This window comes from Conger conger, chromosome 1, assembly GCF_963514075.1.
Source record: "Conger conger chromosome 1, fConCon1.1, whole genome shotgun sequence".
Taxonomy (NCBI): domain Eukaryota; kingdom Metazoa; phylum Chordata; class Actinopteri; order Anguilliformes; family Congridae; genus Conger; species Conger conger.
In genome coordinates, this window is record NC_083760.1 from 54,757,760 (window position 1) to 54,827,949 (window position 70,190).

The following is a 70,190-nucleotide window of genomic DNA, read 5'->3' on the forward strand; positions in this document are numbered from 1 at the left end:
TCACCGTTAAAGATAAGTGTTCGCCTTTTAGTGTAGAAAGGTCATTTAGCTAGATAAGCCATCAACAAATTTACCTCGCCCACTTGTTTTCTGATTAGAAAAACTACCACGTGCATTCAATCGTACTGATTGCTTGGAGCTGGGCTTTGGCAAGGCACCAAACCTGAACGATTTCAGTCAGTAAATAATGAGCTGTATAGCATTCTTAAAATTTGAGTCCTATATTGTGGTTCGGATAAGCGAATATGCTAACTAACTGACACTCAGCAGAATGACAGTTAGGAACTGGACGTGGCTTCCCGGCGCTGCCAAGGGACGGAATGTGGGGTATACGCCAGGCTGGGTGGAGTGCGCCGAGCCCACCGCCAGCACCGTGCGAGACACGCTGCCTCTGGAAAAGTGAAAAGGCTGCGCTACAAAGCCCTGCTGTCCCGCATGCAAATCGGCCGTTTCCGGGAGAGCGGGGGACGCGATCGCTCTGACACAATGCAAAGCACGTCCATGCCACTTTCCCCTCGGTCACCGAGAAGTGGGCAAGTCCGCCCGTGTTCCGTTGCCATAGGGGCAAAACCCATATTTTGCATTTGCCCCACTAGGCGGTAATGTACGTGCCTTCCAAATATTTTCCAGTGATAAAAAATATTCCTTCAACTCTTCTATTACTCTACCCTCAAAGCTAAATAATTACAGGACAATATGTATTATGGAATATAATGAGCAGACTGTTCACTATATTTATATTTCATATACCCTATACTATCAAAACACTTTCTTATATATCCCACCAGTGAATTATTCAGTTCAGTATTATATTCAATTAATTAATTTAAGACCATTGATTCAAAAGCCTTGTGTACACTTCTTTGTCATGAACATATGAAGTTGATAAATGTATATTCTATAGAATATAAATAGGTCTGTATTATATTCCTATTCAAACAAAGACATACAGTGGAGTCCTCTTTCTGCTCTAAAATGTATCTCCTGCTCTTTGATGTATGTCTGTACATCAGGCACATCCATTCAGCTCCATCTGGCTTTTATCTCCTTGCTTCATCAGAAATAGCATAATAATATCATAATAATGGTATTAAAGCAGTAACTCATTCAATCACAGACACAATTTAGAATGGCGAAGGCAATGAGGAATAAACGGGTTCGTTTTTACCACCGACTTTTTGTTACAGTTGAACAGGTTCACCCCACCTGCTGCCAAACCAAGGACTTCCAGAATGTGGGGTGAGATTCTGTCCCTTGAATTTGAATGCGAGTTTGCTTTGTCACAAATCGGGAGATAAAAGTCAGTGAAGAGAATCGAAGCACCAGTCATGGCTGTCATTTTAAATGGCTCATTTGAATATTCAGTTCAAGACGGGTCTCTGGAAGTTTCCCCCAGTGATGATATTGGACATTCTTCCTATCTGTTTTATTTAATCCCATTGTCATTGGCTCAGACCACGGAACCAAAGGAATCTGGTTTTAGGGTGCCAGTGTCTGTCTGATTTTGAGTATGGATTCTTTCCCCCCCCCCACCCCCCTCTCTCTCTCTCTCTCTCTCTCTCTCTGTTGCTTGCTCTCTGTTGTTTTCCAGATTTCCCGTGAAGTGGAAAGGGAATCAACGCGAGCACGGTTATATTTTTCCACCATGAATGTTCATTTGTAGTTGTGCAGCCGCGTATCAGAGAACTTTTCCGTGATGGATAAGGTCTGCGCATCATCACACTGGAATAAACCTCTCCAACGTCCGCATGCGCACACACACAAGTTGTGTGTGTCCGTGCACACCTGTTTCTACCGGGCCGTGGAGACAGACACATCCGTGCACAGGTGGGCAGATCAGAGCATCAAGTGGGCATATTAACTGAACTTCAGACTGATGCGGCTCACAAGGGCAAGCTGAGGGCAGTGTTTACGTTCTTCAAAAGGGAGAAGGCCTTGAAAGGCCGCTTGCCTCTCCTCGGTAGCGCTGTTGCATTTCCAGTAGTCGCCATGGTTATTCCTCTCCTGGCAAAGGATTGAGCACAAGGCCACTCTAAACATAGATGGATCCAGGGAGAGGGAAAGGGTATGCAGTACCTGCTCAAGGTCTTTGTGGAAGATTCTGCCCACACACAGAGGCCATACTTTAAATAACCCATTCCATCGCATGCACACCAACAACTTCACGTACGCACACACACACCTTTACACACACACACACCAACAACTTCACACACACACACCAACACCTTTACACACACACACACACCAACACCTTCACACACACACACACACACCTTCAGACACATACACCAACACCATCATTACCATAAAATTGGAATTTGACCCTAACCCAGCTGATAACCTTTGGCTAGAACCTAGCATCCCATGTATAGCACTGGCATCTCTCTCTCTCTCCATAAACCTTGAACAACTTTTTGCTGTGGCCAGGTGAAATGACATTTGAAAAGAATGGACAATGCAAGACATTCTGTAGGGCCAGGGTGGCCTGTGTTGAATAGCCCCTTATCTGCAGACCTCAATCCACACAGAACTCAGCAGCATCATACGTAACAAGTACAGGAAGCAAAACATGTCACACCCTGAGGCAGGATGTATTGGTACAGGCTAGAGAGTGGAGAGATTACTACAATGATTTGATGGACAGTCTCATGGATTTCAACAATGTCTTCAATTCTGCCCACATACAAACACACACACATAGAGAGAGCAAGAGATCAGAGACCTGTATTTCCAATGTATATGACCAAATGGAGATAACTCATGACTCTTTAAAGAGAGATAAATAGGCACTTCAGTACTAGTTCCTTTCCCACAGCTGTATGTATTTCCCAGTCTGGAGGTGGGGGAAATTCACCTGGCGTGACTCTGTGTTGTGTCTTCCTCCAAATGAATTGAAATACAACACAGCTGGCTTTATTTGGAAATATTCAATTGCTAAACAGATTAGCTGGTGGCAAATCGGTGACGCGTTTGACATTAAGATTTAGCGTGCCAATTCGGCTAAAACACCCCCATCACAGAGATGCTCTTGAGTCATTGTTTCACGGTGGCTCAGTGGCCAATGTTGAAAGGTGTGCACCGCTTGAGCAAAACTAACCTGTAAAGCATCATCTTCACCAAATTTCGCAATTTGCACTGAAGTGAGTAAAAAAACCAAAGAGCAACAGGTAAGGAAACTTAAAGAGACTTGCTATCTTTGGTAAATAATGCTCTCTTTGGTACAAAAATAGGACATTAAAAGGAATGGGGACAATCCCAGATAATCAGAAATGTGTGGGAGCGAGCAGCCTGTCATGAGCATTCTCCAGACTGCTGATGCGTACACATCAGGGGCTTTGTGTTGTAACAGACTCCATTAATGTCAGAGGGATCACAGCGACTCTGTGGGTAAACAAGCCTTCCTGCCAACCTCTCATTGCCTTTGTTCAATATCTGTGTTTTTATTCTTACTATTTTTCTCAATTTTTTTATTTATTATTATTGCTACTACTGCAGACTTCCTCCAAGGAATGACAAGAGGACTGCAATTGGTCTGTGCCAGTGTAGGCATGTCTGCACCCCGTCAGAGGCAATGAAAGATGGGGTCCCCGGTCAGGTCTAGTCTCCCCATTTCTCTCTCCAATTTAGATCACCCAATCATAAGTGTCCCATCTGTGCAACTTCATCTGTGCTCTGCTCTGATTGGTCTGAGGAGGAGTCATTATTGAGTGGGAGATACTCTGCCAAGTCAGTGCCCTCCTTCCCAAAGTGCAACTGTGACTAATTATGTGTCTCCTTGCCAGGCCCCTGTTTGCAGTCATTCTGACTTAGTCCTGGTTTGATCCAGTCAATGACCTCATGCACAAAGAGTCTATCCACTGTGGGATTACAACTAGGCATTCATGTAAAAACCCACACAACCCAATAAATTGTAGTAGAATTGCTGTAGAATGATGCAAGACACATCCCAATCTTACTACCTACCAAGAGAGTCACTGATACGGAAAATGTCACAACTGTGAATCCTTAGGAAAGTGACTTCAGGCTCTCAATGGAGATATTTGAACATTTTTTCATGAAATCTTTTCTGACACAACGGTGATTTTCCAACGCACTGCACTCAACATAAAAACCTTAATCGGCTGCAACACTGACTCACCACAAAATGAACTTTTATATGACTCATTTACAAAACTGGATGCCTTCCTGAAGTGAGTGAGTTCACGTTCGTTGATCTCTGATGCAAGGTATCAGAGTAGTGACCTGCTTGAGCTCCAAACCCATAATGTTTGGCCTACAGGCTCAGCTCCTTAACCACTATGCCACAATTTGTGGCGCTCGGTACGCACATCGTATTCTTACACAACACACATCACAATGGACTCACTGTGAATATAAAACAAATTTGAGGTCAATGGGCTAAGTTGAGATAGGGCTTTGAAATGCCAAGAACTTGAATCTGGGACACTGCGTGCGTGAGTGTGTGCTAGCATGTGCGTGCGTATCTATGCGTGCCCTCCAATAAGGGTTATCGACCGGGGCGAGTCCTACGAGGCGAATACGAAGAAGTGCACTGAAGACTGAGTCCTTCTGTGCCTCCGAAGGCATGGTAGGTGTGGATCACGGGACACCATTTCCGCTGCCGATTCAAAACGGCGCATGTGTGCACCGGGGTATAAACAAAGAGGTCTGTTTCCGCGCACATCGATTGCAACTTTCGGTGAGCATCACAAGACTCTCTCTCGCAGTTTCACAAGCAAAGGAATCCCCCCAGGGCTGCCCATGCAGCACAGCAGCAGGAAGATAAACTGAGAAGAAAAGAAAGAATACATTACGGAGGGGGGCGACTCATCAGCGCAGTGCTATGTGATGACCAGAGCTTATGAGAGAATAGATTAATACGGAACCATGCCGTAACTCGCCGAGAACGCAATGAGTTCATCTGCGCCCAAGAATCACAAAAAACAAGATATAATCGGAGGGAGCAAATATGCAGAGGTCAAAGCACTAAATACCATGAAAGAATTTGGCTGTAGTCAGGCAGTCCCTTTAATTAAATTATTTATTGCACAAAACATTACTGTCTAAATATTTAGATAAGAACTTTGTTTGGCGAGATTTTATTTTCGATTTTTTTGCCAAGTTCTCGTCTGAGTTTACATGCAGAAGCAGAGACCTGAATCACGTCCTGTGAGTCAGCATATTATTTAACCAAGTGGGCCGTGAGATGTCGACATGCAAAGGGAATCCATTTAGCTCACCAGAACCTTAGTCACTTGAAGGCAGCAACAGGGACAAACTCACTGGTCTCTGATTGAGTATGGGGCACCTACCCAAACCAAGGATGGCATATGAGATAGCATTTATAATAATAATTAAAAATGTTAATAATCACCATTATCACCTTCATAACCGTAATCAAAGTCACAGCAATAATAGACACAAGAATGCCTGAAACAGGTCAAACAGGGCGATTCTTCTTTCTCCCCATACAATTATGGCAGTGAGTTTTTTAAGTTGCATATTATTGGTAGCTATTATTTTGTATATTGATTGCAAATGTCTCCAAAGCATTTAGAATGTCAATAATAATCAGTGCAATTCAGTAATTGATTTGAATCAATAATCAAAACAATTATTTCTGGGCTTAAGTTGTACTAAAATCACATATACTGTATCCATAATCACACAAACACCCATCAATGCGTAGATGCAAGGTATTAACAGATATTGATTGACAAAAAATTAGGGGAAGGCTTTATGCAGATACCACTGCACAACAATCTATTTGCCCTCAACTAAACTTGGCCATTTTTAATGAATAAGGATCAGAAATCAATTTGGCTTTTCCTTTATAGCAGAGCTAGTACATAATGTATGTCATCATATAGGCTAGCATCTACCGTAACCATTTTTTTTCTCATGCCAAAATTCACTCAATGGGCTTGCATCAACAGAAGGTTGCATAAGACACAATGACAGGGTGAACACACGCAACCAGCTAAGACATGCAAAAAGGTGTGGTTGTGTATTAGTATAGTTGTATGAATGCATGGAAGCCAGTTATGCCGCGAGGCATTTGTTGCATGCCATGCAAATTGTTCTCCACCTTTCTTTCCAGCTCCTTTGGTGAGGAGATCCCTCTGCCAGGAAGTGACTGCCAAAGCAACCTTTGACATTTGCTGACTCATCATGTGGAGGAATAGGGCACCCCCGCATACTTATGGGAAGTTACCAGTGGCACGAAAGAGTCTATCCACTGTGGGATTACAACTAGGCATTCATATAAAAACCCACACAACCCAATAAAATGTCATTGTCGTAGAATGATGCAAGACATATCCCAATCACACTACCTGCCAAGAGAATGAGAAATAGGTTTGGGGAACGCCTCATACAGAGACAAAATGTCAACATACCACAACTGTGAATCCATAGAATTTAAGTAGGTTAAAAAAAAAAAAGCTGACTTCAGGCTCTCAATGGATTCAAAATTGCCAGCAGGAGGTTTTTTTTTTTTCAAAAATACCTATTCCCTCAGTGACCTCTTTATTGGTTAAGTGAGACTGGGGAACAACACTTTTAGGTTCATTCAAAGATATATACACATTTAAGAGCAAATTTTTCATACAGTCTTTGCTATGACTATAGACTCTCAGTACAATTCTAGGACATTCCTGGAAATTGCAATTCAATTGAAGGTAACAGAAGTGAAACTGTTACAATGTGCCCCAACTACTAAGTTGTAACAGCTCTGGGTTTGTGAATCCACCTTTCTTAGGTTTTTCTTTTTCCTTTTTCCATCTGATAATTGTCCTGTAGAAATGGTCTATATTTTTTCTAACTAAACACATATGACACCATTAATATGTGATGAATGTCTCAGAAGAAATGAATAGGAGCAAGTGCTATATACAGTCAGACAGAATATATATATAGTGCATCCGGAAAGTATTCACAGCGCTTCACTTTTTCCACATTTTGTTATGTTACAGCCTTATTCCAAAATTGATTACATTCATTTTTTTCCTCCAAATTCTACACACAATTCCCCATAATGACAACGTGAAAAAAGGTTTTTTTCAGAAACATTTCTGCTGCTTTGAAGGTCCCAATGAGCACAGTGGCCTCCATCATCTGTAAATGGAAGAAGTTCGGAACCACCAGGACTCTTCCTAGAGCTGGCTGCCCGTCTAAACTGAGCAATTGGGGGAGAAGGGCCTTAGTCAGGGAGGTGACCAAGAACCTGATGGTCACTCTGTCAGAGCTCCAGCGTTCCTCTGTGGAGAGAGGAGAACCTTCCAGAAGGACAACCATCTCTGCAGCAATCCACCAATCAGGCCTGTATGGTAGAGTGGCCAGACGGAAGCCACTCCTCAGTAAAAGGCATATGGCAGCCCACCTAGAGTTTGCCAAAGGCACCTGAAGGACTCTCAGACCATGAGAAACAAAATTCTCTGGTCTGATGAGACAAAGATTGAACTCGTTGGTGTGAATGCCAGGCGTCATGTTTGGAGGAAACCAGGCACCGCTCATCACCTGGCCAATACCATCCCTACAGTGAATCATGCTGTGGGGATGTTTTTCAGCGGCAGGAACTGGGAGACTAGTCAGGATTGAGGGAAAGATGAATGCAGCAATGTACAGAGACATCCTGGATGAAAACCTGCTCCAGAGCGCTCTTGACCTCGGACTGGGGCGACGGTTCATCTTTCAGCAGGACAACGACCCTAAGCACACAGCCAAGATATCAAAGGAGTGGCTTCAGGACAACTCTGTGAATGTCCTTGAGTGGCCCAGCCAGAGCCCAGACTTGAATCCGATTGAACATCTGAAAATGGCTGTTCACCAACGCTCCCCATCCAACCTGATGGGGCTTGAGAGGTGCTGCAAAGAGCATTGGGTGAAACTGCCCAAAGATAGGTGTGCCAAGCTTGTGGCATCATATTCAAAGACTTGAGGCTGTAATTGCTGCCAAAGGTGCATCAACAAAGTATTGAGCAAAGGCTGTGAATACTTATGTACATGTGATTTCTTAGTTTTTTTTTTTTAATAAATTTGCACAAATTTCAAAAAAACTTCTTTCATGTTGTCATTATGGGGTGTTGTGTGTAGAAAATGAATTTATTCAATTTTGGAATAAGGCTGTAACATAACAAAATGTGGGAAAAGTGAGGCGCTGTGAATACTTTCCGGATGCACTGTACATGGTACATATACAACGTTACATGGGATTTAGATGTTATTGTGGCTGATGCATTTTTAATAGTTGGGGCCATGTTTTAACACAGCATTACAATGTGCTGTGCAAGTTGTACCCCTGCAAGGGCCACAGTTTCTGTTTGCAAGTGTCATCTGTCACAGCTATACCCACAAGACAGTAATTTACGTATACAACCTATCTGTGGCATTTACTTGCATGGTGCTAAAACACAGATTTGTTAATAACTCTTGATTAAGTTTTCAAATCATCCTGCACTCACACGCACATTGTTATAATACAAGTGAAAACAACATTATTCTTGGGCAACTGCAACTACGCAAAATCCCCATGTTTCAACATGCGTGTTAGTTTGTGCCCCGGTCTTATTGGTCTTCTGCTGCTATAGTCCAGGTTTGGTGTGTTGTGTGCTCTTGTTGTAATGTGTGTTTATTTGCATTACTGTCACCTTCCTGTCAGCTTGAACCAGTCTGGCCATTCTCCTCTGACCTCTCTCATCCACAAATCGTTTTCACCAGAAAACTGTCGCTCACTGGACGTTGTTTTGCTTTCACCACTCTTTGTAAACTCTGTAGAGTAGTAGTCACCAACCCTGGTCCTGGAGATCTACCATCTTGTAGGTTTTTTTGCACCATTCTTTGCAAATTCTAGAGACTAGTCTGCATGGAATTCCAGGAGATCAGCAGTTTCTGAGATACTCAAACCACCCTGTCTGCCACCAAAAATCAAGTCACTTAGATCACATTTTTTCCCCATTCTGATGGTTAATGTGGACATTAACTGAAGCTCCTGATCCGTATTTAGATGATAGTATGCAATGCACTGCTGCCACACAATTGGCTGATTAGATAATTGCATGAATAAGTAGGTGTAATAAAGTAAAAATGTTCCTAATAAAGTGCTGGTCTGAACAACCATTTTATACATCAGAGTGTTTTGAGATTCGAGTGGGAAAAACGTAATCGGCTATTTTTCTCATGACAAACTACGATTGCTTTGTCGGTTTCGATCAGCAGTATCGGCATGCCGTTCTGATAAGTGAAATGAAGAGAATGTCTACATGTTTTTTTTGTCGTTGTTTAAAAGGTCAGTGATTTAGACGAGTTTTACTCACACTGCTGGGAACTGTCATACGACAGGCAGGGACAGGCATATAATTAATGTGGTGTGCGAGTGAGTGTGTACGTCGTACTCCCACACACTCAAGACCAACCTGCGCTGCTTATGACAGCAGGGTCACGTCAGGGCCTCGCCTCATCTGGCAGGGCAGACCGTAATTCGGGTCTCTTTGATGCAGCAGGCAAGACGCAGTCACACCAGAGCAGAACTGAACGCACATATTCATTATCCATCAAAGATTTAATGTTGATTTTCCCTCAGCTCTTCAGCTTACAGTGTAAAACAGTCAAACATACATCAGCAATCATGACAAATACAATGATGTTAAACATACAGAAATACACAAGCAGACACATACAAACTCAAATCCCAGGTTTTTCGCTGCTTTTAATTCAGCATCGCACCATTACACTGAGTGTGCTTCAGACACAATACTGATTCGAGAGCAGATACTTTCACTCATTTAGAACAGTTTTTATGATTGAAGAAAGCAAATACATACTGTAAGTACACACTGCACTCTCCAGGCCTGGTAGAGTTACAGTATGCTACTATACTATATAATACTCACCTTTATGAGATACATTAACTTAACATATCTAGTTAAGACAATGTTGTGCTAACATGAACATGTGCTAACATGAACACACTTTGCTGAAATCGGCTCATTATGGCATTGTCATATATACTGCATTTTAGCATAGCTTTTAATATTGCTGTTGCCATAGAGCACACTCATTTCACACAGTATAGTGTGACCTGTGAACAGGAAAGCCTGGTTGCATCTACTGACATATGACAATGAACATTGACATGGTTCATTACATTTTCTGCAATGTGAAACCCAACAGTGCCTGAACTGTGACCCAGGAGTAATACATCTTTTTTCTTTTTAAATAAAAAAAAATTCTGGCTCCTTTAGTAGGTCACATGCTTAATCAACTGTCAAGCAGTTTATCTTTGTAAAACGATAAATTTCGGGTGTCTCAATGGCGCAGCCGGTAGAGCACTGACCGCATGCTCATTGCGAGCCGCGACGTCGGCGGTTCGAATCCGACCATCCGACATTTGTCGCATGTCTTCCCCTCTCTCTCGCTCCCCTTCTTACTGTCTCTCTATACTATATACTGTCCAATAAAGCTGAGAAAGGCCTAAAAAATATCGTAAAACGATAAATTTCATTGAGGGCATCAATAGCTTATGGGACATGAAGGACCACATTGTCCGTTTGTTTTTGTTGTTTTAATCAGTAGATAGTTGAGCATTTGGCAATCAATGCCTTAGCAAAAACTAAGGCTAGACACTCAGTTTTAAATACACTAAACTCAGCATACTGTACACACCAGTTCATCAGAACTGGAGTGTGCCCCTGCAGCATGCTAAACAGAATAATTCTCCCTCAATCGGTTTTAATTCCAGTTATATAAACAGCCTAAAACACCAACTAGAAAAACAAGAAGATACCAATAACAAGAACCTTACTTTTCAAGCAATACCTTTGTTGTCATGTAACCTCAATTCTTTCTAGAATACAAAAGAGAAACCCATAAAGATGTGTATACTTTATTTTATTTTCTTGGAAGGAGCAGTTGGAAGTTACATATATAAATACGTTTGTGCAGCACAAATCTTTCTCTTTGACATCTGAAGCTGGCAATGCTTTTACAAAGGTAAAGCATTTTTCCCCATTTCCTGAATGTAATATTCTGGTCAAATCTGCTGTCAGAAGGGCCAGGAGTGTTGAATAATCCTTTTATTATCCTGTTGTTCAGCGGTTTGATTTATTTTGAGTATTCATCCAAATAGTCCAAGGTGCGGAGCAAAGGAAGCCCTTCTCCGACATCACTCAACTCAAACATGTACTGTATCTAGAGTGACCTGGGAAGCCTGTGATATTCTGTGAAAATTGACCAAACAGGAAGTGAGGAAGGATTCTATGGAAAGAAAATCTAGCTATACAATTAAAAACACAAACCTACACAAACTCTTAAAAGACTTATGTTAATAATATTAGCTAACAGAGGCACACATATATCCAGAATATACAGACTAGGAGCAACAGGTAGAACCACTGACTTTGAACAGTTAAAATCATTTAACACGCCATTTTCATGGAAATAATAAAAGCAAGCAATGAGCCTTTGAATTCAGTAGGTTAGCCTGTGAGAAGGCTGTTAGCACGCACCTCAGACATGGCTCATTACCAGGGATTATAACTGAATCTGAAAATCATCTTGCTATTGTTATAGCAAAATCAAATACAGAAAAACTTAGATCCTACTAAGATCATCCTAGAGAGCCTTTGACAGGTCATGTCTAAGAAAAAAAAAAAAAAAACATACACTTGGGAAGAAAACTGGTTGCATTTCTAGCAGAATCGATACAGGGAAGAAAAACTACAGGGGCAAATTACATAAAGTTTGTGTTCAGTGGGCAAGTGGATCCCAAAATATCTTCATCCTAGAACCATTTAATGAGTGAATACATAGTCTGACCTGTCCCTTATTAAAATATATGACATTGAAATATGTTACATTGAAGTTGAAATATGGAATTGCCTATTTTATAACTTTCAGAGGAGGCCCAACATTTTTGACAGGTTCTCTCTCAACCCACCTCAACAGTACAAAGTTTGGGAACCACTTAATTGGGCCCTACCACTTAACTGGGCCATACATGTGTGGCGCGTATCCACGTTTGAAGGCATCAGTCCCCCATGTCTTCTCTCCCCCTGCGTGGGCACGTGAGCCGTGACCAGTGGCAGAAAAACACACGGCTCCGTGTCCGTCCGCATGCTTCTGGGAAGCAGGTGGGTCACGCTCCCTGCGCGCGTAATCCCAGCCCGCCCAGCGCCGCTGCCCCAGTCACCTGTCCGCACGGCCTGGAACCGCACGCAGCCCCGGGGACGGCTGATGTAATTCAGCCCCGTGTCGCCAGAGTGACCCATCATCACAAGGCTCATTCCTGCACTCTTAACACCCCGCCGCTGCCCCACATTCTGCCGGCCGGGGACACGCAGAACCACCCGCAGGCACCGGTCCAAGGCAGGCTGGCTTTGAAACGCAGGCCGCAGATGCTTGACGTGCGGCCAAAGGCCTTCGAGCCAGCGGTTACTTGAGTAGCTGACCCCGAGATGAGTGACATCAAGGGTTCTTTTCTTTCATTCATAAATTATAAAATCCCAGGGTCGTCTTGTGATGTCTGCATGTTCTGCACTTGGTGTTCTCAGCACATGAAGACGTCCCGTAGTGATTGTTTGCATGAAAGTTCCATTACTGTATGTCACTGCTCAGCCTTATACATAACTTTACTAAAACTGAGAAATTCCAGTGGCCTATGGGAGCCACATTTCGTAATGCGTCCATATTTTGAAACATGTTTGTATGTGATGTCAACTAACTGTATTTGTGCTGAAGCAACAGTTATTTCTTATTTTATTATTTTAATTACTTTATTTTGGTTCTTCTGCATATACACATATACCATACATTACATGGATAGTGGACACAACACTTTCAAAGGGAATCATCTAAAGATTAGTCATTTAATCTTCCGATTGATTTATCAGAGCCTTTTTTCATAAAAGCGATTTGTGAAGATATTTACTCACAGATCACAGTATCTTGTCAAAAAGCATTTAACTTACACGCATTCCTTGCAAATCGCAAATAAATGTGCGAGACTACAGTCATCATACACTTCCAGTTCTTTCCTCCAAGTATGTCATCTTCTTGATTATATTGCCTTTGATGGCATTTGTTTCCAGGCTTGCAACTTGCAAATTTCCATGTAAAACAGAAAAAAAAGGCAGGAGAAATCTATTGCATCTTGCAGATCCCAACTTGCATGTTACAACTTTCGTGAAAAGAGCCCCAATCATGGAATCCGTAATAGCATAAAATAAAATTGTCCTTTTCAAACAACCAAAAATCAAGTGCCATATTGGGTGTATGGACTTCTCTAAAAATTTCAATGAATAAGTTTCAATAAACTGCCTCAAGGCAACTTTGAGAGTAGTAGAAGGTACTAAATAGTTTAAAGAGTAAAAATAGAGCAATTTCAGCTCATGGTATTGGTCTTTATTTAGGTAAAGACATCAAAAATCTCTATCTACAGCATGGGGTTTCCAAACGAGATACCTATGAAATCATAAACTTATGACCGCAGCCTGCCTCCATTCCTCTTCGGCCATCTTCAAGTTCAAGGTCCAAGGTCCATCTTCAAACTACTGGTTGTTGTGTTCACTTTCTATTGTGAAATACCAAGTCACTTCCTCTACTTTCTACCATGAGGACCTACACTGATGTGCTGTTTTGCCATCTAATCTACTGGCTTGTACATGTTTGGGGGTTTGGATGTATGAATCATTCTCAGAAAAACGAAATGCCCGAGGAAGCACACGAAAGAGAAAGTGCTGACCGAAGACTGTCCACTGCAGGTACCTCGCAATCTCTCAGCAGGATCAGTGGAACCAAACAGGTCTGGGCAGGCCTGGCATAGAGACCTCACAGCATCGTAGCCACTTCCACCATCACAATATCCTCACTTCCCCTTGAAAGGGGAAGCCCAGCTCTATTTTTAACTACCAATACTTCTAAATGGTATCAGACTAACACTGGAGGAAAAGGCATATGATGTAAGTTTACACCCATGTTCTTCTTCTGGCCTCCCCCCACCTCCATGCACACTTTAAAATGTTAGACAGTGAACAAGTGCAAAAGCAGAACTAAGGAACCATAGAACAAATTGCAGCATGATTTTGAGAGGCTTCAGGCAGGAATGGAGCAAGGATAGTTTTGATGCCAAGAAATAAAAAAAAACTCTGATCCATGCGTCTAAACCAGATTCCAAAGTAAGGCACATGCACTCACACCTGAGTATAGTTGTTCTTTGAAAGCAACTCGGAGCAACGCCAGTGAGTCTCTCACTCTCACTCTCACTGACACACATACGATAGCTTAAACCTGTCTGGTGCCTCTTGTTGAAACCAAACAAAAACCTGTCACTTCTTGTACCCATCTAGTAATTGTTTCATAACATGCAAATTGAATGCCAAAACCTCACATAAATATTAGACAAACAACAGATTGAGAAGGAAAACAAATGAAGTTACCGATGTTAAACTCCCAACGGTGAGGAAACGACTCGCAGAGCTGATCTATGACGACTGGCTGATTCATCCACTCAAATGTCATTCCTAATGTCAGAGTTCTGATTAGGATATGGAAAAGATCAACTCTGACAATGGGCATGAAATTCAGTAGAGAAATCAAAGTGCAGGATATGAAAAGAAAAAATGCAAGGTAAATCTTCTCATGTGATATCCATGACTCATTTAATACCAGTTATATATTATGAAATAGGACAATCTGTGAGAAACCCTTCTACTTGGACAAGAAATCAAGTATTACACCATAGTACAAACAACCTGTCTTAGCATGAAAATGGTCGCCAAATCAATTGGTATGATGAACTCTGCAATATATATTCTCTACAATATATTGAGTGAATGCTAAATGGGACTTAAATCTGTGTTCATCCCATGAATAAAAATCTACATTGTAATGCTGCTGTAAACTAAACTTCTTTCAGTTCAAATCATGTTGACAAGCTACTGGACTGTGTTACAAATCAGTTATTAAAAAAGACGCTTATTAATTCATGAATGGGCCACATATAAATAAGCGAACACTATATGCGGACCTGATGGGCTTAGGTCCTACGTCAACCTGATGGATTTACAGTCTAAGATCATTCTCACAGCAAGATCACAGAAAGCAAGATCCCATGATCAAGGCATCTTCAGCAGGAAAGATCTCCAATACGAAATGGGAGGGGGATTCAGGCTCATTTGCTTAACCTTCTCGTGATTCCAGTGCCTGCAAAAGAATGCTAAAACCCTACAAGCTGAAGCTTTGAGCGTGGTTGCTTTCATTCCTAAAGCCCTATAAACCTTGGTGGTAAAGCCCTGGGGCAGGGTTCTAACCCAGGCAGAAAGAGACTGTCACTAGTTTCTGGAGCACGGCAGAGCTCTCTGGGAGGTTTTCGAGGAAATGACCCCAGATCCTCTGGCATTTCCCAGGTCAAGAGGGCATGTAACTGCACCTTGAAGCTCGACCGGACCCTCTGGGCACAGCACGGCCGCAGGTCTGGTGCGTGCAGGTGGTCTTTCGAGGCATAGAGCCCCCTGCATGACTCTGCAGCCTCCTTTGGGCTGCAGCCTGCATCTTTGACATTAACACTCCTTGAAACTGGCCTTTAGAGAGACCCGAGTGTGACTCACACCAACCCACAAGCACAACACACACACATACACACTCACACACTCAGTCAGTCAGTCACTTAATACAGCCCACGTAGAGAATTCCCCATATCTCTGAAAGGACAAAACCTGCCAGGGCAGATCCTGAGAGGGATCCTGTCACAGTAATCTACTACTGAAGAACTGAGTCTTGTCTTGTTACGTTCAATTACCAGCTTACCATCACAGCTGAACAATAATTAAGCATTTTTGCCTTATGGCCGTAGGGTTTCTCTACTCTTTGAATACCAGCAGTGGCAGTCGTATTAACTCAAGAGGTCTATTCCTGACAATCCATTACAACACATCACATGCTAACCCTAAAACACTTAGGATGATACTTATTACATTTTTGAGAGTTATCACATATTCTCCACTGTGCTGTTGCAATGTTCAGCTAGAACAGTGGTTCCAAACCATGTTCGTGGAGATCTAGCATCCTGGGTAATTCCATGTCAACTCAGCACATTTTTGGACCACATTGTCAGATTTTAATGCTGATTTGCATGCCAATTCGGCCTTATTAGAAACCCCTGCCACAGAAATGGCAATCATCATGGATTGTTAATCTGGGAGATATAGGCTAACAAAGTTTGCACTAACGCACAAGTCACAACTTGGTCTAGGTTTAGGCCGTAACAGAGTAAAGGATAGGCAAGTGGGGTGTGGACTGGGGAGTCAGGCCAACGAGTGTCCTGTCATAACAAGCCAATCCGGCTTGATACTACTGTCTGACACTAAAGAGTCCTCCTCAAGTGAAATATATCTGGGCAGAAGACCACTAGAGAAATAAATAAAAAATATATATATATATATATATATATATATATACACACACACACACATACAGTACGTCTAGCCTCCAAGAGAAAGCTTTTCCATTTAAGGTTTTGTCCATTTCCAACCCCATCTTTAGTTTTCAAAACAAATGTGTTTATTGCTTATAACACTGACTGGTCGTCACCAGCATGTCCTCCAACACTACCCCCACTCTCATACGCATGATGCTAGTTCCCAAACAAGCAATGGTGATCTTCGCTGTTCTGTAAAAAAAACACATCCAGAATCACATGGGGCAGGGCTTGTCATTGGGATACAAGCTACACTGAAACCCATGTCAAACCAGTACTAGAAGCAGGTATGCATTGAAAAAGTACATCACCAATATCATAGCCCCGGGTTAGTCCTGGAACACACCTGAAGGCATGTCCTAAGGCACCCACTGCATCTTGCTTTCCTTAGAGGCTAGATACTGATCTCCAATCAGCTGTACTGTGAGGAAACAATTAGGCAAGCACACCCAGGCTTGTGAGGACCTGTGGCCCAGCAGTCACATGGAGTGGAGGAATCGTAAACTCACAACTTCTTCACAAGCAGCAGTGAGAGAAGTCAGATGGGCTTTTAGTAAGGGTAGGGGAATCCCCTTGAGCTCTGTACAAACAATAAGCCAACAGAATAACACTGCCCATTCAGTGCAGCTCTATTCCCCTTTCAACACAACTACCTTTAGTACCATAGATTAAAATCTAGAGACATTTACCCACACAAAACTGTCCTTTTATTAATGGCCTGCTTCATTTTTTAACAGCAGATATCTGAGAACCAGAATATGGGACTAATGTGTCTATTGAATTGGCAACTTAGATTAAATTAAAATAAAGTTATTTCTTGGTGATTAGATCAAACATATAGTTTGATTGTCTGTTCATTGAAATGGGGGAGGGGTGTATATTTTGCTTTATTCATAAAACCAGGATTGGGCAGTGTGCAAAAAATACATTTTTCAACTTTATTGCCATTTAACATGGGAACGAAGCACAATGGTACGAGGGACTTTCTCCAAGTAACTCGGGCTCTCAACAGGTTGTCCCACATCACTGCATGGGAAACCATTCACTGCTCCGTCATCACATTCAGATTTCAGTCTCTAATCTGTTCTGCTTGGTGGCTTCCATAAAAGCACAACCTAAGCTTCTGTGGATTATAGGAGAAGAAGTCGTCATCAGCCTGGTAAGCTTTCAATGGAGGAAGTGAATCTAGGCTCTCCTTGGTGCCAAAATTGGTCAGTGACCCTGCAACACTGTAGAACCAGCTATTTGGCTACAGCAAACTGGATGGGTTACACTACGTTTGCCAGGTCTGTTCAGTGTCACACAGAGTCTACATGACAAGGTTTAAACCACATAGCACAGTTCTGGGTGAACACAGTTCAATATAAATAAAAGGCAAACATGTTGACAGTAATGATAATTCGTATAGGCTGACATTCTCCCAGTAAAATAATTCAATATCACAGGGTCTGCCACTCTATAAGTCTATAGTCCATGGGTACTTTCAGTACGTTAAATAACGTTTTCCTGAGGCATTTATCAGAAACACACAATAAATATGTACAGCACTTTGAGAAACACTAGAGCAAAATAGGAATTCCATTATTACATGACCTGGGAGTGAGGGAAATGTAATCTCGTGCAGACGCCTCTAGTCAATAAGCATGTACTTTGTACTCCCTTCAGCAACTAAAGCTGAAGGGAATTCCCCGCTCGCATTGAGTAACGTTACCGCAGTTAACGATCTTCACAGTGCGTGCCATAGATTTCAGATGGAGAAATGGCCAAACTAAATCAAACTTTCGAGGCGATTGTCATCAATGTGGTGCAGTCAAAACTATTCTACGTCGTTCTACTTTCAGTGCAGCCGAAATATTGACGGAAACAGTAGCTAAATAGTAGCGTTCACCTTTTTTGCAGACCCATAGAAATCACGTGAAACAGCGAAATAATTAGTAAATTGAGTCGTGTTCAAAGTGCGACGCTTTTCCGTCCCTTTTAATTTGTGATACATTTTGCAGGTGGTTTGTAAGCACGTGGGCAAGTATTGGCAAGGGACGCACTCGATTCCCTGTTCAGTAACTTTAGCTAGCCAAGTTACATGTTTACGATATGATTCTACAAGTCAGGTCGCCTGGCTACTTAGTGTGACATTTCGCTACTTGAGTTGGAAGTTGTCAATGTGAATAACGCCTGTCAATACGTGGACCGTTTGTGCCCTGACCTAGTGTTGTTCTGTTTCGCAAACAAACTAGCCTAGTTAAAGTTACCTACGTATTTAAGCGAGTATAAACGTATTGCAAAAGTTAACGCCGTTGCTGTACTCACACAAGCCAAGTTACCTAGCTAGGCTAGCACATAGCCGCGTCGACAACTAAGAATTGGCACCACGTATAGCTAACGTTAAATAATTAACAGTTCGGTAGCAAGAAAACGTAGCTAGTTATCCAGCCAATAACAATATAGGTTGGCTTACGAAAAAGAAACAGACATCAGCATGCCGTTACGTTCACAAACCTGTTTGGTTACAGCACATTGTCCAAGATCTACCCGTAAAGTTCCCAGTCTCCGTCTCGTGTGACCCACTTTCACAAACAACCGTTTCAACGGATTCAACCATAACATCAAAGAACAAATATCTCACAGTTTAACGTTACAAGCTGGCAAGTAAGTTAACTATGTAGCCAGCTAAGTACAATAGGTACCACGACGTAGTTAATGGTAATGAGACTACCAAGAGCATAATGAGTCGTACTTTACGAGTATCCAAGAATATACCAACATGGTAACCTTGCTAGCTTAACTAGCTAACGTTAGGCTACCTCACAAAACATGATTCAAGTGACAACTTACAATTAGCAAGTTAGCTAGCTAGCTAGCTGTCAGTTACTACATAATAAACAGATATCTGTAAGCTATAACTTGCCAAGTAAAAACAGGGGCATGCTTCCGCTAAAAATACCTGTCTACGACTATATTTGGCTTGGCTGGATCACAATCAAATTTCTAAAATAAACGGACCCGCCCCAGCACAATGAATGGGCTCTCTTCTATCTCACACTGCTGCATCTCCCGCTGCTAATTTTAGTAACAGTGCTTGCGTCAGTCACGCGCCTCAGTGCGTCAAGCTTTGTCCCCGCCTTTGGGGGCTGATCATTGGCCAGATTTGAGTACGTGGCCCAGGAAACCATGTGTCTTGTGATTGGCTGTAGCTGATTTTGCGTTCCCTTTGGTTAAAGCTGTCGCAATTATTGTTCTGCTTTCCAACGCCGCCGACTTGAATTCTCTGAATCGCAAGGGTTAAGATTCTCCATGGAAAGAAACAGCGATTTTAAATCACTTGTCAAATGTAGTAATCAGCAACCCCAAAGGCTCCCGAGAACACCTAAGAACGAAAAACGTAATTCTTCTTGCTGGTGATATTGGCATCCAAAAAGTTATTGCTGCATATGCTGGATTTTCGTTTTAATTATGAATACCTCATATATTGGCAATTGGGGAAACCAACATTACCATTTCCATTTTACCACTAACCATAGCCTCGAACAGGTGCTAGGTAGCGTGTGTCAATCTTGTTTGAACACAGTTTTGTTTGTCCACATATCTTCCTGCTCGCCACAATATAATCATAGCAAGATAATTGCAAATACTTTAACACTCTTAGGAAAGCTTTGCTTTCATATTCAAGTGCAGTTTCAAAGTGAATGATAAAAGACCTAGACTCCACTGAAAAGTAATGTGTCCAGTATACAAATGGATATGGATCAGTTAAGCTCATGCCATTTTTTTAGGTTACTGCCAATTAGAAGCTGCTCATGAGGTTACTGTTGGTTGTTTGTTATCAAGGGAGCAATCTACACGGTCTATTGTAAAATAAGATGAAAAGCACGAGACAGCGGGAAACCAGCATGCAGTGCAGAGTGCTAGTCTGTTTTATTTTTTATGTCAAATTGATCGTTAATATTACATTTTTGGAACGCTTTACAATTTGTGTTGGTTCTTCTCACTCACACGTACATTACAATAAATGTCCTAATGCTCTACTGTTGGCTATGTAGCAATCAAAATTCATTCATAGGGCAATGTGTACTAGGAGTGGGATGAACATACTTTTATCTTTTGTGAGATTTGGTGGAAACAAACCTGAAATAAGTTTAGAGTGCTTTAATTTACAAGATATATAATACCAATGTTATTCATGAGTGAACGAATATAAAACAAGTCAGTACTAGTTTTTATATGTACATTCTTTTGTGAATTAATGTAGCTTTTATTTATTAAAGTCCTGGATTTTTATAGTACACATGGAGCGTAAAACATTGAAAAGTAAACGCTCTCTAAAAATGGAATATTAAAATTGCACGACTGCACATTACAGGAACGATTGTATCCTTGAATCATAAAATAAACATCTCAACACTCACCGCCCTTTTTTTCTTTTTTCCTTTGGCACAGTGTTGAGAGAGGTCTTATGTGTCTACTGTAACAGCAAGGAGCTCTACCGTGAGTGACGTCACCTCTCCCATGGCGTCACATTGACGTCTCGCATACCAGCCGCTCTATGCAGAAGGCAGACACATAAATGTGCTATTAGACTTTCTCTCACAGAGCTCTCCACATAAACAAAGCCACATTGCAACTTCATCACACAGCGCATCATCAAGCATTACTAACACGGGGAAACGAGATCGCGCGGATCTAGTCCTCATTCATCGGAGTATTTCCTTCTGTAGAATTTATATTTTTTTCACTACATCTACAACTACGAATACGACTATATGAACTACTATCTCAACTACAAGTTTTTCATTTTTATAACTATGCTGGACATCGACCGGAAACTTTAAGGGGGTTAATATCACATGTAAAGACGGAACCTCTACAGCAAGCAAGTATGTATTAATCCATATTTTTGTGGATGAATGAATGACTGTGAGCTGGTTATCGTTATATCAAAAGAACACTTGATTTTTGTATTATTGGGTGTTCTCGATGTGATTTTCTTTTTTCTTTTTTTAATGAAAATGACTGTGTACATCGAAACTTTCTCGTACATTTTGATACGCTGACCTGTTGAATTTGCAAGTTTGTAATAGACGACAGAGAGAGGGAAGGAAAACCATTTGCCTTCAAATGTTTGATGTCCTCTGGCGAATTGAAGCGAATTCGATGAGAATTAAAGGTATCATATTCTCTGTGGTTGTCATGGAAATGGGATGCCACTTGGGCTACTGACAACCAGCTTTGAAATAGACGCACGCGATACAAGATCGTCTTTTTTTCTATTTTCCTTTATTTTAGACAGTGGGATTCACACATGGCAGTTCCTAAGGAAACCTTGCATTTTGCCTATTATTCTTTGGTTGTTTCGCTTTGTAGGCCTATGACAGCCTGCATTTTAACAGAACGATAGCCCTATCCATCCCATGAAGGATGTTTTGTCATTAAGCTTGACACATGGAATCTCAACTCAAGAGTTTTTGTCAACATGTGACTGAGAAAATACAATAAACTTGCTGTTTATTTTAATCCTGTGCTTACATCGATAATAAGATACAGTGAAATAAGAGGAACATTTTCCGAATGTCCAGTTTACGCGGTTTCGTTTTGAGGGTTTGTGCGGTTTACGCATAATATTGTTGCCTACATGATCAGTAGGCTGATGTGTTGTACTAGACGGGTCGGCTTGTTATGTCTCGTGTGCTGACATTTTCCTCTAGTATAATTAGGTTTTCCTTTATATTAGGCAACATGCTACAATAATACGTTTGAACAACAGTTGAAGGCTACGTATCAGAAGGGTACTTGCACTTTAAAGTTGCCCTTTAGTAGGTTATGTGTGTTGCATAGAAGTTTCGGGCATGGTCCTGGGTTCTCACTTCCTTTGAACTGAATGAACTTGTTGGCTTTAAAACGATAGATTTTGCTACTACTACCACGTCTAAATAGACACACACACACACACACACACACACACACACACACACACACACACACACACTCATACACGCGATATGTATTTTGTGACATTTGTTGTTTAACCATTTTGACGAGAAATTGAAATGGAACCGGTGGCAAAAAAAAGTTCAGCTATCTGTGCGATTTCGTGAATAAGTCTGTAATAATAGCGCCTAATATTTTCAATTATGGATAAAGATTTTACTGTGGCAACAAAATGCGTTCCAAGCTGACCGTGAAGTATGTTCAATGTTCAATACATATATAGCCAATACTTTCATTGCATATTTTAAATAGACGATTCTGTCTATCCGTCGTCCTGAATTATTTGAAAGAAAATGCTACTTTCGTTTTAATCCATAGGCTAACATATAACCGGTAGGCATTATTCGCTATTTCCCAAAAGTCATAGCTATAAACTAAGAAGGCATACAGACAGTGAAAACATTCTGGCAGACTTGATTCCTCTAGCTAATTTACTGTACTTGTACATGTTTTCTGTCCAGCTTTTTTTTTTGTATCTCTTTTCTTCGTTTGTTTGCTAGAAAGCCTCTCACTGTCTGGCTTATTGAAGCCGGGGCTACAGCCTCTTACAAGGTGCGTGTTTAAAAGATCATTCACGGTTCTCTAGGTAACCAGTGCACTACCGGTCTGACTTGAGTCTCTCTCGTGGGTGGGTCTCTTCCATGATGAAATTCTATTGAACATTTTACAGCATTTGTATGTTCAGAATTCAAAACAGTAAACAAAATATAATGGAATGACTCAGTTATATGTTATTGTGCCTGCCATTGGAATTGGCATGACAATTTTAAGATCAGTTGGCCTATTTTTGCTATAGCCTATAGACAGCTATGCATAATCCACGATACATAATCTGGGCAGTAAACTACGATTTCTACGATTTAGTAATGTATCCCATTGCCCCGTGTCAATGAAATATAGGATACATTAAAATGAGATAAGTTTTACTTTTCGGTCATGAGTTCTTATCGGTGGTCATTAGAATCTTCTCTTGCCTACGTTTTGGACTGTTGCTCGGTGGTTGACGAGGCTGTATTTTCTGATTTTTTAAAATACTGTAGAGAGGGGGCGCTAGACTCTTTTAAATAGCCAGTAGTGATGCGCTTCATTATATTCACAGTGAAACGGAAAGGACTCGGAGCTTAATTGTGTGAATATCTCAGGTGAATAATTTTAATGCGCCTCAAATAAATAATTTATTGTGTTTGGTGCACTTAAACAAGACGGAGGTATCTCTAGTTTTCGTTCAATGTAAACTTTTTAGTTGGTCTATTTACTTAAGATGTGTAGCGGCTTTATTGTATGGTGTAATATTTTGTTTTATTCTGCTTTTCAAAAGAATTACAACAGAACTGCTTTCTCAGTTTTTTCTTCATTACTTTTATTAGAATTCTACACATACGTGGTAGCCTATAGTAAGTTAAGACTTAAAGTTCTCAGCTCTTTACCTTAGTTGAGTTCAGTCTTAACCCGTGTTGCATTTGCTGACGATAATTGTTCTCTTCTTATCAACATAGGTTATGTGGCTTCGTGTTTAATATTTAGCGTACTGAAATGTAGCATAAATTATAGCATATGCATTTACAGATACAGCCAAAAGGAGAACTTACTTTTTATTGAAACGCATTGGTTTATTGTTATCCTGTAGGCTATTTCGTAATTATCATTAACTATTTTAATTCCCGATGAGCTCAAGCAATACATTTTACCGGGATAGACTGCTATAAATCAGCGGTGGTTTTTTTCTTTCTTTCTCTTCTTTCGACTATTTCCTCAAAAGTAACCGACTCCTTTATTGCCTTTTAGCCTTGGCTACTTGTAGTCTCTCCCTCCAAATAGCAATTTTTGATTTAGAGATAAAGAGATGAATTAATTTCCTTTATTTTGACATGTCACCTTATGATGCTGCTTTAAGATGTATAACTATTATTATTCTCCAAGTTTTCATTTTAGGTTTTTAATTACCATTTATTATTATTTTGTCTTTTTTCCGGTCTTAACTGTTTCATTAAATGTTGTCTTTCAAGCGATTTACTTTTCGTTTTTTAATTAGCTTTGTAATGGTCTATTACAGACCCCGGTTCGGAAGAGCGCCCTCAGCCGAGCTCTGAAACCCGGCTATCGGACAGTTCTACCGCCTCAGCGTCCGCCGAAGCTGCCCCTCAACGCTGCCTTGTTACACCTCCGCACAGGAAACCGACCACAATTCAGCGAGCAAAATTCCAACCAGGTAAACTACACCCAGTTGCGTGAACGGCACACGCTGTCAACTTCGTGCAAATGCTAGCCATGTACAAGTCGTTCAAAACAGCTAATCATCATAGTCTATTTAGGATTTGAGGTAACCTATGTTGTTAATTTAGCGTGTTAGTTGGGTGTATGTGTGTCTGCTTGTTCGTTTGTTTCCATGCGTAGCCACTAACTGCTTTGTTATGGTCATTGGCCCTGAGATCTAATAAAAAAAATAAACACACACACACGCACACGCACACTCACACACACACACACACGCAAAATGCATGTGGAAGTATGTTTAGGTATTTTGTCTTGTTACTGGTGTTTGTTGCCCAACATTTCGAAGGCCCTGAAAAAAAAAATCACATTTCGATAATAACGGGTGAACGTACAGTAAAAGCTCTGTCCCTTAGACATTTTAATAATTATGTTAGAGGATACATAACATTAAAGAAAAGACATACACAGAGAACATGAAATATGGAAACAGATTTATTGTAGGCCTATGTAAATTATCAAACAATTCCACAGAAACATTAAACATTTGTTGTGGTAAAGTAACACGAATATATGACGTGAAAACGCAACCGTTAGGGGATGTAAACGCTCGGGATGTAATATGAAAAATACCCATTTTATTTAAATGAGTTCGCCTGAAGTACAAGAACGCTATCGCAGCGTCAATCTGGTTGACAAGACGTCGCTTTAGATTCGTGCCCACCGGGGGAGATATCAGACGTGCGGCGCAGTATAGGATACGTTTATGACCTAAAACACACTGTTATTTTGTGTTTGCCAATACTATAGCCTACAACCGTTTTTCATTGCGTACCTTTCACTTTTGGAAGTAGATGTCATACTTTATATGTCCTGTTTGTGACCCTTTGTCCAGGATGTATCACTTATGTTTCAATGGCCTAATCATTTGTTTGTCTGTGCGTGAGTGGGCGCACGTGTGTTTCATGTTTGCGCGCGTCCTTATATGTGCCATGCCCATTTACTTCTTTAATACCTTAATTTACCATTACCATTAGAATGTTTATTTATTTCTGCAATTCATCTTTTGTTTGTTAGATCTATGGCATTCTGACAATGAGCAAGCGCGCACAATTATTGGAACAGCTGCATTTTATCCACCTAAAATGCACACCTCGAGGTTAGAAACTTGTTTTAAACTCTCAGTTCCATCCGCTTTATCCTTGATCGTTTTGAAAGGTTGTGTGTAAAGCATCTTAATCTGGTGTCTGTCCTCTGTTTGCTCAATAACAGCTTCGACCTCTATGCACTCTTTTTCATTAATGGGTTGGCTTTCGGAATCCTCCTGTGCCATTTTCGCATTAACAACCGATAAATAAACAAATGAAGATGGCAATAATGATAATAAACCTCAGTAATATACAACCTTTCATGCAACTCATTCTCCTTCTAAATGGTTTCACATAAAATATAGAAGACAAAACAGTATAGTGTAATTCTCATCACATTTAGCTTACAACCACACATTAAATACAAATACATTTATTGTTCTATGAATGATTAAATAAGCATTTGCACTTGACCTTTTGGATTGAATGTGTCCATAAATGTGTGTGTGTGTGTGTGTGTGTGTGTGTGTGCGTGTGTGTGTGTGTGCGTGTGGCTGCCTGCATATCCAGGTTATTGTGCAAGGCTTGAGTGTAAATGGGAATTCCATCAGGACAGTGACAAAAGAGGCAGCACAATATTCAAGTGAAGCTGTTTGGGGCTATCTTTCTTGGCATTATCCTCTTATTTTGGTTAGATTTACTCCAAAGTGGTGAGGGTCTGGTTTTATTTTCATGGAGGTTCATGGAGGTGTTGGGTACTGTCTCTGCAGATATGGCCTAAAATCAGTTGCATGGGATGTGACTGAGACCAAGTTCTTATACACTACCACAGAAATGTCATGGCAAATGTCTTTGTGAAAGGTACAATATTTCAGATAAAATCCTAGAATAGGTCAAAAAATAACCATATAAAAAAGATATATATTTCTTAATTCAGTACAATAGAATGTTCTCTCTCTTTCTCTTTCTCCTCTCTCACACACAGAGTGTGTGCAGCCCTCCTAGACTATAGTAATGTAACTGACAAACTAAGATCTAGGATTTTTCTTCCTTATCGTGGTGCCTGTAGGGGAACTCTAGAAGTGCTGATATCTTTTTCTGTTTCTGGGCAGTGACTGTCCACTGACAGTGACATCACATAATCATTGCAGAAAATATAACCTCAAGGCTATGACAAGTACTTTGGAGGGTCCTTAAAAAAACATGCATATAATATATCAGAGCAGAAATGAATTCATGAAAGAAGCATTTTTTATTTAGCCTATTTGCTCTTTTTTTTAAAGCAGACATCACTTTTCTTTTGCTGCTATATTCAGAAATTTATGTCAGAGCTCGCCCATTCACTCCTCAAAAAAGAAAGAAGAAAGAATGCGTTCATAGTTTGCTTAAATGGGTTGTTTTAAACATGAACGACAAACCTCAAAAGTGGAATAGCTATATAAGGGGCGTCAATCAAAGTACCCTTCAAAGTTGAGTTGAGAAAGGGCCCGGCCGGGGTGTGTTTCCTTTGTGGGAGGAAGAGCTGGTCAGTTGCGCAGGCACCCACACCAAACGGTGATGTCACTGGCTCTCCTTGCTCGCCCACCCTTTCCAGTGTGAGTGGGAGAAAGGGAGAGAGCAGGCTTTGCTCTGTGATGAGTTTCCTGCAAGAAAGTTTGACTCATGAAACACTCCATTCTATTGACTATTACATTGGAACGTTTGCCTTGAAAGGTGTCGATGGCAAACGTTCTCTCAGCAAGTTCATTTTAATGCATTCTACAAAGATGATCATTTAAGAACCTGCATGAACATTGTTAGAAATATCATATGCATACTCTACATACCCAAGATATTTAAAAAAAATGTTTTTAAACAAGAGAGTTTTGTGATGTTTTACTCACTTTTAATTCTGAACAATTCTATTTTGCTTGCTACCAGCATTGCCCACTGGTAGTAAATAACTTGTTGATGTATTATCTTTAAAAGTAGTTTAATTCATACTCTGATATAATTATTTGCTTTGTAAGGCCTGTTTTTATATTAATGATTCTGAATAAATATCAAAAAGAATTATGACAGTAAGGACTACATTGCTTCTTTAATCCTGCCCTGAAAAGTGATATAAAGTTTTATATTAAAGTGATATAATTCATATTTTCCATATCACAAATGAGTACTTTTAATATTATTATTGCTGTTATTGTTGCTGCCTCTTGTTATTGGTATTGTGGTAGGAGTAATATTGTTTGCTGGAAAGGCCATATAAACAAAAGATATTAAGGATATTAATAATACTAATTTAAAAAGAAGATGCATCATTTGATCACGATTTCACGTTCCGCGTATTCGCAACGGATATCGTGTGTGGTAGGGAAGTCTTCTGTTTTCTAAAGAACTTTCTCAGACTGCACGCGGGTGGCTGTGTGTGCGTGTGCGCGCGCGAATGTGTGGATATGTGTGCATAGATGGATCTGTGTACACTGCCGCTCCAGTCATCAGAGGAAAAGGACCCGTACATAATTGATAAGTCCCTTGATTTTACTAAGCAAATATTACGTACTGGAATATTAGTGATTACGGGGACACCAGACGAAAAACCTGTGTAAACAGCGTCAATGGGACGTTTCTTTGTTGACAGTTCCCTGGTTGAGCGCAACGAGCAAACACTGAGAATCTCAGGGCACCGGCAGGCACGATTGATTACACATGCCCCCTTTCCCCCCTCCGCGCACAGAGTACACATGTACGAGCTTTATTTTCCCTTTTAAAACTAAACAGCCTAAGGTATAGGGCTGTTATGTAACTTGTCTGATAAGACAAGCGATATGATTTAACTACGATCAGATCCGGATTCGCTGCAAGATATGACGTGTTTTCACACACCCTACTCATGCAGATGAAGTATCACGAACACGTGAGACAATATGTAGTAGCCTATCTTTTCTGGGGGAAAAAAGATTATATTTGAGAACTGACGCGCATGATGTAGTCTAATTTATGTCATTGGTTCAGCTGCATTTGGTAACGATTGCGACAACATATAGGCGAACGTGGTGTTTTATAAATATGAGACTTCAAGTATTTATGCAATTTCGAAAATGTAACTTTTGTGACAACACAGCAATTAAAATAATAAAAAATGTTAAGATATTAGATGACATTAGATGACATTAGGTGTCGTTATTAAATATCTGCAGTTATTTAACAAAAACAGGAAATAGCAAAATGATAATTAATGTTTGTGATTATTATTATTATTATTAATAATAATAATTATAATAATAATTATAATAATAATAACAATAATAATAACTTTGCAATAGTCTTTGTAGGCAACATGCAGATGGGTGTGTGGGGTTCTGTAGGGGTTAAGTGGTTGGGCTCTGACTCTGACTGGTGGTCTCCAGAGAAAGGGCAGCTTAAGTAATGATGCTCGGTGGGGTTCGACTCCTCTGCACCACCTGCCCCCTACACCCTGCCCCCATTTCTATCTGTTCCATCACACAGCCCTCCCCATCGCCCGCTCCTCTGGATAGACCTGCGGTCGCTCGGAGCAAAAGCAGACCTCTCCAACACACTCCAGTGTCCAATGGGGGTCCCAGATAAATTCTGACGTTATGACATTTTATGAAGTGGCAGTTTGTTGCCCATGCATTGGTTTTTCAGCTGGCATCTCCTGAGTTCAGGTGGCTCCACTCCTTCGTTTTGTTACATGTTTGGTTTTTTTGTACTGCGAGGCCCAAGGTGGCCCCGAGATTGACATGATAATTCAGACCTGACAGCATGCCTGTCTAATTTGGACAGACACTCCCTGGTATGTCGCAGGTCATCCGGTGGCACTGGCTGCTCGTCGGCGGGTGAGGATCTCTGTCGAGATTTTGAGCCATTGCTGTGAATCGATTGGCTGAATCGATTGTGAACGTGTTTGTGCGACGGCGAGTTGACGTCGGTGGGCAAGGCTGCTGGAGGTGGAGGTTGTGTGTGCATGTGTGTGTGTGTGTGTGTATGTGTAAGTGTGCACATTTGTGTAAGTATGTGTGTGAGTGTGGGTGTGTAAGTGTGTGTGTGTGTGTGTGTGTGTGCACTTCACACCCCTGGTTATTTTAGAGGACAGGTTTAGCCCTCCCACTGCACTGCAGGGGTGCGAAACCGGCACAGAGATGGTGATTAAAACTTAATGAGTGCATAGAACAAACAGGGAATTATTTGTCCACAGGTGAGGATCTTTTGCCTGCTTATGATGTCTAAAAGACAGCCACAGGAGGCAAAGGGGGCACTGCATTGTGGATTTAATATCTTCATGTGACATTTTGTGGCAAAGTGCAATCCTTACCAGTTATTAGATTTGAAACAAAGAATACAAAAAAAAATGTTGGTCCGGTTTCACAGACAAATATTAAGCTTAATTAAGATTAAGATTAAGATGAATCCTGTACTAAATTGAGAATTGAGAATTGTATGGAGAATTTCCATTCAAAATTGAATTTAGTCTAGGAATATTTTGTTTCATACATCTATAATCATGACCATCTTAGTAATCATAGAGGTAACCAATAACCAATCATAAAAACATATCAATGATTAATTTGATTGTTAATTTCATTATAATTGTTGAAGCTTGCAAGCTTTTCTCCATATTCATATTACCTCTGGATCGCTTTTATTTTTTATTATCAAAATTGCACTTTGTCTCAGAAGTTCTTATTTGTGTTTCTTGAAAGGGCGAGTTTTGCTTGCATGGCTGGTGCTCTACTCCGGAAGGTGGAGGTCCACAGCTGTTTTTCAGCTCTCCTCCAACCGCTGTCATTCACACTAGTACTACCTCAGCTTCGCTCTAAATATAATGTCACTCAATCACTAACATGTCTCTTACAAGAGGGGCGGAGGTGGGCTCCTAGCACTAACACAATCAAGGAAACGCATCGACAAACGCTTTGGGAATAAGATTTAAACGCTTTCAGGAACACTGTTTGTATTTTTCTGTGGTTTGTGGTTCACGGTTTGTTTCAGTCTGGCAGCAAGGTGGTCTGTTATGAAATCTGAGCACCACATTTAAGTGTTTGTTCAGCGGGTTCAGAAATTAATTGACAATTTCTGTAATTCATAAAAAGTACCGCATGCTGTCATTTAAAATACAGACCACCCTGTGGACAGACTGAATGAGGCGGCTGGACTCCTGCAGGAATGCACTGGTGGTTGTCTTGCTTGGCTCATGGTGGCCTTTCATTAAATTCAGTATTATATATTCAGGATATGAATGTTTGTTCAGTGCATTGATGCTCTCTCTGTCTCTCTCTCTCTCTCTCTCTCTCTCACACTCTCTCCCTGTCTCTGTCTCTCTCATACGGTGTACTATAGCTGTGTGTTTGTAAGAAATCTGTGAAGATGATCTTGTTATCTTGATTGAGCAGTCATGACATTCAGTTTTCTCTGTTGTTGAAATAAATGTGTTTTTAAATTTAATTCTTTCTCTCTTGCTCTCTCTGTCTTTATCCCTCTATATATCTCTCATTCACTGACACTCTCCCTCCCTCTCTCTCTTTCTCTCCTCGCCCATTCTTCTCCTCTCACTCTCTCCTATTATCCTCCTCCCTCCCTCTCTTTCCGTCTGCGGGGTGGCCGTCTGCAGACATGCCCTGCGTACAGGCCCAGTATGGCCCCTGCCCTCCTGGCTCCAGCTACAGCAGCCAGACCTTTGCCTACCCCGGGGAGTACAGCTCTGACCTCATGAACCCAGACTACACCAAGCTGGGCATGGAGCTGGGCAGCGGCGAGATCTCTGCCGCGGCGGCCACCACCTCCCTGCCTAGCTTCAACGTGTTCGTGGAGGGCAGCTACGAGCCCAAATCCTCCTGCCTGTACCAGGTGCCCCACCACAGGCCCCTCATCAAGAAGGAGGAGGACCCCTACCCCCCTCCCCCGCAGCTGCCCCTGGCCCAGTCCGAAGACACCATGCCCAGCACCTCCATGTACTTTAAGCAGTCGCCGCCCTCCACCCCCACCACCCCGGGGCTCCCGGGCCAGCAGGGCGCCTCCTTCCTCTGGGAGGACCCTCACGGGCTGCCCCCGGTGCCGCAGACCTGCATGGGCTCCAGCCCGCTGATGGAGTCCGGGTCGCTCAAGTCACCACGCTTCCCGCACTTCTACGAGCAGTCGCCGCCGCACGGCGGCTACGAGCCGGGCCTGGGCCTGCCGCTGCGGGCTGAGCGCTCGCCCTCGTCCTCCTCTTCCTCCTCCAACGCTGCCTCCTCGTCCTCCATCCAGCACGCGGCCGGCCTGGAGGCGCACATGTACCCGCTGCACATGGGCAAGGCCGGCGGGCTGCACTTCCGGCCGCTGGGCCTGGGGCCCTGTCCGCCGCTGCTGGACAGCGGGCTGCCGTCCCCGCCCGGGAGATCCGGCTCGGGGGAGGGAACCTGCGCCGTGTGCGGGGACAACGCCGCCTGCCAGCACTACGGGGTGCGCACCTGCGAGGGCTGCAAGGGCTTCTTCAAGGTAAGCGCCCCCCCCCTGCTTTCTCTGACCTCTCTCATCTGACGTGTGTTCAAGTTGGAAAACATTAGATAAAGTTAGGCAATATATTTTTCTATTTGCCATGTACATTAGCTAATGTTACCTGCAAATGTTTTTCTGTTCACAACAAACGTAAGTTAACATTAGCTAGCATAATCAAATGTTTTTCTGTTCGGCACAAAAGTTAGTTAAAGTTAGCTAAGATATTCAAATGTTTTTCTGTTAAAAATGGCCAACAAGAGTTTGGCTGTTGTAATACACTAATCAATGTACTATCTAATAGCCCACAATGGCTGCATTCAAAACCACATACTGGCACACTACTCACACTACTCACACTACTCACACTACTCATACTAAATCAGGCAGATTTTCATTGAAATGTAGTGTGAGTAGTATGCTAACTATGCAACTTGGAAGACATCCATAGTTTTCCGCAAACGTTCACTGTCTTGAACACTGGTCTGGTCTCATCCCCCTGGCTTCAGTGCGGCCTTTTTACAGCTTATGCAGTCTTAGTGCAGGTCTTTTTAGAGGAGATTTATGTGCTGAGTTTAATGGTTTAATATCGTTTGGACGATCAGTTCAGTTCACAGTGCCAAGGCAGAGAAATTATATAATATTATTAATACATTTAAACACTTAAACACTAGTTGTAATACATATATTGAATTCCTGACACCCCTGATAAAACCAGCGCAGCATGTTTTTGTAAGGCACACAATTTCCATAAATGTCCAGCTCAGGGTGAATTGTGGGTGATCGCGCGAGCTGAGCGAGTTTGGCGAAAACGTTACGGCGACCCCCCCGCCCGTGTCGTTGCGTGTCCTGTAAAGCCGGCCGTTTAGAGGATAGCACTGTGCGGGCAGGCTGGAGTGGCGGCTTTCGCGGTCCGCGCGTTGCCTTGTGTGCCGTTCCCATGGTGTGCGTGGGGGTTGATTGAGCGCTCCCGGCCCATAAAGCACAGCTGTAAAGGGGGTTGTGCGCGGCGCCGGCACTCTCACACTCCCAGCTTTGTGCTCCTGGAGTGGGGTGGGTCCCGGGCCGAGCGGATAGCTGTAGCAACGGCGGCGTGGCTGAACAGCCACAATGCTGCCCAGGATATTTCTCTGGAGGGGCTGTTGTCCCGCAAGTGGGTGCAGTGAAAGCCCAGATTCTCTCTCTTTCTCTCACCCTCTATCTCTCTTTCTCTCGCTCCTTCTGTCTCTCTCCTTTTCTTTGTCGCTGTCTCTTTCTCGCTCTCTCGCTCTCTTATGGGGAGACTCATCAAGTGTTCTCACAAATTATGTGAGCCGCAGTTCCAGGCCTTGGCAGTGCCCAGTTGCCACGGCACTTCTGAGGGTCGTCTCCCTCGGAAACCAGCTGGAGACGACCAGCGCTACAGTACAGTTGAGTAAAAAAAAGAAGAAAAAAAAAAGAAAAAAAAGGATTAAAAAATGCTGCTCTGTTTGCAGAACCGCTAATTTTTGCGATTTGGCTGGAGGAAGTGTTTAGCAGCGCAATGTAAGGGTGTCTGACAAGAGAGGATTCTTTTAGTCATGGTTAACGTGACTCACAGGAGTGCTTTTGGGGTGAACTGAATTGGCCGCAAAAGTGAGGTTTTTTCTTTTTTATATACGTATTCCTTAAGATAATCAGTGCTTGGTTACCAAATGAAAAAAAAAAGTGTTGTGTGCAATACAGCCCTTTGTTCCAAATAATAGGGATTCCTTTGAAAAGATTGGCCTATGACCCGCCCGCATTGTCTGGCCGTCAACTCCTAGTCCTGTTTGAGCAATTGATAACATTATTCCAGTTCTCTCAAGATAGGATCTGGGGTTTTTGCTATTGTAACTGTATAACACACACAACTCTGTGTATGAGTATTATTTGTAAATATAATACATTTTTGGATTCTTCACACCTTTTTTTATTTTTGATTTACTGAAAAAGCTCCCAATAGTAGCTCTCAGCAGTGTATTACAGCATATAATTTTACAACCGATATCAGAATCACACCGCATGCAATAGTTTCACAACACGGTTATTACGTTTACAGCATTTCATGTCCAATCATTCTTTAACAGCAGTGGGATTTATGAGACATATTTCTGCCTCATGTAGGCCGAAACAGAGAGTAATGATTTTAGTCACAAAGCTGTAGTCACTTCCTGTTTGCTTGGACAGATTAAATAAACCATGACTAAATCTATAGAGTTGATGAAATTATGACTGCATGTTTTTGAAACAGATGAATATTGATGTAGCAGTTTTCTTGGAATTCTTCACAAAACTGCTGAAAAAAGAAAAAATAGTCAATAGTCATTTAAAATGCTCAGTGCTTAAATTCAACACGAGAAAACAAAAGATAATCACAATAAAAAAATAAATGTCCACATTTAAATTGCAGCATGCTAAAATAAATGAGCAGCGCACCACAAAAGACTAATGTCTGAAATAGTACGGAGAGGCACAGCTATTCATTCATTCGCCCATTCTATCGGCACAGCCTAATTTGCTTAAGACATCACAGATAAAAGGACATATATATGTTTATATGTACATATAGACAAAGAAAGAGAGGGGAGAGAGAATGGCAGCAACAAAAATAATTGAATGGCGCCTGTGGTCTCGAGAAATGAATTAACCCTCTTTTCAATTAGTTTCACAATTAGTTTTTATTTAGTAATTAATAAAAGCAGGGGGACTGGTAGGCCTGAGGCTTTTGTGTCCATTGCTGTCCAATCCTCTGTGCTGAGGTACCGCCTGTCAACGCTCGAAACGTCTGCCAACCTTCCCTTCCCCGAGAGAGGCCAGAATTACATACTCCTCCTGCACATCACACCAGCACTGCCTATATTATTATTATTATTATAATAATAATATATTATATTAGTAGTAGTACTAGCTTTTGTCGTACTAGTTGATCATAAAATAATATGCCCAAGAAAAACTATTCTCTTGTGAATTCTCCATAGATTTATGAATATTATGATTGTTTGAAGTCAAAGACATTTTGCAGGTAGGCAAATGTAGAGTTCAGAGGACCTTTTACAACTGAAGGTTCAACTATCCTGAGGTCTGTTGAATCACAATTTGTAACAATAACTTGTTTGTTGCGCACAACCCTGATTCCTTCAACTCCCATCGGCAGGGGCCTCATATCAATAGCGACTCTACCTTGACAAGACAAAAAAGGCCTTATTGGAGTCCAGTATTTTTCTCAGAATTAATGCAGAATGAATGAAAGCGATCATGTAGTTTGTTTCCTTCACGTCCAGCTTTTAACAAAGCACTCAAAAGTTGTGCATTGTAATAAAACATCAATTTGCCAAAAAATTTATATAGTATAAAATACACTCAATGTATTTATATAGTGACATGTGAAGGTACATTTTCGTTCTTCGAGGATCAAATTTCCCAAATGTACCCTGAAAGTACAGTAATGTTCTCTTTGAGTACAAATGGGTATGCTTGTACCAATAATACTAAAGAATACTAAATACTTATATACTGCTGGCTAGGGGTACCATTGTATGTACCTACTGCATAGGGTACCATTTGTACATTTGTAAACATTTGTATATATTGTCTCATTCATAAAAGTCTTATGTGTGCCGCTTCCTCCTTTCAGAAGCGTGGGACTCGTATCGTATCTCTGCATGGGCATGCTCATGTCAAGGGTGATCTACTGCTTTTGTGCTTCCAACTGTGAAAGGGGGCCGAGGCGTAAAAACCGACAGAGACGCAGAAGCCAAACAAAGCTAAACATACGAACGGCATGAATAACTTAAGGATAATCTTCCAAATTAATATCTGAGATAAATTAAATAAAACATGACAAACAAGTTAATTAAATGGAGATGGGGCAAATTAAGGCAATGCTGATCGAGTCGGCAGCGTACACCTAATATTAACCCTCGACATGCTCGGTCAGCCAATTAAAACTGACCCACTTCCTCCTTCTCAGAAAATAAAATGAATAAAAGTAGCTGAGCACTTTTAATTAGAAGGAGGCCGTCGGTGACTGCCAGTCATACTGCCTGCAGAGAGCTGGGCGTCTGATAGCCACTGATTAGGGGCGGAGTGGAGGAGGGGAAGACTGGGGGTCCCCGAAGGCTTTTAATTTAAGCCTGGGCTATTAGCACATGTTACATGTCATGAATCTGCTCCGGCTTGCCTCAGCTGGCTCCTGGGAGCACTGTGGGCGCAGGCTTGAGTTGTTGCACGCGCGCATGTGTGTGTGTGTGTGTCTCTGTGTGTGTGTGTGTGTGTGTGTGTGCATGAGTATGTGTGTGTGTGTGTGTCTGTGTCTGTATGTGTGTGTGTGTATGTGTGTGTGTGCCTGTGTGTGTGCGTGGGTATGTGTGTCTGTATGTGTGTGTGTGTATGTGTGTGTGTGTGCGTGAGTATGTGTGTCTGTATGTGTGTGTGTGTTTGTGTGTGTCTGTCTGTGTGTGTGTCTGTGTGTGTATGTGCGTGTGTGTGTGTGTGTGCGTGAGTATGTGTGTGTGTGTGTGTATGTGTGTGTCTGTGTGTCTGTGTGTGTATGTGTGTATGTGTGTGTGTGTGTGTCTGTGTGTGTGTGTATGTGTGTCTGCATGTGTGTGTGTCTGTGTGTCTGCATGTGTGTGTGTGTGTCTGTGTGTCTGCATGTGTGTGTGTGTGTGTGTCTGTGTGTGTGTGTGTGTATGTGTGTCTGCATGTGTGTGTGTGTGTCTGTGTGTCTGCATGTGTGTGTGTGTGTGTGTGTGGTCGGAGAGGAGGGGGTAAAGTAAGGGCTGAAATGAACCAGGTGTTGGTCATCTGCTGTGTTCCATCATTTCTGCAGGAATGCATGTGGACAGAGGACAGTTTGTCAGTTCATTTGTCTTTTAATGTCTATCTGTAAAAGTGACAGGACAGCTCTTATCAAATGTAAAGCTTTGCCATGTTTGCCATTTTTACATGTTACTTGTATAGCGCTTTTTACAGAAAGACGCAAACACCATACCCAAACCCCTAAAATAGCTTTACATTACATTACAGTCATTTAGCAGACGGTCTAATCCAGAGCAATATACAATAAAGTGCAAAGCAACCATCACATGATGTAAAAAAATCCTCCCCAGTGCGGAGAAAAACCCCAAACGGGATTAAATGGAATGAGTTTAAATGGGATTACTTTCACTTAAGGTGTAAGGTGTTCACCCTTCATACAGCTGCGGGCAGGCTGGCTTCGTGTCTCCTGGCAATCACCCAGGGTTTTGGCGCTCCAAACATCTGTATAGACCGACTGGAAATTCAGGTCGGGCTTGATGGAGCGCAGGAGGGATACAGAACATGCGGATCAGATAGATTCCTGCTTTTGTCTTCTCTCAGGGCATGCAGGAGCTTGTCTGTTCCTCTCTTTCTTTCACTGCTGCTACCCTTTTTGTAAAAAAGCAATGATGCAACAGAAGAACTTAATCCGGATGCGTGGCAGATACGTCGCACAGAAGCGTGCGTGAGAGGTGGCGATCACTGTCGGGCAGAAAACAACCACAGTCTTCCTACGAATCCCGTCGGTGTACTTGTTTTTAAGTCTTAATTTATTCGTTTTTATTTCTGCTTGTACATGGCAGATGCCCTTGTCGACCCTGACGTAAACATGACAGTGACACAATAAGAAACAGCACGGGGCGAAAGTGAGTGTAGTATATACAACTGCCTAAATGGAAACAGAGGATTGTCAAGTCCAGAAATATTAACTAAATTAAATATAAAACATATTTTGCCATGTAAATTATATTTTAGGACAACTTTTCTGTTGAAGCTGTAGACGAAGGCACACAGCAGCAGTACGAACCCCATATGAGTGTGTTTGGAGAGGTGATTGAGAGGCAAGGCATGGAATCAGAATATCAGATTCTAATCCCAGAGGGCAACTGATGTGCAGCATTAAGTTAAAATACCAAACAAAAAAAATAAAAGAATAACAATATATAACACCCAAAAAGCATAAACCCAGACTTGATATAACCTAACAGGATTTTCTCATTACTGTTCGCGCAGTAAACTAATGGCTGAGGGAGTGAATGAATATTTGTATCTGTTAGCCTTCATTTCTAGCAGCCCAAAGCATTGGCCTGAGGCTAGAGGGAGAAATGCAGAGTGTAGTGGACGGTCACAGTCTAACAGGATAGCAAATAAAGGATATCTAAGTGAGCTCTGTAAGAAAAACAGTCAAATAAAAGATAAAAAGGAGGATGTGTGCAGGTGGAACAACAGCCACGCTTCCTGTTAAGCCTCAGAGTGACATCTGTCAATCACAGCGCAGCGTGGGGATGAGGTAAATGTGAGCTGTCCCCTGCCATCTCTTTGCCCTCCTGTACTTACTGCACAGCGGCGTGTTGTGGAAGGGAGAGAGCAGACGCGCGATTCGGTGTGCCGCTTGTCACCGGGGTCGTCGGTGTCAAACTGCGGGTGCACTTGGAAGGCACGCAGCCTCTGCCAGTGAACAGTCGGAGAGGAGGGATTTGCGCTTCCCTTCTGGGACACTGGGAATATAGCAGGAATTAAACTAAATATTTCATTGTTCATGCGTTCAGTTGCCAGCTCGCTAACAGACTGCTTGAGTCAGTGTACATAGTGTCTATTTGTCGACAAACAAAAGATGATGAAGGATCCAGGATTTTATCCATTGTCTTTGACTATCATGAAGGGGAGTATTTAGAACCCTGCATGAAGAGGACAGGGGATTCAGTGATATTTCCAGTGTGAAAGTGCTAGTGAAGTAGGACTGGAGATATAGAGCTTGAATTTTGGATTTTGTGAACCACAGATCATCTGTACTATTTTACCTGTACCGGCCTGTTACAGTTTTGCTTTTAAATTATCTAGATTTACAACATTAATCAGATTTCTGCAAATTGCCACCTGTAATGAGGGAGAACAATGTTATTTCTGACAAAAAAAATGCTATTGTTTCTGTGAAGGGCTTTATTTAAATGGGCATGGCATTGAGTTGCATGGCTTTGTTTTAACTGGATTTGAATGGCTAATTATGAAGCGTTTTATGAATTGAAATGCTGAATAAAGAACTACTTTGTGCTCTTGTGTGCAAAAAGCATGGAGCAGCAATTATGTTTGTAAAGATACCTTTAATGTTTATCACTCACAGGCAAAAAAACGAAGCTATCCAAGTACGCCAAATGTGCACTCCGGTAAAACAATGCATATTAGCTAAATTACGGTTACAGTTTTGTAGCTGTTTCCTGTATGTACACAGCGAAATGCTCCTGTTTGCCAAAGAAAAGGCTTCGATGATGCATACGTACTGTATGTCCATCCTCCTCAAGTCATTGATTCTGTCTGTGCGCAAGAGAATGTTCCTAAAGAACAGGTATCGCTGCAAATATTGTCACTCTCGGAAATTCATTTCTTACTTCTCACTTACTTGGGGATTAAAGCGAAGATTATTACTGTTTATTTACTGTTTGTGTGCATCTGTGGTAGATCGTTCTCACTGGATCAATTAGAATTTGTTGGTAGAGTCCGTTCGGGATTGTGCAGGTTTATAAATACAGTCCCGTCTGCTGCTACCTGAATCTAAGGGTGAACTCAATGCATCAGGAGACCGGACTGAAGCGCTGTGCTGTGTGCATGGCTAGTGGACGATAGATATGATGGCGCTAAAACTTAGGTCTGCTGACAGCCAGCTGTCCCGTTCTAATTTTGGGGCGATACCGTGACAGCGGGGTCAGAGTGTGGCCGGACGTGGAAGTGCCAATGCGCTTCGTACCCCAAGGAAAATTTGCACTGCGGAGAAGGAGAACTTGTTATTCCTGGGGCATTCATAATTCCTGCTTCTTAGCGCCTAGTCTGATAGCCCTCTGCAGCTACATAGACCAAACAGGGTTGATGTCTGACGTGAACACTAGCTGTCCCAAGGCAAGAAACGTTTTTTCATATCTCCTGTGGATGGGCAAGGCTGGCCCACTACATAAGCTCTCAAAATTGTAAACATTTTCCCCATTGCAAAGTCGGCCAAAGGAGCTTGTTCATGGGTATATGAAGGCATGGCGAGGCACAAATGAAAACGTGAGTTGGAAAGGTGCACTCAATTTTATTCACAGCTATGAGGTAGACCCCAAAAATTCACCACAGTATGAGCATATAGACGATTATGTCAGCCAATAAATTTTATGCATTGGCAGTGCTTAATTTGCCTTCACCCACGTGGAAATCATTTTCAGTTTTTGTACAAATACAAAGTTTTTTGTTCATGAGAAATTGGCAGAGGCCTACCCCAGAACCAGAGATATAGTCAAAAGGGGATTGAAGAGGATGAATCATTGACAACCCCCAACACACATTCACATACACAGACACACGCTCGTGTGCACACACACCACACACACACACACACACACAAATGAATTCTTGGCTACGCCACTAAGCATCCAGATTTTCTTTTTTTTGTGTGTGGCTGTTTTATAATGTTCACTGAAGTGCTCTCAGTTCGCATTCAGATTTGTTTTTAGCTGCATGTATTTGTAATTGGTGTTATTCACGACTGAATGGTGAGTGTAACTTTAGAAAATATGCTCACTTAGCAAGGGTTTTTTGGGGATTTTTTCGTTGTTCTGGTTTAAAATGGTTGAATGCGCTTCAACAATAGGCCACATTAGTAGGTGCATTTAATTTTCCAACTTGTAATTATCACTTTCCATTTGAATAAAAAAATACACTCATTGAAAAATGTTAAGCATTATTTTTCATATATTGAAAGTAATGTTAATGAAATCTAAAACTGATTTAAATTATCATTCTACTTAATTTGAAAGAAAAGCAGATGTGTCTGATTGACACTGGTCAATCATCGAAATAATTGTATGGTTTTAAAATGTTTAAAAACCATGCATGGCTTGAATATAAAACAATCGATAAATGATGCCAAATTAATGGAAAAAGCCTGTAATACAATTTTCAGAAATGCTGTTGGTTAATGCAGGGCATTCACTAATGCATTTGTGCAAAAGGAGGAACACCTAAAGCCCATGAATGCTATAGCAACAATTTTGTGCTTTGTGCTCATGCTTATCCTGTCATTCAGATTTTACCTTTATCATTTTTTTATTTTGCTTTATATCTTTTTCGAGGAAGGGAAACGTATAATACATTGCTTGCTTATTAGTCTGCTGTGGGAATGGGCACGTGTGTCGTGCCTATTCTTAATTGGTTTTATTTGTTTTATGTGCATTAGGGGCATTTACACTTACCGACATTCACGCGCTGAGTGCGCTCACTGATCTCTACTGATTACTATGGTTAGGTGAGCATGGACTGGGCCTCATTTCTGACCGGTGTGGAACACAGACAATTTCCGATCGTTTAAGTGGGAACACAGGAATATTGTGCTATAGAACTGGATTTCCTTTGAAACCATTTGTCATTCTGGACCATTCGTCCCTAAATGTGTAGGCTCAACTGTAGGCTAGCCTAATCAAATTTAGATTTTTATTAATGTTTTATTTAATTAAATAATGTGCAATTAAAATAAGTCACATACAGTGAACAAGCAAAACAATGGTGTTTCATGGAAGAATGGTTTGTAAAACTATATATCACGATTTCTCTCGTAGTATCGGCGATTTGGCGTGAATGCTGCGTTCTTCGCTAAGTTACCTGTATTCCCGCAAAGCAGGCTACTCAATTACTTATTGTCATATTTTTCTACTTGAAACAGTAGTGACGACGGAAATTTGCCCACAACGTTTTGATTTCATTTTAATAAGGTCAGTAATAATCGCGGGGAGCCAGCCGAGGAGAAAACAGTCCCCAGAAGGGCTATTCAGAGGCGCGATCCACAAAAGCCCGGAGGAGCCGCGAGATGACCCTGGAGTTTCACAAACAATTTTATCACGCCGAGCTGCCTGTCTCGCGGGACCAGCTTCAGCACGCTTGGCGCTGATCCTCATTGTCAGCGGCAATCGCTAATAAAATTGTCTCTCCTGCAGGCCAGCATGTTATGAAATTAATTTTATCTAATTATACTGATGGCACCGTAGCCTTTCACATTATAATTAAAATTTGACCTGCAAGCTTCGTTTTTAATTCCTTGCAGAAGGCAAAATCTAATAAAATCAAATAAATAAAGTGTTTGGTTTGCTTATTGTTTTCTCTGCTTCATTGTCTCCGCAGAGAACAGTACAGAAGAATGCCAAGTACGTCTGTTTGGCCAGTAAAAATTGCCCTGTGGACAAGAGAAGGCGGAACCGCTGCCAGTACTGTCGTTTTCAGAAGTGTCTCAGCGTGGGCATGGTCAAGGAAGGTAAGTCGCAAACAAATTCAGAAAGATGAGAGAGCATGCCAGCAACACCTTCCGGACATTGTTAAAACAAATTTGCGCTCCAGGTGTGATGTCCGTGTTTTATTCTCCTCATTTCCAGCCAATCATGGGAAACCTTTGCATGCGACCTCGCCGTGCACCTTCATTTAGAGACGAGGAGAGGGAGATGCAACCTTAATATAGTCCAGCCTTCTACGAGCCTGTGAAATACAAGCTAATGATTCCCCCCGAACCAGTCCCCCCTCCTCCAAGACCGACAGTCTTGCTAACATTAAGCTGCACTTGAAGAGATGTGGCCAACATCAAGGTTCCTCCATTACCATGCTCTTAGACTACAGCAACCAGCACTTCCTGTGTGTAATAATCAGGCCCTCCAAAGAACTAATCATCGGTGGCCGGGCTGTTAATGACTCAACCTATTATTGTGTCACAAGCTGCCAAGCTGGAGCGGTGGTGTGTTATTTGCTGGATGATTATGCTCTGTGATGGCTTGAGACTACACATGTGGTGGCTTTCAATGGCCAATGTGTTCCACCCCATAGTTTAAGGCCGCAGCAGTTCATATAAATAAATAATTTTCAATAATGCCCGGAACTTGCAAAAAGGACCCTACTGGTGGTGGGCCAGTATCTATTCTGTTTAGTCAAACGCTGCTCGAATCTATTGCTTTTGCTTTACTTTATATCTGAACACTACTGATGCCATATTTGCTGAGAGCGAGGGCCTTGGTTTATCTGAAAAGGAATTTCCTCACATCAATTTGCGTTCAGATTGCCTGTCCCGTATCCTCCTTGAAAATACTTGGATAGCACTGAAGTGCCCTCTACTGGCCAGGAACGGTTGGAGTGCTCTGTCATATTGAAACACCATCAGAAAGTTATACAAAGAACGGCAATGAATGCAGATGGGAGGTTCACAAAGTAGAAAGTATTCTTATGAGTTGGTATTGTTTTTTATATTTTCCAATTCATATTTTGAGGAGTGTGTGTGTGAGTATTCTGCATCACTCCATAGACGCTGAGTATGATTTTAAGTTTTAAAAAGCTGACTACCCTGGTGTAAAATCCAACAATGACCAGCATGAAATAACTTGGTACTAGCTGTTTCAAAACATAGCTTGAGCTGGTCTAAACTGGTCAACCAGCTACCAACTGTTTCCAAACCTAGTTTGAGCAGTTTTTTTCAGCAGGGTAACAAAGCAGCTGGTTCACTCGATGTGATACCTCTTTCTAATGCATCACAGTCCCAGCCAATATACAGTGGCTGAAGTGTCTGGCACAGTATGGGGCGGATTCTGCTCTCACATGAAGAACACTGTAGGACATTGGTGATTTTGCTGAACTGGCAAAACTGTGCTTGTGACGAAAGAAGAATAAACAAACACTTGCTTTTCATTTTGAGGATTATGTTCTGGACATGTTGATTAAATCCAGGCCTTAGTGGCCTAATCATAACCATACTGGTTACGAAATCACTTTTTTGGTTGCGTACGCACTTGGAATGTTTGGCTCGATTCCATAGAGTAACCCTTTTTAGTTCATTATGGAACCGTCTGTCGTATGTGTGAAGGAACCATTTTGCCAGATTAAAGCACCCTTATCTAGACAGAGTTCTTCTAGGGAAGCCCAGGCTTCCATTTTTTTGTGTACCTCATGATTTTAACCACAATTAGTTAATTCTTTGCGTTAGTTTTTGTCAGAAACACTTCAAGGTTACGTCTTATCTGCAGCGTTTGGCCTATCGGCGGTTGTGTTGTGGTGCTGACGAGCTGGTTTGTCGTGTGCCCCTCCCGCTCCTCGCAGTGGTCAGGACGGATAACCTGAAAGGGAGAAGAGGCCGCCTCCCCTCCAAACCAAAGAGCCCCCTGCAGCCCGAGCCGTCTCCTCCTTCACCTCCCATCAGCCTCCTCACGGCCTTAGTGAGGGCGTACTCCCAGTGCGCTCCCCGAGAGCCCGACTACAGTCAGGTGAGGACGCGGGTCAGAGCCCGTCATCAAACACGCTCCGGTCCTCCTTTCCGCTCTGTCGCTCTCTTTCTCTTTTTATATTTCTCTCTCTCCCTTTCTCTCTTTGTCTCTATCGCTGCACTCTCAGTTATGTATGAAAAGTGCCTGAAAAGGCATAATTGCTTGTCGCTGGGGTGGCTGTACGCTAAAGGTACGTACAATTGTACCTCTAGCAACGTATAATTAATTTGAACCGTTTTTCCTTGGAACATGTACTGGTTTGTACGCAGAGAGAACATTACTGTACTTTCAGGGTACATATGGGCAATGTAATCCTTGAAGAAGAAATGTACCTCCGCTGTCACTTCCTGAGAGTGACTCTTTCTCTCTCTGTCTGTCCCAAAGTTCAGTGCTACTCACTTTCTGCTCTCTCTCTCTCTCTCCTCCAGTTCAGTACCACTGACCCCCTGCTCTCTCTCTCTCTCTCCCTCCCCCAGTTCAGTGCTGCTGACCAGCCCACAGCCTCCTTGGATAGCCAGCACATCCAGTTGTTCTACCGGCTGCTGACCAGCTCCATGGAGGTGACGCGGAACTGGGCCGACCGTCTGCCGGGCTTCTCCGAGCTGCTGCGCGAAGACCAGAACCTTCTCATCGACTCTGCCTTCCTGGAGCTGTTCGTGCTTCGATTGGCCAACAGGTCAGAGATCGCCCCCCCCCCCCCCCACCACCACCACCACCCCCACCCCCCTCAACTCCGCACCGTCCTCCTCCCTTTTCCGAGGCACCAGCTCTGCCAACCCAACAGGCTGCTACCGGCGAAACAGTGGCGTAGAAGCCAGCGTCCAGGTTACGCAACGAGAAGGACGTGACGGAGTGTGCGTGCGTATGTGCGTGTGTCTCGTGTTTGTTTTTGTTTTTCGTCCTCGCCGATGACGCTGCGCTCCGTACCGCACGATCCGCCCACCAGGCCCCTCTGTTGCGTTCGAGGATTCTTTAACTCTGCCACGACGGGCTGAGTCACGCCGGACCGCCGCGCAGTTAAAAATGGATATTGTGTCCATGAACAGGCGAGGAGTAATTGAATAATTAACTTGTTGATTTATTTGCAGCGCGGGAGGTTGAGTGATTCAGTGCCAGAGCCGCCGAGATAATGAGTCTCAGCAGAGTAGTGGGCTTGTTACTGTAATTACAGTCACGCACACACGCACGCGCGTACACACTTTACACACGCATACGCACTAATGTGAGCACTCGTACACATGCACACACACGCTCATACACACAGTACACACACATACGCACTAACGCGAGCACGCGTACACATGCACACACACGCTCACACACCCGCACACACACGCTCATACACACAGTACACACACATACGCACTAACGTGAGCACGCGTACACATGCACACACACGCTCACACACCCGCACACACACGCTCATACACACAGTACACACACATACGCACTAACATGAGCACGCGTACACATGCACACACACGCTCACACACCCGCACACACACGCTCATACACACAGTACACACACATACGCACTAACATGAGCACGCGTACACATGCACACACACTCTCACTCACACACAGACACTCATGCACATACACACACACACTCACACACACATACTCACACACACACACACAGACACGCACATACACACACGGCAAACCCTAAATTTCCTTCCGCCGGGAGGATATGGGCAGACGGTGCCGATCCAGACAGAGGAGGCGTGGAATGCATGAGACGCGCCTGAAAGCTCCTGAAAGCGAGCGCATCAGCACCCCCGTCAGGCCGTCCCTCTAACGCACCTCCCATTACTCTTGGACTCATGCCCCAAGCGCACAAGCCGGTCCTCAAACAGATACGTCCCTTTTCGTGTTTCTTCTGCTTGCTCTTTAAGTACCGATAAGTTCCCTCACCCGTGACTGCCAATGCTGGGGTGGGGAGGGGGGGGGCGGGCAAAGGCCCTGAGCGTTGCCGTGGGAGCCCTGCTGACCAGCCCGGAGAATGTGTCGGTTTAAATTTATGGGCCAGTAGCCGGGCAACGGGGGCCCAGCCAGGCCCACCGCCGCAGGGTCTCTCCCCCTTTTGTGTTGGCGGTTGTCCGGGACGGAGGCCCTGTCACGCTGAGGCTCGCTCAAAACAATCGGCCCTCCCCCACCGCCCTGACTCTCCTTTCTCCCCCACAAGCCCCATACAGGGGTGTAACAAGGACAGGGACCCCGAAACAAGGGAAAGTTACTGGCCTGAAGTCAAAGCTCTGTTCCACCCACAGAGTACAACCCTGATATCAATTGACAGTTGTTTTCGCTTCACGGTTGACTCGTGGGTGGGGATGGAAGCGGAGTGGGTTTGTTGTCTTAACTGACATCTTGCTTGTAGCTTCAGGACTGAAGGCATCCAGCAAATAAACATATCCGTATTATAACCAATAATTCCGGGCTTTCTCCCTAGTTGATTCTCTGCAATTCTGAAAACTCCTTTTACCCGATGCTCAGGGTTTTTGGAGATGTTCTTGGTGTGCAGTTGGCCCGAGTCACAGGTGTGTCACAGGCCGGGTAGTGGGCGGTGATTCCACAGCCACGCCGGGGGGCCGTGGGCCTGGAACTCTGACTCACTCCAGAGCGGGGATTCAGCCAGGCCTACTTCACACGCCGGTACCTTCTGGTGAACCCCTACAGTATGGGGGGGACAGTGGCACAGCCAGACAGCTGCTGCCCATTCCCAGCGGCGGCCATTTTCTCCACCCCTCCCAGCTCAAAAATGTGTCTGCTGGTAACTGGAGTCACTTCTGTTCTCCTCATGGAAAAGAGCTTGTTAGCAGTGACAAGAAGCCCACCTCCCTGCTCACAACGCATAAAACTCCCTGAAAGAGACACTGTTTGCTCGCGAGCCCTCTGCCCCACAATTTCCCTTCAGCCACGGCGATGAAATAATAAGACGTCTCAATTCCCGCCGTCAAAGGGGGACTTTGTTCTGCAGCTCGCTGCCGAGCTTTCGCCAAGGAATCCGCCTGTTCCCCTTTCGCACTCCACCCGCGTAGCACACGGTCGTCGCTGCCGCATGGCGAGAGAAAGTACGAACGCAGCTCGTTTTCAGAAAGCTTCGCCCAGCGTTAAATTTGTCACCGGCTGATGAGGTTTGGACGCAAGAAGGGCCTTCTGGCACAACCCACGTCAGGCGGATGTTTCCGGAGCGTCCTCGAGGCTCTGTGACACGCTAGTGCACCGTGTGCTGGGCTTACCCCCAACAGCACCCCTCCCCAATCTCACCAAATATTTAGCGGAAGTTGAAACACAAAGTGGAGAAAAGCAGGCAGGCCTCCCCTGCCCCCATGGTGACCCGGTGAGACAAGAGGCTTCCATCTGAAGGCCTTCTCCACTCAATGCCCCCTCCTTGTCTCTCCTCTCCTCCAGAACAGAGCGCAATTTGTTTTTCCGTCTGTGAGAACTGATGTTGCTGTCAGTTATGTATCGACTGTTAGGGAACAGGAGAGTTTTTGCGGTGACCGTTGGAGCGTTGGAGGAGGAGCTGTTGGCAGGAGGCTTCTGCGGAACATATACAGTAGAAGCAGTAAAACCTCTGATGAGCTACGTGAATTTGAAGAAGTTGGGCAAACCCACCACCAAGTTTTCAAATGGGCAATTGTGCAGCGTGTGACTTGGCATCGATGCCTGAGCCATATGGTGCCACCCTCTATACTGAATCTGTTCTACAAGGTTATAATTAGGCACAGCAATACTCAATGTGCACATGGGTAAACAGGGATAATTGCTGTTTCCATAAAACTTAACCATCTAGTGGCAGCACAGAGGGTGCTCATCAGAGCAATTATCAGTGCTTGTAGACCATGACCCACAACATACACTCAGTGAGCACTTTATTATGGATTTATTAGACCTTCTGCTGCTGTAGCCTGTTCACTTAGAGTTATGATGTATTGTGTGTTCAGAGATGCTGTTCTGCATTCCACTCTTGTAATGTGTGGTTATTTGCATTACTGTCACCTTCCTGTCAGCTTTGACCATTCTCCTCTGACCTCTCTCATGAACTGCATGTTTTTGCCTGCAGAACTGCTACTCACTGGATTTTTTTGTTTTTCACACCATTCTCTGCAAACTCATTTCTGAGATACTGAAACCACCCTGTCTGGCACCAACAATCATTTCACAGTCAAAGTCACTTAGATCACATTTGTTCCCCAATTCTAACATTTGGTCTGAACAACAGCTTAAACTCTTGACCATGCCTGCATGCTTGTATTAATTTAGTTGCTGCCACATTATTGGCTGATTAAATATTTGCATTAAGAAGCTGCTGTACAGGTCTACCTAATAAATTGCTCACTGAGTGTTAGCTAAAGTGTTGAGTAATGGACTCATGGCAGAACACTGCGAAGCAATGAAAATGGCTGTATTTAGGATAACATTGTGCGGAGGCTAATGCTTAGGCTAGGGAGCAGGCACGTCTGCTGAGTTTGTGCGTGGTTCTGCTGTGGCGCTTCTGTTCCATTAGCCCGACATCTCTCTCTCTTTTCCCCACACCCCTCTCTGACCTCCACTTGGTACCCCATTCTGCCTTGTTCTGTTCCTCTTGCACTTTCACCCTGTACCCCCACCACCCCCCTTGCTGTCCACAACTGGAGCCTCCAGCCTTTAATATGTACTGACTTGTGCTGCCTGCCTCCAGGGCAGATGAGGGGGGACTTAAAGCCATTAGTCAGTATTAATAAAGCACATGTTTTCTGATTAGCCATACCCCAGGGCAGCAGACACAGCCAGGGTAATGAGCTTTTAATATTCCCTGCCACTTGTGCCCCTTTCCGTCTGCAAATGGTGAGAGGGAGAGAGAGAGAGTGTGTGTGTGTGTGTGTGTGTGTGTGTGTGTTTGAGAGAGAGAGAGAAAGAGAGAGAGATGTGTGAGAGAAAGAGTTTGTCTCTGAGAGAGTGTGTGTGAGAGAAAGAACGCATTGTGATAGGCAAAAATGGCAATTTTATCAATTTGAAATTAATTAATTAACTATATTGTATTGTTAATTGTGTGCAGAAAGTGAAGGGGTCTGAATACTTTCTGAAGCCAATAAATATAAAATGAAAGTTGACAGTCTGCACTTAAACATCATATTCATTGTTTCATTTCAAATATTTGATACTCCAGTACACTGGAGTATCAAATACATTTGCATCTAACTGTATACTGTACGCACAACTGAGTGGCAAGGGCAAATTAAACATATTTTAAATGAATAATTGGATCGATGTTTATTTTCTTTATTTTAAAATGATCTATATAAACCTGTTTAATTGTTCAAATGAGATGGACTATGCAGACCTTAAGCACAAAGCCCCAATCCACTTTTTTCACCTCCCATTGTATGAGAAGACCATGTTATTCCAGGAAGGTTTTAATTGATTTCATTTGGAAAACACAAGTTTTAATTACTTGCATTCCTATCTTTCATGAGCGCTTCTCCCCAGCATTTCTAATTTGACGTTATTGTAATTGTTTCCATGCCCAGTGTCTTAAAAATCAGAATGGCAGGAGCCAATGGGAGCTCAGGTTGATTGTTGTTTCTTGCTGAGAAAAAAGAGAATCCAACTGAACAAAGCCAGTTATCATGAGATCGTAATGATAGTTACGAGGGCGAATGAGTCTTAATCCATGGCTTTCTTTCTTGTTGTACCGTAGGTCTGTTATCCCAGAGGACAAGTTTGTGTTTTGCAACGGGCTGGTTTTACACCGCTTCCAGTGCCTTCGGGGGTTTGGGGAGTGGCTCGACTCCATCCGGGATTTCTCCTCCCACCTGCAGAGCCTTAACCTGGACGTGTCGGCCTTCTCCTGCCTAGCCGCGCTGGTCATGCTAACAGGTAACCCAGCTAACCATTTTGGTTCCCAGGGCATTTTATTCTGTCATGGTTCTTCACGTTTGTATGTCACATTTCTTAACCTTCTCACAATGTTGCAGTAATGTTACATGAACCTTGTTGTCAGTTACCTGCACATAATTTTTTTGGAAACTGAGCAACGTTATAAGAACGCTGTGAAGCAAAACGTTCTTAAATGTTTCCAGAACGTTGCAGGAAAAATATATTGGGAAAGTTACTTGGCACTTACCAACTTTCTGAAAACACAATGAAATAAAACATTCTTCCCGTCACATCTTTCTGGAACATTCCAGGAACATTATATTTCTAATGTTACAGTGGAAGCACCTTAGAACCAATAGATAACGTTACCGAATGTTCTCAGAACGTTCCCTGTTAGCTGGGGTAACCCCCCACCTCTACCCTACCTGCCTTCTTCAGGTGGCGCCGCTGCAGCTGGCGTAGTCACACGCGTTCCAGTCTTTCATGCGGCGTAACCAGCCGTTCCCGCGCGCGACAGGCGGTTATCACGTTTCCGCTGGCTTTCGGCACGGCCTCTCTTTGTGAAGGCGATGCTTAATTAGTCTTCTCCCGCCGTCCTCTCTCCGCACGACCTGGAGCGCGATTGTTCAGATAATTTGAGGCGCGGTGTTAGGTACAGGTGCGCGACAGGTGCCGCCGGAGATTGAGCGCACCTGGTTCAGCACAGATGGCCGGCGCTCTGATGCAATTAGAGCCGGTGTGTGAAACTCTGATTGCCCACGGCAGACCTCGTCTTCTCTATAGTAGGCACCTGAAAGTGCACTTTAGCTAGCACAGATATATTTATTACGAATGGCCTTCTGGGCGTGCACGCGTTTTTATTTAGATTGTTTTTTTTGTTTTGTTTTGTTTTGTTTTGTTAGTAGCCGCTGTTTCCTCTAACTCTTCCACGCTCAGACTTTTTGCTTTTGCTGCTTTTATGTTTCGTTACATTTTTATGAAAGCTGACCTATCCAATCTCCCGGTGGGTTGACCAAGACCCCCCTGACGAAATCCTCCCAGGCCCCTTAGTATTTTAACAGAAAAGGGCAGTGAAGAACACAGAGACCTGTTGCTGGATGGGGCTGCAGAGAACAGGGACTTTTATTTTGGGGACATGGCCTCGAGATGGCAGGGGAAGTAGAAGGCTGGGAGCAGTGGAGCAGCGGTGAGCAGACAATGTCACAGACTGACATGAAGTCAGCATAGGGCATGGAAACAGAGTTGTGGGGCAATACATGAGGACTGTATGGGTCACAAAGAGGTTGGCATAAGCTTGGCTGTAGAGGAACAGGAATGAGGTCAAAGGTAAGACTTGTGTAGTTATATGTCAAAATGAGGCAAAAAAACAGGCCTGAGCCTCCAAAAGGTGAGCACCAGCCCACATCCTCTGCTGGGCTGGTGTAAAAGTAATGATAGAATGAATGTTAACAGAAATATTATGAGTGATCTAGCAGAGCAAACAATACAATGGGTTGAGCAGGTTACAGTCAACGTAAGTTAAATTGGCTGGTAAAATCTACAGTATCTACAGTAATCTACAGTAATACGCAATTCAGAGCAGTGGAGTGATGCATCCGGGTCTCCAAGTGGCATCATGGCTTGGGTTCGAACCAGGAGAGCGGCTAGGCTGGAGCGGTCTGTCAACTCAGGACAGAAGCCCCCGGGGAGAAAATAGAGAAGGATTCGGGAGATTATCTGTCGCATGTCCAGTGTGCTGTGCTATGGCGGCATGTCTAAAAGATATGAAGAAAGGAGGTGTTCTCAACCGTGAGAGTGATCCTGAACAGACAGTCCCCCAACAAGGCAGTGAACCGCAAAAAACCTGAGCATCCGCATGCAGTGACAGGGCGACAGCGTGCTATCATCACTGCATTGCTTAAAGTAAATATTGAGAGGTTTTTTCCGGAGCATCTCTGTGGATACTGCCTGGCTCTAATCGATCTGTGCAAATGTAATAATACCATAATAACAGCGTTTGTGAATAAATCTGCAATTCACTGTGAATGCAGCCAGTCGTCGCCGGGTGAGGACCGTTCCATTGTGAGCAGCAGTAAAAACATATAATGCTGAATTAAAGCCTGTGTTTTTTTTGCGGTTTGTGTGTGTTTGCGCGTGTTGCCTAGTGACAGACACTGAAAAACCTGCGGGAACGGGCTGCTGATGAATGGCCGGTGCGGCCGGATCGATGGATTGAATAAGTGTGTGTGAATAAGCACAGCGGGGAGATTAGCTTTGGAAGACAGCGGCCGGAGGAAATGAAGGTTCACTGAGACAAGACAGAGAGAGGGAGAGGGAGAGAGAGAGAGAGAGCGGGAGAGATGGAGAGACAGAGAGACAGAGGGGGAGAGAGAGAGACAGAGAGAGCAGAAGAGATGGAGAGAGAGAGGCAGAGAGAGTGGGGGAGAGTGAGGGGGAGAGAGGGAGAGGGGGTGGGAGAGAGGGGTGGGAGGCCACAGTGTTAAATCTCCCTTCCTTTCTTCTGGTGCCCGACTGCCGTCTCTGACCTCTCTCCCAGCCTTACAGTTCACCCTCTTCTCCCTCTCTCTCTCTCTCTCTCTCTCTCTCTCTCTCTCTTTCCCTCTCTCCCTCACCACATCCCCTTCTTTTGCTCACTCTCTCTATACCATCTTCATTCACTCTCTTTTCCACACGATCTCATTTTCCCACCCTTTTTTAGTCCGCTGTTGCAACAAACAGGAATGCTCCCATGAAAATCGGAGAAGACTCCTTATCAGGAAAACGAGCCGAATTCCATCTTGCCTCGTGATGCTTTTGGAGTCAAATGGAGTCTCAAATTAGACGGAATGTCTCCAAACACTGTCTGGTTTGTGGAGAGATCAGGCACTGGACGCATCGTGGGTCAGCGTCTCTGTATCTTCGACTGTATGGGCCTTGTTTTTGAGGGCGAAAACGCTCTGTCCGACAGCTGCGAGATGCAGCAGCTTGCCCAGCCCATGCGGGCTTTCCGCAGCCCTCAGGTTTACTCCGATCCGTCTCAGATCAAAGCCTCCGAGATGGACGATCACGGAACACAGACGGTGAAGTACTGCCCAAGCAAGCTTTGAGTCCGAGAACCCACGACGCATAATGTCCGCTTCGCGACCCATTTGGAAACGTATTGGCTTTGAAGTCGGCTCTGAACAGTCTATTGTTTGTTATGATTCATTGGGATCAAATGAGTGAACATTAAATGGAAACTGGAGTGTGGAGGTGCTGTAGCTCAGGCCCTGGCCATGCCGTTGACCTCAAACTAAAACATCGCCCTGCTCTTGGGTCGCGGAGAGCCGCCGTCTAATTTGGCCTCCCCGGCGTGCGCAGCGGGACGTGTGGCGGATGCTTATTGGGCTGTTGGGAGAGAGAGTCGCAGAACTGTTGAACAGCCCCCCCGCAAACCGCTACCACCTCTGGAGGAGCACTTAACTCTCTGGCGGAATCGACCGGAACGCCATGGTGCTCTCCTCACAAATGGGCCGCCTGGCCGCGTCGATCCCGCCCCTCCATCACCCGTGTACAGTCGCGGCTCTCCCTCCTATTGACTGCACTAAAAGTATTCGCCGCACAAAAAAGCACCATTGATTAGATCCTGGGTGGTTGAGGGTGAAAAGAGAGTGGAAAAGAAGAGAGAGGAGAATGAGAGAGAGAGAGAGAGAGAGAGAGAGAGAGAGAGACGATAAATGGCCAGAGAGGGGGGGCGGAGAGAAAGACGGGGCGAACTGGTTGCTTCGAAAATAGGAACAATGCGGTTGATGGTCAGGCATTTCCAGGGCGTCAGCGTTCTCTCTTCCTACAACTTTTCTCTATTTCAGCGTGATACCGCCACAGGTGGAAACAACGGCTAGCTGACCCCCCTCCCCCGCCACCACACCGCGCTCACACGCACACACACATACACACACACACAGTTTCCATTGCTAACTGACCCCCTGTGGGGTACCTGTGGTTTGTATGGGGGAAACAGGGTCAGACAGAGGTATGGTGTTGGAGCAGTTTTGATCTATACAAAAGTTGGACTGTATGTTTGCAACTGTCTCCATTATGGAGTAGGAATAGGGCTATCTCCAGTGGACTCTAGGCAACCATAGGCAACCAAGTGAGGGCGGCACCAGCTCTGGCGCTCAGTCTCTTACCCACAATCCCTCTCTCACTCTGTCTAACAACAATAGCCAGTGCACTCAGCCTAAATCAGTCAATTTCTTGACCTGGCTACAAATCATATTTTTACTTTGTCAGAAAAGGTAGACCAAAAAAAAGGTAGAAAGATATTTAATTCCACCGTTATATTTAATTCCAACAGTTGCGTATTTGAAAGAATCAAGATATTTAATCTCTCTTTCTTTTCTTTTTTTTGCTGCAGTTATTTATGTATGGCAAGATTAACAGGCTGTACACTCTGTTCTCTGTACAGCCACTGTGGAATAAATTAGTATCACATTAACAAGCCCCCTGGTCTAAAGCCTTCGCCTGTGCCTTGACTGCAGGGTTGCCATGGCAAACTTAATTTGTGAAAGGCCTAATCGTGTTTGGCTGCTCAGAGTGCTGTATAATCCTGTTAATTGTTGAGCGTCGGGTGCTCGTGTTTGCGTCCGGCTCTTGGAGCGGTGCGCTCTGTGGTGGCATGCAGCGGGACAGGGCCGCGTCGCTGGGCTGTCGGGGGTGAGGGCGAAAGCCAGCGACTCGCCACCAACAAAGGAGGGTTTCGTGCCGCTTGTGTTACAGATTTATTGACAAAGCGCGTAACGTTTACAGCGTTTACAAGGTGTTTACAGCATTTCACTCGCCGTGTTCATGTCTAGAATGAGATTGAGTCGCCGTAAAAATTCCCGCCGGCGTGCTCGAGCCCGCGTGATTTATCTTCCCCTCTTTCTCTCCCCTCCCTCCCTCTTTCTCACTCCAGAACAGTGCCCGGGACTAAAAGAACCAAAGAAAGTGGAGGAGATCCAGAACAAGGTGATCTGCTGTCTGAGGGATCACCTGGGCTTCGGGGCGGGCGTGGCCGCGGGCGGGGCGGGCAAGGCGCCGGCCTCCCTGAGCAGGGTGCTGAACGTGCGGGCGGAGCTCCGCTCCCAGCGTACGCAGGGCCTCCAGCGCATCTTCTACCTGAAGCTGGAGGACCTGGTCCCACCGCCGCCCGTCATCGACCGCTTCCTGGACACGCTCCCGTACTGACCAGGTCCTCCTGCAGCCCCCAGCCCCTTCCCCCGCCCCTACCCCCACCCCCCCCCCCCCCCGGCCGAACGGCACATGAGGCTCCTCCCGCTTCTTTCGCTCCCAAGGAGACGCCCCCGCCGTCAGAAGCCTGGCCCCCGGGCGGCTGCGCTCGGCTCAGAGGGCCCAATGGCCCCGGTCCAGAGAAAGCAGAGAGACCCGCTCACTTCTTTCCACCTGGAAAACGTTCCTGTGGTCCAATGAACCCTCAGACCGGGTTTACATTTCTTGTCGTAATTTAAAAAAGAAAAAAAAAAATCAATCAACTGCTTTCTATTTTCTATCTCTTCTTTGTTTTTCCCCCGTCTGCGGGGAGGAAGAGGTAATCGTTGGCAAAAGAAAAGAGGGGGGAAAAAGACACGTTTCCCCTATCTAAGTTCGTTTTTGTTTTTTTTCCTTTGTGATGGTGGGCAGCGTGATTTTCGGCTGTTTATTCTGTAGGGAGTTTTTTGAGGAAAAGACTCTGACCCAATCTAGTCACTGAGACAGGTTGGCATGCACTGTTCGAGCTACACCTGTAGTACAGTTGTGTGTAATATAACGTCCCGAAGATTTTATTTCGGGTAATCAATGAACTCTGCGATTTCCTTTTATTTTTCCTTTTTTTCTTCAAAAAGTCAAGTCAGTGGATGTTTGTATCAAATTGTATCGCAGGCCAAGAGCATCATCTGTGGATGTCTTTGGCATTCAGATTATGTAAGGTTCCTCAATGCATGGACAGTCATGTTCTGACTGTGGGCAAGATGTAACGTATTTTACAGACTTAATAAAAATGAATACATATGAATACACACAAGGCAAGTTGACAATGGCAGTTTGCTCCTGTATTTTAAGTGCAATTTCTTAAGTGCTATCTTAAACAAGAGAGAGTCATTCTCATTACTTTATCAAACTCTAAATTATTTTAATACTAAAACAGAGCATAAAAGAGTTTAACGGTTTAAAAAAAACAAAACAAAAAAGCGAAATAAAGCAAGAGATAATAGCCAATCGATCGCACTAACTTTTGATGACGGAGTTCCACAAACTTGAATTTGCTGTAGCAGTTTTTTTAGGAAACTGATTTTAGGGGTGAGACAACGGAATTGGGAGCGGCGAGAACGTGTAGACAGATTAAATTAGGCTTAAAGCACTTAGACCTTCACTGAGGTAGTTGGAGGCAAAAATGGGAGATGTTTCATGGTCTTTTAAGAGGATGGACATCTGGGCAGTTGTTTTTTTGGGTAGAGGGAACAGGATTGAGGACATTGAGGACTGGCACGATACATTCCGCATTCATACTCTTTTTTTGTATGTTTATATTGTTGATGCCATTTATTAAGATGAAAGAATTTATTGCATAATGTCTTTATTTGTACAAAAAAGGAAAAAAAAGATTATATGCATGGTATATTGTATTGGCTTCGCCTGTATTTATTGCAAAGACTGTCAGCCCTGTGTAGCTCTGTTCTTAACTCAGCGCTAACCAAGGGCTTGATTGCACACTGGCTTCAAGAGTTCAAGCAAACAAAACAAAATGGCAGTGGTTTTAAGTAACAGAAATCAAATTATATAAATATATAAATATATATATATTATATATACAAAACTAATATTTTGAAGTGTTTTTATCTGATAGCTTTTTCAAATATTGTGGTACGAGTTGTGAATTGTTTTTTGAAGAAGAGAAACAAAAAGAAAAAAGAAAAATACTTTTTTCAATGTCCTTGTTTGGTTTCTTTTTCTGTTTTGTTTTTTTCCCTTCGGTTCACTGGAGTTTCTGTTCAGCACTTTGAAATCATAAAATAGTACTGATTATTTTGTCTGAGAGTGTTGTGTGTTTTTTTGTGGACCTTTATCTCTGGGTTTTCATAAGTGCTAAAGGTGACTACTGGGAAAAAACCCCACTGGTGCCAGACTATTTTTTGACTCACTACACTAATATCTAACAAATATAATCAGAACAAAAGTGCTTTCCTCATTTCTTTACACATTGTTTATTTATGTGCATATCCACAAATAGTTTGTGACAGACAAAAACAAATGGCACCTACAGACCACTCTTTCATTGTCACTCTGATCCTCATGTTGACAAAGGCCAATAGAATCAGGACTAGATACTGAAAGCTATTTTATACCTGATCTAAGGAAGCAATTGAATATACCTGATTAATCCAAAAACACCTGCAAAGCAATTTGTCCCAAATATTGTTCCCTGAATTAGAGAGTCTATATATAAGAAGTAATGTCATTTCTACATGGTGCAGCCAAAATGTTTAAAAATATCATAAAATGTCTTAAAAGCTGAATATTTGCAGTTTAAGCACACAAGCACTGTTTGATTAAAAAACTAAAATTGAGGAGTACAGAGCCAAATCAAGAAAAATATTTATTTGTCCCAAACATTATGGAGCCTACTGTGTACACACACACTCATGTATGCATGCGCAAACAAATTTGCCTTGATATGAAGAATATGGTGAAACCTGAGCTGAAAAGAAGTTGTCAGTCATGTAATTTGAAAATTGACCAGGTCTGACAGATACCAGATACCCCTTCAGCATTAATTAAAAAGTCCCATTACAGCAGAAGAGAACTGGTCACACCTTAAGGGGGTTAGCAGCTCTCTGTGAGGGCCAGGGGGTGAATGGGGGGGTTAATTCCCTTTCACCCGAGCCAATGGAGGGAGGGGGGGGGTTGGGCCAATGTAATATTAAACAGCCGTGAAGAAGCCTCCATTGAACACGCTCCTCTCATCCAGATGGCTGGCACGCTCCTGTTTATCCTGGGGTACCAGGCACCTGTGACGCATGGGCACCTGTCGCTGGCAGGCTGGAGAGTGTGACATCCTCTCCTGCGCTTGTCATGGTTTTAAACACAACAGAAAGGAACGCCCAACAAATCCACACAACGCCCCCTAATCTACTGTCCCACCTATCAGTCCCCACTTGCTGCGATGAGCGTGGCTTGGCAAACCCCAGCCACTCCCCCTAACGCCCCTCCCACCCTTCCCTGCATTTCCTGGTGCGACTGCTCCTCCTTGTCTAACCACTTGTTTTCACCTGGCCTGGCATTTCCTCCAGACTGCTTATCACACAAGACCTCTGGCGCACACATCATCACCAGCGTGATTTTAAACCTGTATGATCCGGCTATAGATTACGGCAAGATGTACTGAGGCCTGGAGACTGCATCCAAAACACAGCTCAATGCGCCTCACGTAACGTATTTTCAATGTATTTTTATGCTCACTGCATTAAAATGCTGCTCATTTGCACCCTGGAGGCCGTATGAATAATTTAAATAGCCCAAGTTGGGGAATCAGTTTCACGGACTCATGCAGATGACAGCCCAGAATTAACAGTCCTGTTCTCTAACTCTAGCCCAGAGATTGAGTGCTCAATGAGGGGATTAAGCAGGGGGCTGAGAGTGTGATTAGTAAATGTGCTTGTGAAAGAGACCACAAGCTACAATATTGGTGGCAAAAATAACAATGATTACCTGCTATGGAAAACGTATCCAGTCCTCGACTGGGGCTATCAACTGACCATTCTGTTGCAGAAGACGAATGTTTTCTTCCAAACATTTACAGATCTTTTGAGTACTCCCAAACATTGCACCCTGAGTATCTTTTTGATGCGTTTGTGGTCTGGAACAATCAATTTTGAAGCTGTCGCTCAGACCTTCAAGTGAGTGTTGTGGCCTGAAAGTCCCAGTCCTGGTTTCACTCAGGGCCCCAGAGGTGATGGGAGGCTTGAGTATGTCTGTGGCCTCATGTGCAACATATACTTTTTCTGTCAGAGAGCCCAGCTCTCCTCTCATTCGGTGGCTTTTTGCCTGCCCACGCGTTGGGACTCCCCAGAAACTGCAGACTGAGTGCACCAGCCAAGGTTTTGATGGCCTCAAGCAACCACATGTGTGGGGAGTGACAGACGCTCTTCAAAGCCTCCCTTGCCTTTTTAGAAACGGTCTGTAGGAGATGGTGGGGATGGTGTTTGATGCAGAAGTGGCTGGAACTGAAAGTGGCAAGCACGCACGCTATCTGTTCTCCTTTGATGTGATGGTTATCTCTACTTCTAACCGAGAAAGAGTGAGAGGGAGAGGGAGAGGGAGAGACCTTGCTCTAATTCTAATATCTCATGAGAGCAACGGTGAAGTTCAAATGTTAGGGGTCAGACTGGTTCAGTTTCAACCACATTTTCCATCCTCCTACTCTTTGGCTTTGTTATTCACTAGCTGCACTGCAATTCTTTCTCTCTCATTCAATGCAACTGCAGTGATATAACAGCAGCTAACTTCCCCATGTCTGCATCACTCCACTGCTGAATACTCACCTTAAATAAACTTGTTTTTATTTTGAAAAAGAAAATTTATTTTTCATCACAATCACATCATGTTATAGCTATGCTGCCAGGTGGATATTCATTATTACCATTATGTACTTACTCTACAGTCAGCAATGCATGTAAGTCAGAAGTTATATACACTCCCTCTCAAATGTTTAGACTTACCTCTTTCTACTTCTTCTGATTTAATATTCTATCTTCTCCGTTTGTAATCAAAGAATTCACACCCCTGGTGTAAAATCCAGCTATGACCAGCTTGAAATACCAGCTACCAGCTGTTTCAAAACATAGCTTGAGCTCGTCAAACCATGTTGAGTATGGATCTGGTCTGAACTAGTCAACCAGCTAGCAGCTGTTTCAAAACCTTGAGCCGTTTATTTCAGCAGGGACATGGTCAAAGCGCAGACTTTTATTAAAGGTAGTAATTACAGCACATGTTATATATAGTCCTCCATTTCAATGTTTGAGAAAAATGTATGCATGCTATGAGTTCATGATGTCTGTGACATGTCGACATCATCAGAGTCTGGATATCTTATTTTCAGGTTGTCCTACAAGCAATACCAGAACTCTTTGCATTTGAATGGATCTCTATGGGAATTTGTGGGTGGGACTAGATTCAGCTGTAAATGAAGCTGATACAATATAGAAGAACGTGTAGACAGATTAAATTAGGCTTAAAGCACTTAGACCTTCACTGAGGTAGTTGGAGGCAAAAATGGGAGATGTTTCATGGTCTCTTAAGAGGATGGACATCTGGGCAGTTGTTTTTTTGGGTAGAGGGAATAGGATTGAGGACATTGAGGACTGGCACGATACATTCCGCATTCATATTCTTTTTTTGTATGTTTATATTGTTGATGCCATTTATTAAGATGAAAGAATTTATTGCATAATGTCTTTATTTGTACAAAAAAGGAAAAAAAGATTATATGCATGGTATATTGTATTGGCTTCACCTGTATTTATTGCAAAGACTGTCTGCCCTGTGTAGCTCTGTTCTTAACTCAGCGCTAACCAAGGTTTCTGGCGGCATGGATGGTGCAGTGGGTAGCACTGCGGCCTCACAGCAGGGAGGTCCTGGGTTCGAATCCTTGTCGGCCGGGGCCTCTCTGTGCAGAGTTTGCATGTTCTCCCCGTGTCTGCATGGGTTTCCTCCGGGTACTCTGGTTTCCTCCCACAGTCCAAAGACATGCAGGTTAGGCTGATTGGAGAGTCTAAATAGCCCGTAGGTATGAGTGTGTGAGTGAATGCTGTGAATGCTGTGTGTGCCCTGCGATGGACTGGTGACCTGTCCAGGGTGTATTCCTGCCTTTTGTCCAATGTATGCTGGGATAGGCTCCAGCCCCCCTGTGACCCTGTTCAGGATAAGCGGGTTCAGATAATGGATGGATGTTTGGTTTCTTTTTCTGTTTTGTTTTTTTCCCTTCGGTTCACTGGAGTTTCTGTTCAGCACTTTGAAATCATAAAATAGTACTGATTATCTCACCACAAAAGGGTTTTCATAAGTGCTAAAGGTGACTACTGGGAAAAAACCCCACTGGTGCCAGACTATTTTTTGACTCACTACACTAATATCTAACAAATATTATCATAACAAAACTGCTTTCCTCATTTCTTTACACATTGTTTATTTGTGTGCATATCCACAAACAGTTTGTGACAGACGAAAATAAATGGCACCTACAGACCACTCTTTCATTGTCACTCTGATCCTCATGTTGACAAAGGCCAATAGCACACTCCAAATGCCATAAAAAGCCTGGAATCAGGACTAGATACTGAAAGCTATTTTATACCTGATCTAAGGAAGCAATTGAATATACCTGATTAATCCAAAAACACCTGCAAAGCAATTTAGAACACATTTGTTGGCTAAATGGCTTTAAGTCATCAAGGGTCCAAGGTATCCTGCTGCTGCCAGATATGCAGTAGATACTACAAGAATAGTTTCTCCTGACTAATTTTTCTGTTAAGCTCAGTGGAGAAAATTGAAAAAGTGATTCCGAATGTAAAAACTTTTGATAGATACACAAAATAAAAATAATTTATATTCAACATCTTGCTCACAGATACACAGGAAATGCTGTTCATTTCTGGAGACAAATCTGGTTCTCTGACCTGTAGGTCACACCAAATTGCATGCTATAGGTACATTTTTACATACTAAGCGATATTGAACAAGCACACATTATATGCAGCAATATACAGTACATACAGTTGTATGCACATTTGGTATAGGACTGTGGTTCCTGGGAACCCCTGGGTATGCTTGGTTTTTATTATCCCCAACTGCAACTCCTGAATTGCAGGCAGTTGTTATTTGTACATTAAAATGCACTTTTTTGTATTTAATTAAGGATTTACTCACATGTCACATTGTGTTTCAAATAGCTATGCAATGAAGAATACTGCCACAGGACTTTTCATCTGTCAAATTAACTGCTCTCATTTTCTGTAATGCCAAATGATTTGTTTAAGAAGAGGTTGTCACAGCTTTCCACCCTCCCCTCTTCATTAACATAGAGGAGGAGATGGATTATTATTTGTGTCCAGTAAGAGCACTATGCTACAATGCTACATTGACACAACTTGACCAGCTGACCAGCTTTTCCTCTACATGGCAGACATAGGAAGGGCATCGCACTCTCAAAACCGAGACTGTTCCACTGGATAGTGGATGTGATCTTCTGACTTATAAGAATGTTTGCCCCTTGCCCTTAGGTGTTATAAGTCATTCCACAAGGAGTGTTTGCACATCATGGGCTGCTTTTAAAGGGGTCAAACTAGGTATCATATGTGCGGTGGATACCTGGTCATCGCATGAACCTTCTCAAGATACTACAAGGTCAACATAGCTACCCCGCATGCTGTAGGGGCTGCAATCATGCTGGCCTCATCTCCTGGCTGCTAACATGTGTCCTGCTCCCTTGTGACCTTGCTGGTATGAGTCATCCAGTAGTTTAGACTGCCTCTGGTGGTCTGGAAGAATGAAATAAAAGGCAAGTTACAGATGGTTCTATGAATTCTGGATGACTGTTCTCTGTCACTCAGAATCCTAGGCGAGAAGATTATATAGGACAGAAAGCAGGGAATCCTGGGCTTTTAACCCTATCCAATTTGCCCCCTTGTAGTTCAGTCATCGATGTCTGAAATTATTGTTGCGTTCATATTTATATCATACAAAAAACTGATGTGATAAAACCACAAAACAGCGATGCCAGATTGTTAAAAAGACTAGTCAGAACAGCAGTTTAGATGCTTATCAGACTCTTATTTGCAAAGCAGGTTTGAGGACACTTGAGGACATCTGGGTGCAGTTTTGGGAAAACTCATATGGAATTTGAATGCCTGTCGATATGTTTACCATATTTTGTAGTTTGTAATTCGTTTACTAATACTTATTATATATAAATATATTAATTCTGGGTTGGTCCTTATTTAGTGGTAAACTATGAAAACATAAGGTGTTTTGTAATTTTCTTATTTTAGTGTATCTTTTCTGTACAGTCTGGATGTACATGCTCTGAAATAAATGTGTTCCGTCTCAAATTACTGAATAGTACAAGCCTCTTCTTTAATTAAAGTCTTCAACCATGTGTGAGCAGTAAATAGTTTTTGAGATATTGACACTTTTATAGTACAAAATATGTGGAAATTTCCCTCTATGGGGGGGGGGGGGTCAAAGTGGAAAGGGTTAATGGGGCACATTATGCAGCCTAGGTCACCCCACGTCACATGTGACTTTGTTGGTATACGTTACTTGACCTGTGCATGGCGCGAGGTGGAATATCCAGTAGTTTATACTGCCTCTGGTGGTCATCCAGAATTCATAGAGCCATAGCTGCATCCATAACTATCATTTCAACTTCCATGTTCCTGATCGAATCCAGACTACATTAGTTCCAACAGGGGAAATGCATAATTAGCTGTAGTGCCACCCAGTGATAGTGGGCTTCTGTCTACAGGGAATTCCCATCCCAAAGTGACACCTCTGATAAATTACATACCTGGAATCTACAATACAGGTTGTGAAGTCCTCCATTTACATTTTTACATTTACATTTTATTCATTTGGCAGACGCTTTTAATCCAAAGCGACTTACAAGTGCATAGGTTCTACCACAAGTCAAAGCATCACATCCAGAACTAGAAAAATACACCTGGACTGCTGTTCTAAACATATAGTCGTCATATAAGTGCAATATTTTTTAATTTTTTTTTTTGGGGGGGGGGGGGGGGGGGGGGGTTAGACAGGGATAGGGGTATCAGAAGGGGGGGGCGGGGTAAATCAGGAGGGGGGACTAAGGTAGAGTTTGAAGAGGTGTGTTTTGAGTCTGCGTCGAAATAGGGGGAGGGATTCTGCTGTCCTGACAGTGGTAGGCAAGTCATTCCACCACTGAGGAACCAGAACGGAAAACAGGCGTGAACGTGCAGCTCGACCGCCAGGTGCCCGTAGAGAGGGAATCGTAAGGCGACCAGAGCTGGCAGACCGGAGTGGTCTAGCTGGGGAGTAGGGAGTGATCAGGGATTGTATGTAATGTGGGGCAGTCCCCTTAGCAGCCTGAAATGCCAACACTAGGGCCTTGAATCGGATGCGTGCGGCAATAGGAAGCCAGTGGAGGCCAGTGGAGGTGTGAAGCACAATCTTCACACCTTAGCAAATGGATTGCATAGTAAAAGTGGCAGAGAGCTGTATACATTTTAGAGCATGTGTGTAATAGTGCTCACCCTTTGTCCGCACATTTGATTGAGCAAGTCTCAGCAAGACAACAATCATAAAATTTGGCACCAAAAATGAAAAATCTGAACATATTGTAAAGAATGGTTGTTCCAGTGCTACATTAAATATAATGAAATTTCACCTCCAAAAATCCAGCTGGCGACCAATTCACAGAACAGCTGAGACCTTCGCAAGGCTACAAACGACAACTAATTGAGAAAGATCTACACTGTCTGTCCACTGCATTTAATGTATTAGCTCCAAGTGAGCTCTTCATCATTCTTCACAACTACCATGCTGGCATACAGCAAACACTACAGTTTTCCCCTTCAGATGACTCCCTAGCACTATTAAACATTTTAGTGGAGAGGCGGTGGAGAGTAGCTGGTATTTCAAGATGGTGATTGCTGGATTTTACATCGGGGTAGCCTATAAGTAAATACCCAATTAAGCTAATATTTTTAGTTAATACACGAAAATTTCGTTTCGCTAGTTTATGCAAAAAATGCCTCTGTTTATAGAAAACTCCAATAAGACGGATGACGGTAAATGTGACTATGCATCTATGCGTCTACCAGAAAGGCCTACAACTACTATTTCCTCATTAGTTCGGAATCTCTTGTTGCACTTTTACTTTTAGGTCGGAAGGAATTGGCCGGCACACACGGAAGACATTGTGAATCGTGTTGTTTACTAACAGAAAGTTGCGGCTGGGCTGCTTTTGACTTTATCAGAGCATAAATAAAAGTTTAAACCTTGCCAGTCGTATCGGATTTATTTTATCTAACGGTAAGTGTTTGATGATTCATGTACTACTGCCACTGAAATGCTGGCGATGACAGCTTGTTTCTATTAGTGTTATGTTTGTGTTTGCTGCTATATTTGATAACCTGGAGACATTATATATAGCTACCTTAGCTAGCTAGCTAATAAAGCCAATTAATTAACGTTGAATTAGCAGCAGTGTATAACGTGGATCAACTTGCAAGTTATATCTGACTTAAATGTCTAAATAACCATAGGCTTCATAAACGAGCTAAACTGATGCCCTTATGTCACGTATTGGCTAACTAGCTAGTAGCTAGCACATTGTTTAACTACCCTGCTTGATGCAAAGTTATCTGGCTAGTCTAATCAGCTAATGGTGATGCATTGAAACTTTAGTTAAAGTTTGATTTGTTTAACATGTCAATGGTTTCTGGATCATAGCTATCTCACGCAACTGTCTGCTAACTTTAGAAGCAACTAGCTAACATTTAGTAAGTTAATGTTCTGTGGTATCTGCTAACCTAAGCTACCTCCGATTTCTGTTCTCAATTGGCAAACGTAGTAAATTAGTAGCTGTACTTGAATGTTGGATTATACCTATTTCACTGTTTATAGTTTGTGTACTATATGTTGTAATGCTAATTTATTTATTTAGTAGTCATAGACTGTTGAACATGACTTGCTACGTAGCATAACTTAGGATACTGTAACTACTTGCCTGGGCTAGTTTGTTGATTTGACTTATGATCCATGAATCATAATTTATGAATACAAGGTGATATCCCCTAAATAGAACACATACATGGACATTGAGTCAGATGCTTATATTAATGTTTTGCAATAATACAATAATATAACAGACAACAGAATCCATATAATAAATACAGGTATGCTCAGGGCATAGGCATATATTTTCCAAAGCTAACCAGAATGTGCTTTGTCATTTTGAATCATCATCACTCAAATGTTTGTTTGATAATGTGCTGAAATGTGGTATGACATGTAGCGTAGATTAACTTATTTTGAAAGGTGGAATGATTTGTTTTATGTTCTGGGCTTATATTTCTCTCAAACTCCAGCTCAGGTGCCCGGTGTCTGTCCGTTGCCCATAGCAGCAGAGCTCAGTGCAGCCCATGGGTTCCTGCTGGCTCAGTTGGTGTCCTGTGGCCTGAATGTGAGGGCGTGGTGCTGGGTCACTCAGGCAGCAGAACGACCCGCGAGGCGGCCGGTGGAACCGAGCATGGCTGACGAGGCCGCAAAGCTGCCCCTGCGGCGGCTGGAGCCGCCGATCCAGAAGTTCATCAAAGTGGCGATTCCCACAGACCTGGAGAGGCTGCACAAGCACCAGGCCAACATCGAGAAGGTAGGAGAAACAACTACAGTCATGCATTGTCATGCATCTGGGAATGCCCAACGTAGACAAAACAGACAAAGCAATAAGCCATTTGTGGCCTATATTCTGTTGCAACAAAGATATGACGTGTATTAACTGTGAAATATGGGTGTATAGAATAGGTGTATAACGGTATATTTTATACACCTGTATACTGTACACTCATATCTCATTCTCACAGAAACCCCAGAATATAAACGGGATATTGAACCCGGGCTTCACCTGCGTTTGACCCGCTCACACCACGCGATGGTCCCGGGTCCTTGCCATTCACACCAGACCCTGGTCTTAACAAAGGTCTGCACGTTTACGTCCATATAAGTCACTGCTGAACAGGGCTGTCCCATCTTGAAATCATTAAACCTGGTCCCGTGAATTGGATCTGTAGGCTATATACACTCAGTAAGCAGATTTATTAGATATTTATTAGACTTATTATTAGACTTAAGTCCCTGCTGCAGTAGCCTATTCACTTAGAGGTTTGATGCTTTGTGTGTTCAGAAATGCTGTTCTGCATACCACTGTTGTAATGTGTGCTTATTTGTGTTACTGTCACCTTCCAGTCAGCTGAAGCTTCTGACCCATATCTGCATGATTGCATGCATTGCACTGCTGTCACACAATTGGCTGATTAGATAATCGTATGAAAAAGTAGGTGTACAGGTGCACCTAATAAAGTGCTCAGTGAGTATATATATTTTTCACAATAAAAATACATAGTATAAATACATAAAATAATAATAGAAGACACATATCGTGGATATCGTTGACATTTTGGAGTCATGGAACTGCCCTTTTTTTTTTTTTTATATCTATCTGACTCATGTGTGTAAATCATCCAGGCAAGTTGCCACTCTACCAGGCGTGGCCCTGGCAGGTTTTTGGTAGGGAGCGCCAGGGAATGGTTCCCCCTCTTCTTTTGGTGCCATGAGTGTGGATGCCAGGTGGAGGATTAGGTGAAGGATTCTGGGATGCGAGGGCTAGCACCTGCCCCTGTCAGCGGGGCAGAAACGGGGCTCCGTGGGCACTGGGCTGGCATCTTCACCCTGGGGTAGAACTGTGCCCTTGCTCAGGCCAGCTGGCCTGCAGCAGTGCCCAGTGCTCTCAGACTAACAGCAGGGCACAGGGGAAGCATTGTCTGCAGCACAGACACTTTCACCTGGAAGGTGCTTTGTTAACCCTTTCAGTCCCCAGAGTAACCATATGGCACTCAAGCGTAAATACCGTAAAATCCCAAGAGTGCCATATGGCTCTTATGCCTTTTCAACCAATCAAAGTGGCTGCTACACTATTGTTTTGAGCCGCTATTAAAACCTGAATACGAAACTTTCTCAACTTTCTCAACCAAAGCCAAAACTTTGGGTGGAACCACTTCATATTGGGCTTGGGATTGAACACAAGATCACGACCTGTAGCGTCGTGGTTAAGGTAAAGGACTGGGACACGCAAGGTCGGTGGTTCTAATCCCGATGTAGCCACAATAAGATCCGCACAGCCGTTGGGCCCTTGAGCAAGGCCCTTAACCCTGCATTGCTCCAGGGGAGGATTGTCTCCTGCTTAGTCTAATCAACTGTACGTCACTCTGGATAAGAGCGTCTGCCAAATGCCAATAATGTAATGTAAAAGTACAGTGATACGTATTGACCCATTCCATCATAATCATCCATCCATCCATGCATTATCTTAACCCGCTTATCCTGAACAGGGTCGCAGGGGGGCTGGAGCCTATCCCAGCATACATTGGGCAAAAGGCAGGAATACACCCTGGACAGGTCGCCAGTCCATCGCAGGGCACACATACCATTCACTCACACTCATACCTATGGGCAATTTAGACTCTCCAATCAGCCTAACATGCATGTCTTTGGACTGTGGGAGGAAACCGGAGTACCCGGAGGAAACCCACGCAAACACGGGGAGAACATGCAAACTCCGCACAGAGAGGCCCTGGCCGACGGGGATTTGAACCCAGGACCTCCTTGCTGTGAGGCAGCAGTGCTACCCACTGCACCCCATCATAATCAGTTCACTCAAAATGTTCGCTTTTGGCTTTTTTATGCTTAGATTAAGATGATCTGCATGTCCTAATGCCAAATTCTGTGTAAAAATGTAGCTTATCACCATTCACCAGTCACAAACAGCCACATTAGCTGTGTTCCTGGCTACATGGTGATGTATTTCCTTTCATGGTCTGTGTATCTTAATGTCAAGAGTAAATGTTCAGGGTAAAAATATAGTTTTAAAGGGTTTATACATAAGATGACAAGTTGTAGCCCCAGCATTTCTTTATTTGAGTGTCGGTAGTCTTCCAGCCTCAAGTAATTCTCGCAACTAAACTTTCAAGACGTTTTTCTCAAAAACATGGTTTGGTGGCACTCAAAATGAAACGGGACACAACTCCCTTGATATAGTAGAGAGATAACTTTGGTATAGAAAGCTTACATTCTCCTCTTTCGATTAGTATCTAAAACTCAGAATACGTTTTGGGGTCAATGCAACGGATGTTGATAGAGCAGGTCACATATGAACATATGAAAGGAATTCAGCCCTTGACCCAAATGAAACCTTGACATATATTCAGAACCAGAAATAAAAATTATTTTGCATAACGCAAAAAGACTTAAACTCTCACTCCCAGTGAACATTGTGGTTAAAAATCGGTGAAATACCGTTCTGGCCTTAAGGTGAAAACCCTGCTACTTTTCGTTGAAAAGTGAAAGTTGTCTAGCTGACTAGGATGTAGCCAGATTATATCAGGGACTGGGGTTAACCAAGTTCATTTATGTCAGAACGTCTCTCAACCTTGATTTCTACCCCTCTGAATTCTGGCTTTTGTTTACCGGGCTGTAACTAGTGCGGTGTAATGTGTTATGTAATGTACAAATGTTATTGGAAAGTATACACTGAATTTATCTTATCATTGTATTTTACCACAGATAGGTAAAATCTTCTGATAGGTATATAGGAGACAGTGACTGACAGCATGTGGTAACTCCGTTCATGAGTTCATGAAAGCTGTAGTTATTAGGTTATTAGGTGTGGAGGAGGGCAGTGAAAGGCTTGAGGTTTAGCTAGGGTGGTGAATGTGAGGCTCACTGGAGTAAAGTAGGCTTACCATACCCGTCATATCAGGATGGTCACTTTTGAGAGTTTGAGATTGAGTTACACAGTCCTGGGTATAATGGTACCATGGCAAACCTTACAACCACCTGCGGTGAAGATGTTGATCAAGATGTCGGCCTGCTATAACAGAGGTGTGTCTGTGCGTGTCTGTGCGTGTTTCTGTGTGTGTCTGTGACTCTGTGTGTGTCTGTCTATGTCTATGTCTATGTCTGTGTCTGTGTCTGTGTGTGTGTGTATATGTCTGTGTCTGTGTGTGTGTG

At 43.2% G+C, this 70,190-nt stretch overlaps 1 protein-coding gene across 3 annotated transcripts; it reads left to right on the forward strand.

Annotated features, from left to right (window-relative positions):
- The first annotated feature begins 21,169 nt into the window (after nucleotides 1–21,169).
- Nucleotides 21,170–57,400, forward strand: nr4a3 (nuclear receptor subfamily 4, group A, member 3). Of its 3 annotated transcripts, XM_061225436.1 has the most exons (10): nucleotides 21,170–21,345; nucleotides 24,510–24,665; nucleotides 25,745–25,826; nucleotides 29,542–29,594; nucleotides 31,367–32,232; nucleotides 42,394–42,523; nucleotides 44,344–44,507; nucleotides 44,984–45,183; nucleotides 50,194–50,372; nucleotides 55,288–57,400. In XM_061225436.1, the coding sequence occupies exons 3-10, from the start codon at nucleotides 25,813–25,815 to the stop codon at nucleotides 55,557–55,559; spliced, it is 1,878 nt and encodes a 625-aa protein (XP_061081420.1). In that variant the 5' UTR covers nucleotides 21,170–21,345; nucleotides 24,510–24,665; nucleotides 25,745–25,812; the 3' UTR covers nucleotides 55,560–57,400. The 3 variants fall into 3 exon arrangements, with proteins under 3 accessions (XP_061081420.1, XP_061081506.1, XP_061081398.1); XM_061225522.1 differs by lacking the exons at nucleotides 21,170–21,345; nucleotides 29,542–29,594 and having other exon boundaries at nucleotides 24,513–24,665; XM_061225414.1 differs by lacking the exons at nucleotides 21,170–21,345; nucleotides 25,745–25,826; nucleotides 29,542–29,594 and having other exon boundaries at nucleotides 24,531–24,665.
- The last annotated feature ends 12,790 nt before the right edge of the window (nucleotides 57,401–70,190 follow it).

Coding starts and splice junctions, on each gene's coding strand:
- nr4a3 (XM_061225436.1), top strand. Junction 32,233..42,393: donor GCTGCAAGGGCTTCTTCAAG/GTAAGCGCCCCC, acceptor TTGTCTCCGCAG/AGAACAGTACAGAAGAATGC. Junction 42,524..44,343: donor CGTGGGCATGGTCAAGGAAG/GTAAGTCGCAAA, acceptor CGCTCCTCGCAG/TGGTCAGGACGGATAACCTG.